At 60.4% G+C, this 60,948-nt stretch overlaps 6 protein-coding genes across 19 annotated transcripts; 3 read left to right on the plus strand and 3 right to left on the minus strand.

The window, feature by feature from the left end:
• The first annotated feature begins 4,433 nt into the window (after positions 1-4,433).
• On the plus strand, positions 4,434-35,430 carry ASPSCR1 (ASPSCR1 tether for SLC2A4, UBX domain containing). 8 transcript variants are annotated; one of them, XM_060290312.2, is made up of 18 exons: positions 4,802-5,084; positions 5,506-5,561; positions 6,403-6,593; positions 8,520-8,634; positions 9,919-10,019; positions 17,934-17,991; positions 18,937-19,010; positions 19,364-19,799; positions 29,067-29,206; positions 29,443-29,524; positions 29,890-29,956; positions 30,404-30,466; positions 31,026-31,078; positions 32,136-32,263; positions 34,451-34,502; positions 34,739-34,808; positions 34,884-35,059; positions 35,144-35,428. In XM_060290312.2, the coding sequence occupies exons 4-17, from the start codon at positions 8,593-8,595 to the stop codon at positions 35,015-35,017; spliced, it is 1,500 nt and encodes a 499-aa protein (XP_060146295.1). In that variant the 5' UTR covers positions 4,802-5,084; positions 5,506-5,561; positions 6,403-6,593; positions 8,520-8,592; the 3' UTR covers positions 35,018-35,059; positions 35,144-35,428. The 8 variants fall into 8 exon arrangements, 7 of the variants coding, with proteins under 7 accessions (XP_030699098.1, XP_030699099.1, XP_030699100.1 ...); XM_030843238.3 differs by lacking the exons at positions 4,802-5,084; positions 6,403-6,593 and adding an exon at positions 4,434-4,603 and having other exon boundaries at positions 35,144-35,430; XM_030843239.3 differs by lacking the exons at positions 4,802-5,084; positions 6,403-6,593 and adding an exon at positions 4,434-4,603 and having other exon boundaries at positions 32,139-32,263; positions 35,144-35,430.
• Positions 35,431-36,752: 1,322 nt separating this feature from the next.
• On the minus strand, positions 36,753-40,423 carry CENPX (centromere protein X). Of its 2 annotated transcripts, XM_060290380.2 has the most exons (6): positions 40,334-40,392; positions 40,024-40,172; positions 37,669-37,720; positions 37,401-37,454; positions 37,013-37,101; positions 36,753-36,918 (listed from the first exon to the last, which is right to left on the minus strand). In XM_060290380.2, the coding sequence occupies exons 2-6, from the start codon at positions 40,144-40,146 to the stop codon at positions 36,904-36,906; spliced, it is 333 nt and encodes a 110-aa protein (XP_060146363.1). In that variant the 5' UTR covers positions 40,147-40,172; positions 40,334-40,392; the 3' UTR covers positions 36,753-36,903. The 2 variants fall into 2 exon arrangements, with proteins under 2 accessions (XP_060146363.1, XP_030699124.1); XM_030843264.3 differs by lacking the exon at positions 40,024-40,172 and having other exon boundaries at positions 40,334-40,423.
• A 169-nt stretch (positions 40,424-40,592) lies between these two features.
• Positions 40,593-48,711, plus strand: LRRC45 (leucine rich repeat containing 45). Of its 3 annotated transcripts, none has more exons than XM_060290538.2 (17): positions 40,593-41,278; positions 41,759-41,820; positions 42,209-42,279; positions 42,558-42,736; positions 43,013-43,141; positions 43,984-44,096; positions 44,467-44,525; positions 44,817-44,894; positions 45,195-45,330; positions 45,433-45,510; positions 45,608-45,719; positions 45,805-45,875; positions 46,298-46,390; positions 46,500-46,592; positions 47,140-47,310; positions 47,394-47,541; positions 47,812-48,711. In XM_060290538.2, the coding sequence occupies exons 1-17, from the start codon at positions 41,059-41,061 to the stop codon at positions 48,006-48,008; spliced, it is 2,010 nt and encodes a 669-aa protein (XP_060146521.1). In that variant the 5' UTR covers positions 40,593-41,058; the 3' UTR covers positions 48,009-48,711. The 3 variants fall into 3 exon arrangements, with proteins under 3 accessions (XP_060146521.1, XP_069900568.1, XP_030699094.1); XM_030843234.3 differs by having other exon boundaries at positions 40,595-41,278; positions 47,137-47,310; positions 47,812-48,709; XM_070044467.1 differs by lacking the exon at positions 46,500-46,592 and having other exon boundaries at positions 47,137-47,310.
• A 37-nt stretch (positions 48,712-48,748) lies between these two features.
• Positions 48,749-51,602, plus strand: RAC3 (Rac family small GTPase 3). Of its 3 annotated transcripts, none has more exons than XM_030843256.2 (6): positions 48,749-49,151; positions 49,727-49,836; positions 49,999-50,116; positions 50,300-50,362; positions 50,796-50,955; positions 51,084-51,602. In XM_030843256.2, exons 1-6 carry the CDS (start codon positions 48,960-48,962, stop codon positions 51,212-51,214), a joined length of 774 nt encoding a protein of 257 aa, XP_030699116.1. In that variant the 5' UTR covers positions 48,749-48,959; the 3' UTR covers positions 51,215-51,602. The 3 variants fall into 3 exon arrangements, with proteins under 3 accessions (XP_030699116.1, XP_030699117.1, XP_030699118.1); XM_030843257.2 differs by having other exon boundaries at positions 49,000-49,151; positions 49,727-49,798; XM_030843258.3 differs by having other exon boundaries at positions 49,023-49,151; positions 49,727-49,798; positions 50,796-50,959.
• Positions 51,603-52,679: 1,077 nt separating this feature from the next.
• DCXR (dicarbonyl and L-xylulose reductase) lies at positions 52,680-54,972 on the minus strand. Of its 2 annotated transcripts, XM_030843248.3 has the most exons (8): positions 54,846-54,972; positions 54,665-54,762; positions 53,991-54,145; positions 53,851-53,893; positions 53,675-53,774; positions 53,517-53,581; positions 53,307-53,424; positions 52,695-53,187 (listed from the first exon to the last, which is right to left on the minus strand). In XM_030843248.3, exons 1-8 carry the CDS (start codon positions 54,895-54,897, stop codon positions 53,084-53,086), a joined length of 735 nt encoding a protein of 244 aa, XP_030699108.1. In that variant the 5' UTR covers positions 54,898-54,972; the 3' UTR covers positions 52,695-53,083. The 2 variants fall into 2 exon arrangements, with proteins under 2 accessions (XP_030699106.1, XP_030699108.1); XM_030843246.3 differs by having other exon boundaries at positions 52,680-53,187; positions 53,517-53,774.
• A 2,583-nt stretch (positions 54,973-57,555) lies between these two features.
• LOC115845414 (carbonyl reductase [NADPH] 2-like) lies at positions 57,556-58,990 on the minus strand. Its single transcript, XM_030843312.2, is given in 8 exon segments — positions 57,556-57,700; positions 57,797-57,914; positions 58,139-58,203; positions 58,326-58,425; positions 58,514-58,554; positions 58,604-58,606; positions 58,652-58,805; positions 58,910-58,990. Coding segments are annotated over 8 exon segments (666 nt in total). The 3' UTR covers positions 57,556-57,596.
• Between the last annotated feature and the right edge of the window lie 1,958 nt (positions 58,991-60,948).

Genomic DNA, 60,948 nt, shown 5'->3' on the forward strand with positions numbered 1-60,948 from the left:
TCTTAGTTGCAGCATGTGGGAATCTTCGTTGCAGCATGTGGGATCTTTTAGTTGCAGCATGCATGCGGGAGCTAGTTCCCTGACCAGGGATCAAACCCGGGCCCCCTCTATTGGGAGTGCGGAGTCTTAACCACTGGACCACCAGGGAAGTCCCTGAAGGGTATTTTGGAACAGAGCAAATTTATAAATATATTGATGCTGCTGAAAACGAGGGTTCTCACTGTGGATAAGGGGATATTTGGTTGTGCCTTTTTTCGTAGATTGAAAATGGTTGAATATTGGCAATTTCATACAATTCAACCAAATATAAATACGGAAGGAGGGAAGAAGAAGACTGAGGGGTGGTGAATTCAGGATGCTAGTTCTGTCCCCTGAGAGGGCCTACAAACCAGAGGCACACCGGTAGCAACGAACGTGCTCAGCTCCAGACCTCGGTTTCTAAATCTCATTCCCCTCAAAAAGGGACTAGGGCTTCCTTGAGAAATGGCATTCAGGGCTGGGGCAGGGACATCCTGGGGGGGCCTAAAATACTTTCTTGTGGCTGAAGTGATGAAGTGCTCAGAGAACAACACAAACATCGAAAAGATGCAGGAAAGATGTGAGTGCTACAGGTGACTGTAGAGTAGCTCGGAGTGTGGTATCAATGACAGATCTCCCAATGTTGTATCACAGTTCGGTGGTGAAGTAAGAGAGCGGCCTTGCTCTTGAGAAATACACACTGAAGTATTTAGTGGCAGAGGTGAACAATGTCTCCACTTACTCTCAGGTGGTTCAGAACATATATACACATATACGGAGAGAGAGAGAGATAATGATGATGAAGCAAATGGACAACATGTAAACAACTGGAGAGTCTGTCTAAGAGGTATGCAGGAGTTCCTTTTACTGTTCTTGCAACTTCTACATTTGAAATAATATGAAAATAAGAAGTCACTGCCCCCCCACCCAAGGGAGCATAGGAGCCAGCTTAAAGGGGGTGTGTGTCTCACTGGCCAAATTTGGATCAAATTTGAGCATCAGAAAGAATAACTGAATGAAGGAAAAGAATCCATGAGTTCATATTAATATTTAGGAATTAAAAAAAATTCTTGACCAAAAAATGCCTATTAAATGTAGAGGAATGATAAAGTTGGAAGGTTGTGATTTTGCACCATAAATGTAATGGTGGATTCAGGCAAGGACCATCAACTGATGCTAAAACCACTGGGTAAATGGTTCTTGGAAAAACATCATATTTGTGCTCTCAAAGAATTACCCCACACATAGCTTATTCAGTCTACACGGGACCTGGAACATGGAGGTTCAGTCTGCATGTCCCCACTAATGGGAAAAACTGATATCCTGGACCTCCTGGAGGGCTGTCATCTATGCTGCCTCACTGCACTGAATGTTTAACTCCAGGAAAAGATCAGACAGATCCAGCCTTGGGCTCTAAAAAATGCAAATGTCATGAAAAATTAAAATGAAACAAAAAATAGAGGGACTGTGGTAGGGTGTTTTTTTTTTTTTTTTTTTTTTTCTGGCCTCACCACACAGCTTGCAGGATCTTAGTTCCCCAACCAGGAATCGAACCCATGCCCTCAGCAGCGAAAGTGCAGAGTCCTAACTACTGGACCGCCAGGGAATTCCCAGGACTGTGGTAGATTAAAGGAGTGTAAACAGACCCAACAACAAAATGCAATGTGACAACCAGCTATAAAGGACCATTTGGGGACAACAAGGGAAAGTCTAAAGTGGGCTGTGTATTAGATAATATCATTATATCCATGGTTGTTGGGTGTGGTGATGGGTTATGATTAAAAAGGAGAAGGTCCTGGTTCTTAGGAGGAGCTGCCGCATTATTTGGGGGGAGAGTGCCTGGATGTCATCAACTTACTTTCAAATATAAATATATATGCATATATTAATGCAGAGAGAAAAGGCAAATGCTGTCATTTCCATAATGCTATATAAATGGAATGGCACAGTATGCAATCTTTGGGGACCAGCTCTTTTCACTCAGCATGTTTCCCTGGAGACTCACCCAGGCTGCGGTGTCAGTAGTTCATTCCCGTGATTGCTGAGCAGTGTTCCATGTGTGGATGTGCCACATTGTTTAACTGCTCAACCTGTTGACGGTCATCCAGGTTCATTCCAGCTTTTGACTATTAGATAAAGCTGCTGTGAAAGTTAATGTACAGATCTGTCATTTTTTAAAACGGCAAAATTGGAAAGAAAAATGTGAGCTGCAGAGAAAGGCTGAACTATGAGCACAAAGAAGAGGCTCCCCTTTGGGGTCTTGAATGCCTCTCAGAGATGATTTTTTTTTCCTAAAGATTATTTATTTATTTATTTATTTTTTGGCTGCATCGGGTCTTATTTGCAGCACGTGGGATCTTTCACTGCAGCATGCGGGCTTCTCTCTAGTTGTGGTGTTCAGGTTTTCTCTTCTCTAGTTGTGGTGTGAGGGCTCCAGGGCGCGTGGGCTCTAGTTGAGGCTCGCGAGCTCAGTCGTTGTGGCACGCAGACTTAGTTGCCCCGCTGCATGTGGGATCTTAGTTCCCTGACCAGGGATCGAACCCGTATCCCCTGCACTGTAAGGCTGATTCTTTACCACTGGGCCACCAGGGGAGTCCCCCAAAGATGATCTTTGACCCTACAGTTATCTCTGTGACCTCTGCTGTGATCACGCCCTTAAGGCTGTGCCTGGACCACCCGCAGGAGGTGATGGGGCCTTGAGGGAAGGTGCCAAGTTGCAGTGAGGAACTGTGGAAGGTAAGCACGAGGAGGCAGCCTCCCCACAGAGCAAATGGAGGGCCAGGCGTGTGGGTCCTAATCTATGGCAAACTTGCCATGGGGCAGGTGAGGGTCCTTCCTGCTGTGGTGTGGAGCTGGTGTGTTAACCTGGAATTTTTGCCTCCAGCCTGAAATAATCCCCTGTACCAGGGGAGCCTCTGCTGGGCATTTCCAGCCTCTGGAGGCTTCTCAAGCTGAGGTCCAGCATCCAGGGGTCGGCTCTGGGGCTTGCTTCATGGGAGCTTCGTGGGGTCTGGTCTGTCCTGCTTGGTCTTCACCAGGTCTGGCCCAGCCAGGCCACTAAGGGAGGCGGGTCTGCTCTGCCTTTCCCACCTCCTAGTGCCAATGCCAGGACACAGATCCCATTGAGCCTGGGGCACCCTGCCCCTGCCAGGTGAGTGGCAGCAGAAGGAGGAGAAGGCACATGTGGGGGGACTGTGCATTCGTTTGTCCCATCGATAGTCATTCCTCTCACAGATGTTTGCAGAGCACCCACCCCGTGCCAGGCTCTGCTCTGCGTGCCTGCCGGCGGAGGGCCAGACAGACGGGGCTGCCTTGGGACAGCCAGTAAACAAGTGAGCAGGCACGAAAGGCCTGTCCCAGTGCAGATGAGGCTCTGAGGAAACCCCACAGTGCTGAAGAGGCCAGGTTGGGGGCAACTTGGGGCCTGGCTGCCGCAAAACTGCATGTGGGGCCCTGCTGGGCTGAAGGGTGGGTTTGAGAGCTTGCAGGCAGTGGTCACAAATGCCCCACAGGTGTCTGCTCCAAGGCCTCGTGTACTCGGCTACACATAGATGATGAGACCCATGTGAGCAGGTAGGAGGGGGTGGGGCAGGTCAGCAGACGCTGTCTCTGAGCCAGAAAATTTCTCTGTCCTGTGTCCTGTGGTGTTCCCCGGCCTCAGGAGAGGGGACTGGCCGATGGGGACCAGGAAGTGTGTGTGGCTCGGTGAGGCACTGAGGTTGCATAGAGTGCTAGACAGTCCCTCGGGGGTGGCCGTGGAGCTGTGGCTACCCTGAGGCTTTCCCGTTTTCTCGCATAAGCATGCAGTCGTCTGTTTGTCAGTATGAAACTGCTTGTGAGACAGATGTGTCAGCTACACCAAGGCATGACAGCACCCACACCAGAGGGGTGGCAGGATCCCACATGCCCCTCCTCCCGGCCCTTCCACTGCCTTGGGCAGGTGGAATTGGGGTACAAGTTCTGTCAAGAGTTTAGCTGCTGGCAGAGTGAGAGCACGGACAGGCACAATGCTCGTCACAGACTTTCATTGAATCTGCTCTCTGGTTTGGAGTTTCTGGCCGGCCTTTCCTGGCAGCTGCTCCCTGACCTTGACACCACCCCACGGCCGGCAGGCATTCACTCCGCAGGGGTACCGGGCCTGACCCTACCCCTCGGGACCAGAGGGGGCAGGAAGGGGGGCAGTGGGACCCAGGACGGGCCGGCGAGGACAGGGAGCCGAGGCCTAGACGCACTCGCTGCCCGCACCGCCGGCCCAGAACCGGGCCACGTGGCCGCGCTGGAGTGACCGCGCCTATCTAACGTCGGGCGCGCGCTCGCGGGCCCCGCGAAAGCACCGGGGGCGTGGCCAGGCAGGGGCGGGCCCGGAGGCGCGCTGGCCCCGCCCCGCCCCAGGGCCCGCCCCCGATGCCGCGAGGCTGTGCGTCCGGCTGTTGCGGATAAAGTTTGACGCTGGGCGGGCGGCGGCAGGTCACGTGAGGAGAAGATGGCGGCCCCGGCGGGCAGCGGGGGCTCTGCGGTGTCGGTGCTGGCCCCGAACGGGCGGCGCCACACGGTGAAGGTGACGCCGAGCACAGTGCTACTGCAGGTGCGGCCGCGGGCGGGCGGCGGGCGGCAAGCAGGGACGCGACGGCCGCGACTCGGCGCCGGCCGCTCCTGCGGTTCCTGCGAGGGCCGCGGGGCGGGGCCGGGCGGGACCCTCGGGGCGGGGTCTGCGACGTCCAATGAGCGGCCTCCTGGCGCGGTGGGCCCGCCCACTTCCGCGCCGGGCTCCGGGTCCGTGGGGGCGGGGGCGCCGCACTCAGGGGCTGTCAGGGGTCGCGGCCTCTGCCACCCCCACCCGAGCTCGCGGTCCTCCGAGCCCGCCTCCGAGGGCCCCCGAACCTTGTCCCCACCCCGGGGTCGCCCTTCGTCTCGGTGTGCTGTGGCCGGGTGTGCTGAGTCACTCGCAGCACTTCACCGGGCACCTGGCGGACGTCGATTGCATTACGTTGGAAATGCTTGTTGGACCCTGAAGTGTAGGGGACGGTGCACATACACGGTGGTGCAGGGGGCTGAGACGATGAATGGTAACTCAGTGTGTGCAGGGTAGGGACTGGGGCTCCCGCCCAGGGAGGCACCTAGGACCCACTCGAGCTGGGTCTCTGTGGAGTTTGAACTTTATTCTCTGTGTGTGGGGTGTCCCCGAGTGTAGGAAGATGTCTGTGGTGCCGGGTTTGTTGGGGACCCGGTTTGTTGGGTCCCACAGAGCTGGGTTGACAAAGCAGGCCCAGTGAGGAGGAGGAGAGTGAGCAGGATTTGCAGGTGAGATGTGTGGAGCTGTTGAGTGGACGGTCCATCACCTGGCTTGTATTAGGCTTAGTCCTACAGAGCCGACCGGCTCTCCAAGAGGTGGACTCTGTGCCCTTGGCTGCCTCAGTGTCACTTGCCTACCCCCGCCGGGGCCCACCAGGCCAGATACAGTGGCTCATGCCCTCATCTCACCCCTAGGTCCTGGAGGACACGTGCCATCGGCAGGACTTCAACCCCAACGAGTACGACCTGAAGTGAGTTTGCTTTGGCCGGGCCTCGGGCTCCAAATCCATCCACCCTTCCCGCAGGGCCCTGCTGAGGCTTAAACCCACAAGGTTTATTCTCTCACCCTCTGGAGGCTAGAAGCCCCTAATGATGGTGTTGGTGGGGCCGCACTCCCTCCAGAGGTCTAGGGGAGGCACCTGTCTTGCCTCTTTCAGCTTTTGGGGGCTCCAGGCGTCCCTGGGCTTGTGGCCGCCTCCCTCCAGTCTCTGCCTCCCTGCTTCCTGTGTGTTTGTGTCTCTCCTCTTTTGTCTCTTATAAGGCTACTTGTCTTTGAATTTAGGGGCTACCATGTAATCCAGGATGACCTCATCTCAAGATCCTTAATTACATCTGCAAAGGCCTTGTTTCCAAATAAGGCACATTCATGAGTTCTGGGTGTTAGGATGTGGATATGTCTCTTTAGGGGCCACCATTCTACTCACTGCAGAGGGCTTTTGTGCATTTGGTTGTGTAAGTTCCTGGTGGAGCTCTGAGGGCAAGAGGAGGTGGTCATGGAGAAATGGGAAGAAACCTGCAAACTGTAGGTGGGTTCTGGTGGGCTCACAGACTCTGGAGTTGTGTGCATGGGTCTTTGTGTGCAGGCATCTTTCCAAAGAGAGGGCTTTTACCAGATTCTTGTGGGGTCTAAGGCAATGAAAGGCTCAAAACGCCTCACTGGTTGGTATGGATTTCTGTCCCGTATGGGGAGCTTCCAATCTTAGCAGCGGCGTGTCCTTCACTGTTTGGCTGTCCTCACATTCAGGGGTAGAGAGGAGCCCAAGGGGTGGGAGCCTGCTCTGCTAGACCTGGCCCGTGCTGCCTCTCACGTAGGGCTCTGCAGAGGAGGTGTGAGTGGAGATGCCCTCACGTCATCCCAGATCTCTGCCTCTTGCCACCGAGAATCCTAGGGCCAGTGCTGGGCTGTCCCCTGGCATCCTGTCACAGAGCTGTGTGCCCTTTCTTTGCTCTCCCTGAACCTGCCTGAGATCTCCACGTGGTGCCTGGTTGGACTGTTACAACAGGTATTGATTTTTCTCTTGTCTCCTTTGTATCCACCGACTGTGTAATTTGTTTAAAAACTGCTGCCACTGCTACCGAAGGCAGCGTTTTGCACACGCATGTGTGTGCACGTGTGTGAGACCCCTTCCTCTCATCTCCAGAGCTCTGAGCCCCGCTTCTCGGGTTTTCCTTAGGTCATCTGTCCTGTCTTGCACTTGACGTTGAGGTTGTTATAAGGCAATTTCCAGCCAGTGTTGAAGATGGGTATCAAAGGTGTTTCTTTCCCAAGTCTTCTAAACGCCCTATTCATGTTCAGAAAACCATTGTTTCCAAAGGCATCTTGGCATTCATGCCATCGGGTGACCACTTTGTGTGTATTCAAAGCTCACATTCTCTCACTAGTGCTGTAGTTTTTCCCCTAAACGTTCATTGAAAATAGAGCTCACAGTCTGATTTCTGAGAGACATAAATAAGTTCTCTTTTTCCCTCTTCTGGTGACTTATTCTGGCTGCTGTCTGTCTCTTGTAAAGTCAAGGCCACACGGCAGAACTATTTTCTACTGTGGGCAGGAGCTTTTCTGAGACCCAAGTGATCTATAGGGTTAACAGTGGTGGTTCTCCTTCCTGTAGGGTTCCTGGGAGCTAAGGGGGTCAGGAGGAGAGGGCCCAGGGTCACTCAGGCTCCAGGGCCACCTGACCGCCACCCTCCCTGCCCACGGGTGAGGCAGTGTCCAGGCCTTCAAAGCCCACGCCCCTTCCTCTCTCTCCTCTTCTCAGGAGTGGGTATCTGCCTCCCTGTCAGTCCACCAAAGAGGTATGATCTGAGATGGATATCAAGAGCTGCAGATTGTGGTCCCAGCACTGCCTTTGGGTGGCCTGGGCTACCTACTGGCACTTCTCATCTGAGTTTCCTGTTTGTGAAGTAGGGTGACCACGACCCTGACTGTGCGTCTCGGGAGGGCAGGCTGTCAATAGAGAGCAGCAGGCGTCTCGGAGGTCCCTGGATTCTCCACCTGCCCTTCTCTCCTGGCTGTGGATATTTCCGCCCTGACTCACCAGTTCACTTCGCTCCCCTCAGTTCCTTCCAAGAACCATCCCTCCTTGGATCCAGGAGCTCTATGCATGAGGGTCAGAGGAGGCTGCAAGCCCATGTGGGCCTCTTCCTCATCTGTTGGAAGCTCTAAGCTGCCAGGTCCCTGTGCAGCAGCTAAAACATGCAGGACACAGGCAGAGAGACTGAAGGGCTGCTCCAGGGTTGGAGGACCTGGCTTTGTGAGCTAGGAATGGCGGTCTCAGCCCTTCATCTGTGAATCTCAGCCACCGTGAGGGCCTGGCTCTCCATGGAGACTTCAGGCCCGGTCATTCCATTTGTGGTTCTCTAGAACTTTTGCCTCTGTCACTGGTCTTTGGGGTTGTGGCCCTGCTTCCAAGGGTAGCAGGAAGCAGGAGTGACAGGAGCGGGTCATTTTGGCTGATGGCCAGCAGCACAGGGAGAGTGGCCACAGTGGCCAGACTGCTGCAGCTCCGAGCAGTGGCGACAAGGCATCGTTCTGTTAGAACTTTTCTGCGCAGAGCATGGTGCACACCCCTTAGTCATGCCCACGTGCGCTTTTATCTTCTGAGTTTGTACTTGGGCTGGTTGCTGCTTCACAGTCTGAAAGAGCAGGCCCTCGGTTTGCCCCAGGGGTGACCTGTCTGTGTTCTCTCTGTTCTTGCCTGAACTGTATCAATGCTCACTCTCTCTTTCCTTTGGAAGACCCACTGCTGGAGTCAGGGACCCACCCTGTCTCTGCAGGCTTGCTGGCCGTCACTCTGTTCCTGCAGCCTTGGCGCCATGGGCTGTGGAATTGCTAGCCAGACGTGGGCGTCACTCTGCTTGTGCCGTGGTCCCGGCAGGGCTGGGCTGTGTTTGGGTCGGCGGGCAGCCTGTGGCTTTGGTCTGTTTTGCAGGTTTCAGAGGAATGTGCTTGACCTCTCTCTCCAGTGGAGATTTGCCAATCTGCCCAATAACGCCAAGCTGGAGATGGTGCCCATCTCCCGGAGCCGCGAGGGGCCCGAGAACATGGTAGGTGGCTCTCAAGGAGGGACTGGCTTCACTGCTCCTCCCGGCTCTTCCATTCAGACCATTTGGGCCGCAGGATGTATCAGCAGGCCGAGCAGACGGGGTGTGGAGCGTGGGCTGTTTCAGAGGGCTGTGCAGGCGAGGCACTTGTCCTTGTCCTTGGGTGAGGCTGCCTTCTCTAAGTTAGGCCAGAGCCACTTTTCTACTCCAAAAGCTGATGATTGGAAATGAGACTTTTCATTCTTTGTGCTGAATGTTTTTTGGGGGTGGGGGGTGGAGAGGCGGTTAATTGTGCTGTGTCTGTATCAGCGTGCTGGTAGCATCCACCATACGACCTGATGTTTCTGGTCAGAAAATCACCAAGAGTCTTAGAGCCCACAGGACTCTGTGCGGTGTCCAGTGGAGCCTCACTTCTGGGACGAGGACACCCAGCTCAGGGGCGCAGGCTTCCTCTGACCAGTCTTGGGTAGACCACAGCCCGAGTCTCCTGACTGCAGTCCACTGCTTTCTACCAAATCAGTAACTTTTATGTCCTAGGGATTTAGTGAATGACACTAGGGTTACTGTGGATAGAGACAAGAATCATGGTGATAGCTGCTCTCTTGTGCACAAGTGGGTCCTTTACATACAAAACTGCAAATTCTCCCAACACTGCAGGGAAGTGGTTTTCATCCATGTCGAGAGGCAAGGAGGCTCAGGCCCTGGGGTGTTAGTTCTCTGTCCAGAGCCCACCAGGAGTCAGGCGCCTGGGGCTGAGCTTATTAATACACCTCTTTTTCCATTACAGTTGTGGTTCTCAGCCTTTCACATGGAAGCACCCTGACTTCCCTTGTGGGTTCCTTGGGTGTGCTGGAGACCCCCTCGCAGTTTCTTCCCACAAAACAGTTCCTCCTTTGTTTGTTATTGGGATTTAATGTAAATAAACGTGCCCTTGAGGAGTCCCTTGGCTAGAAGGGCAGGAGTAGCAATGACCTAGAGAGTCATGCGCTGGGCTGTGACAGGTGGGGCTGTGCAAGGTCCTTACCTTGGGTCTCTGCACTCGTGCTTTAGTGTGTCTGTTGTTCAACAGAGGGACCAGAGGAGAATTTACCCCCTTGTGGGTTATAGACTTGTGTCACTATTTAGGGAGATAATTGTTAAAATTATCCTGTAAGGCAGTGTGCTCCCTTACTAAAATTCAGCAAACACAATGCCCTCCGCCTGTGCCCTAAGGATCAGACTTGGTCTGGGGTCCAGCTGGGATAGCTGCTCCTCTTCCTGACTTGGTTCCTGTATCTCGCCCCTCAGGTGCGCATTGCTCTGCAGTTGGATGATGGCTCCAGGTTGCAAGACACTTTCTGCTCAGGCCAGACACTCTGGGAGCTTCTCTGCCGTTTTGCCCAGATCAGGTAAGTGTCAGTGAGCAGGTTTGGGGCTCTGCCTCCCTCTGCCCTGGGGATGCTGCCACGGTCACTGGGGCTAGTCCAGGGCCACAAGCCTGAGCTTTGCTTTGACTTCATACCAGCAGGTGCTGGTCACCAGTAGCTCATCTTTTTTACTTGGTGTCCTGGTATGATAGCCAGGCCGTGCCCTTCTGGAAGAGCTTGTGGGGAACCCAAGAGGTCCCCACCTGTGTGGTGAGCAGTCAGGGGAGAAGTGGGGTGCTGGGCTTCTCAGCTGACAAATGTTGCAGGTGTAAAACTTCCTTGTCGTGAGAATGGGCCGTATTTAAAGAAAACATCTTGATGACAGTTAACATGTGTCAGTTTCTATCTGGTGATTAATGGTTTAAACTTTATTTCTGAGTGTGTCAAAATGGTAGTCTTCTAAGTTTTGGTTTTTCATTGTGGGATGGAAGACTTTGTCCACTTTTAAAGGTCTCAACCAACAGAATGGAAGGGACCGTGAGAGGGTGTAGTGGTTGCTGTGTGGCCGTGGGCAAGTTGTTTGCCCTCTGTGGGCCTCGCAGGGGTGATGTGAGGATGAGATGAGTTAATGTGTCTCAAGTGCCGAGAACAGGACCTTGCCCACAGTTTGTCTGTGCAGAAGAAGGGGCTCTGGGTAGGGCCATCACGGTGACAGGCCCTCTAGGAAAGCCTGCTCTGATCTGATGTGGCACCCACTGCCCCTGCTGTCCCAGCATCCAGATTCCTGCTCCCCCACCTCAGCCGCTCCCATGGAACTCCTCTCCCCGTATCTGATGTGCTGGTGTCCCCCTGTTGCCAGTTCTTTCTATGACGAGGCCACGGTGGGCTGCTGTGCAAAGACCAGCTGGCCCCTTCCCCTCCTATGAGCCTGGTCCTGGGTAGCCGGGGATGCCGCCCCTGCAGCCAGCTTCTGCTTCCTACCCAGATGCTCTCCTGAGAGAACTCTGCCCCCACTCAGGTGGCTTCTGACAGTATTAGGGCTTCTAAAATGAGTACATAGGCTGCCACCTCACTCTACTGCTCTTGGCACCTGTTGTCTGACTGGTTCCTCTGTCAGCTGGGGGGGTCAGGCTGCTGTTACCCTTGTTTTCAGAAGAAGAAACAGAGACCCAGGGGAGGAGGGGGCTCCTCAAAGCCCAGGGCCTGGGTTGCCAGCACCTGCCTTCTCAGCTGCTGAAAAGATGGGGCCTCTGCTCTGTTTCTACTTCCTTCTTTCATTTATTCAGCACAGGCTTGGCTGGGGCTCTAGTAGGAAGTTAGTCCTGGTCTCCCATAGCTAATAGGCAGGTATACAGAACTACCAGAAGAAACTATCAGAAGCTATCACAAAGAAGAAGGGAAGATGCCTTGGGAGGTGGTGGGGAAGGTCGTGGAGGAGCCAGCTGCACTAGGATCTGAGAAGGAGACATCTGGGCCAAAGGAGCAGCAAGTGCAAAGGCCCTGGGGCAGAAATAAGGAGAGGAGAAACACATGGAACACAGCTTGTGATTCTTCTCCCTCCCAAAAGGCAACTAAAACGTCATTAAAGGACTTTACAGAGATACAGCCTGGAGGATGGAGAGAGCAGGAGCTGAGGCAGTGACAGCACCTGGACGTGGGTGGGGAGGGTGACAAGGGGCCAGGGGTGGCAGGGGGGTGGCCAGGGCAGGCGCTGGATGACGTGGGGTCCTAGATCCCCTCGCACTCCATGCTGCTGGTGCCAGAGCTGGTTCCCTGGGTAGGGTGGGGCTCTCTGGACTGGGGATGCCCTTGCTGTCCCGAGAACCGGGGTAGGTGAGCGTGAGCCCCCCATGTGGCTTCCAAAATGGTGGAAGCTCCCAATGTTGGGGGCATGGGTGGCTCCCCAGATCACCACCTGGATACTGATAGCTGCACTGCAGCCAGAGCCCTGGGCGTAAACAGGAGCCCACAGCCAAAGGTGCCCAGACATTTGAGCAAGGCTGACGTGAGAGGCTAATGCAGACAGACAGGAAGAGATGGCAGCTGTCAGGACGGGTGACAGCATTTGTTCCTGTTCTCCGAGGATGGAGGGGCTGTTGGAACTGGAGCTGGATGCTATTAAAAAGAAACATTCAAAGATAAGGAAGGGCTTCCCTGGTGGCGCAGTGGTTGAGGGTCCGCCTGCCAATGCAGGGGACACGGGTTCGTGCCCCGGTCTCGGAGGATCCCACATGCCGTGGAGCGGCTGGGCCCGTGAGCCATGGCCTCTGAGCCTGCGCATCCGGAGCCTGTGCTCCGCAACGGGAGAGGCCACAACAGTGAGAGCCCCGCGTGCTGCAAAAAAAAAAAAAAAAAAAAAAGGAAGAGCCCTTGGAAGTGGATCGGAAAGCTGCAGTAGAAGGTGCAGGGGTCAGCCACAGCTATGGATCAAACGGCACAATCCCTGTCACACATGACAGGGTGCCGCGTGTCTGGGAGTGGCCGGTGGTCCGAGGATATGCCGTTCTACTCACGCGCCTGAGGGTTAGCCGGTGTGACTGGCTGGTCTGCAGCCTGACTGAGCGCATTCTTTCCGAGGTGGCAAATGCCTGAGGGCACGTGGGGTCCGCCACTCGAGGCTTGGGAGCCGATGCTTGGACCTGGGGTGCAGGGTCCCTGCCATCCCTCCTCCTGGGAGGAGCCACAGAGCCAGGCGGCCAAGCACAGGATGGAGGCCAGAGGAAGGGGACTTGGGACAGGACAGGCCGCTGGCTCCTGATACTGCATCTCTAGAAATAAAACAGAAGCACAGGAGGAAGCTGGTGAAGATGGTGGGAAACCGTCCTGGAACCGAACGGCATGAGTTTCCAGAGTGACAGGCCGGCTATGCCTGTACCAGTGGGGCCTCATCTGGTGGCATCACTGTAACTCATCAGGAGCTGGAGATGATGGGATGGTTCCCCACGCTCAGAGAGGGACAGCAGTCCTGCACAAAGGCCTCAGGCTCCCTGTGGCACCACCAGGAAGGTGGCCAAGCAGTGCCTTCAGAATACTGTAGGAAATTCATTTGTTCTAGAATTCTCTATTTTGCTAGATTGTTGAAGGGTGAGGATGAAACAAAGCCATTTTTAGACACAAAGGTCACCCATTTACCGCACACACCCTCTGAGCAAGCTGCTAACTGCTCCACCAAAGGGCAGGCGGGCAGGTCCACCCAGAAGCAGGCAGACGAGGGGCGTGGGGGGCTGACGCCTGGGCCCCAGACACAGGCGTGGTGGGAGCCCATGTTGCCAGGCCCCCCGCTTAGGCTGTGACCACCAAAAGGAGGAGTAACCCAGAGGGAGGAGACGGGGCTCCATGGTACGGGGTCCATCCCCCCGGGAAGACTGGGTGGTTCCTCAGCTGTTGGCCTGGGGAGCCAGGGTCGCCCTGTCATGATGAAGCCTGATGCTCCCATCTGGCCCTCGAGTTGTTGGCTGGGCGGTCTGGGGGCTGCCTCTGTGGAGGGGCCGAGGTGCTGGGAACACTGGTTCACACGAGCCTCTCAGGACTGACTGACTCAGTAACCTGGGTTTAAGATACAAGAAACAGAATGTGGGGGCAGTGGGGACAGCGGCATAAGAAGCGAGGTGACATCAGGAGGATGTGGGCCCTGGGAGGGGTCGTCACGCAGGGACGAATTCTTGACTCTCGTGCGGCGTTGAGCACGGCACAGCACGCACCCTCTCTTTCTTGCTGTGACTGTTCTGCGTTTTTTTTGGAAATGCCCTCAGCATCGTTTCCATGGCTGTGCAGTCCTGTCCTGTGTGTGTGTGCGCGCGCGCGCCCAGCCCATCCTGTGGGCAGCTGGAGGTCTGTGCCCCACTCCGCCCTGAGAATTTACTCTGGAGGCAGAATTGCTGGCCCAGCAAATGGGGACTTGTCTCGGCTTCATCTCCGGAAGTGCAGGTCCGGGCCTTTCCTTGGAAGCTGGCACTCCCTAACCGTGAAGCAAGGTTCAGATGAGGGAGGGAGGGCAGCGTCTTCAGCCCCAACGTCATGGCCAGATGCCCAGTGAGCTGGCGAAACCATGCTGGGGCTGTGCAGGGGCTGCATCAGCTGCCCACCACTGCAAGGGCCTGCCAACATGGGGGGCAGCTGCCTGACAGGTCCGGTGAGGCAAGGGAGCTCTGGCTGGCTCACAGCAGCTCCCTTGCTGGCCGGGGGCAGGAAGCTCTGGGAATTTCAAGTGTCCAAGTCCCCACAGAGTGGGACAAGTAGGAAGCTAGTTTTTCTCACTTGATGCTTTTGGGAGCAGTAAGAGTCCCAGAGCAGCTGGTGCCGTGCATGGCCAGGAGCTGTGGGAGATGAGCACAGCACCCTGGATCCACTGTTGGTCAGGAGGCAGGTCCTATGCATGGGGATCAGGGTGGATGGTGGCCCGGCCCTGACCCTAGCATCTGGAGCAATGAACTGTCCACTGGACATGCCATGTGGGCCACATGTGCGGGACATGGAGGTAATTCAGAATTTTCTGGTAGCCACATCAAAGGAAAGTAAAAACAGGTGTAATTAATTTTAGGAATATAATTAACTTGACTCAGTATATCCAAAATATTCTCTGAACGTGTAATCAACAGGAAAAAGGAGATATTTTACATTCTTTGTTGGTAGGAGGTCTTTGAAATCCGGTGTGTCTCACACTTGGAGCTGGCCTCCTTCTGGGCCAGCTGCCCTGCGCGTGCTCGGCACCCGTGTGGACGGGTAGCCGCCACGGATGGCACTGGCTCCATGTGGGCTGGCCCGTCCTCCTCTCTGCTTCTCGGGCATCTGCTTCAGGGAGGGCTCCAGGCATGCCATGCCAGGCTGGATTCTTCCCGGAAGCCCGTTGCCCCTCTACACCTGGCCTCATTTCACAGCCAAGCCCACTGGTCCATCTCAGCCGTGTTCATCCCATGCATAGTAAAAGCAGGGAGTCGAGTGTCCCTGGGAAAGGTAGGTGTCTGCCTGTTCTCTCAGGGTCGTAGGGCCCCCAGGGCACAGCGGGCTGCAGGGAGGGGCTGCCCCTGAGGTTGGGGGCCGGCCTGTGGTCACGCTGTGCCCAGACCCAGAGCCTTGTGGGCGGGCAGCCAGAGGCCTAGATTCAGGGCTCTCGAGCAGCACCTCCCCACCCCCCGTCTTGTTTGGGAAGGCCAGAGGCTGCCTTCCCCCTGCAACTCCCCACTCCGTCTGCTCTGGAGGAGGAGTCTCTGTGATTCGGCTGAGCCTCGGCCTCCTTGCTCCCTTGGGCCACAACCTCATCTCTTTGTGGGTTGGGCTGCTGGGTGGTGGTGGATGAGTCACCTGGCCCCTTGGGATGTGGCCTCACCCACCCTGGGCTTCCTTGTGGCAGCAGGGACCCCTCTGAGCCTGAAGTCACAGCTCTGTTAGTTTCAGTTGGTTTTTGTCAGTTTTGGTTGTTCTTTTTTTTTTTTGCGGTACGCAGGCCTCTCACTGCTGTGGCCTCTCCCGTTGCAGAGCACAGGCTCCAGACGCGCAGGCTCAGCGGCCACGGCTCATGGGCCCAGCCGCTCCGCGGCATGTGGGATCTTCCTGGACCAGGGCACGAACCCATGTCCCCTGCATCGGCAGGTGGACTCTCAACCACTGCGCCACCAGGGAAGCCCTTGGTTGTTCTTGTGTGGGAGTGCTGTGGTGTCAGGCTTGTGTCGGTGGCACCTGAGTTTGTACCAGCCCAACTTGGTCAGGCCCAAACAGGTGACAAAAACAGAAGGGGCTCCAGATGCCTGCCTTGCCCCCAGTTCACAGCATCACCTCCCCGCGAGCCCTGCCAGGAGCCATCTGGGTGGGCGGATGGCCCATGTCTATGGGGTGACACCCTCCATGGTGGTTGAAGAGCACAGCAGCAGCAGCGCCTTTGCCCTGCCTGGCTGACCCTGCTGGCCCCAGGCCTGGCCCCGAGAGCAGGTGTGCCGGCCTTAGATAGAGTGAGATCCTGCCACTCCTCCCCAGCATCATCCCTTGGGCCAAGTGGCGTCCAGTGGCTCTGCCTGGGCTGGGGGGTGGGAGCAGGTCCAGGGGCACAAGGGTCCCCGGGAGGTCCCCTCTAGGCTCCCTCTGAGACACGTGGAACTTTAGCAATGTCTGTTGCAGGGAGTGGTGGCTTCGGCTCTCCGTTGAGCTGGAACCTCCTGGTCCACTGTCCTCGGCCGGATGGGAGAGCGCTGTTAATTGGCCAGGAAAGTCTGGAAGTGATCTCGGCTGCCCCTCCCCTCGGCGTGTTTACAGGCCTCTCCTCAGATCCCACACGCAGGAATCCGATCCCTCTGGAGGAGCCGACATCAAAGCTGAGCTGCTGTTTGATGTCCAGGGGCCTCCGAGGGCAGCAGGCAGGCAGGCCTTCCCGGGTGCTGCTGTGCTCTCGTCCCTGTTTGTGATTTGTGGTCCCCACGCTGGCATTGGGTGCCCTGGACAAGGATTTCGAGGGAGGACGCCTGGCCAGAACCCCTGAGAGCAGAGGGGACTCTGCCTGTCTCGTGGTGGGCAGTCAGCTTGCTTTCTGAGCCCAGCCCTGAAAGCTGCTGTCTCTGTTGCCGTTGAAAGGAGCAGGACCCCTGTGTCTCCCCACCGCCTTCCTCCTCTCTAGCCCTGGGATCTTGTTTGCTGGAGTATCTTCCTTCACTCTTTCTCTGTTTTGGCTTCAGGATGAAGAGTGTGTAGGCCTGGTCAGGGTTGTCTCTCTGGCACTTTGGGGTCTTGTGTTTTCCTGAGGCCTGGCCACGCTGTGTGTGCGGGGTCACACCCGCCATGGCCGGCCCCCATGAGGCTCTGGTCGAGGGCTGGAAGCCTTCCCTGGGGAGCAGCTTCTTTGTGAGCACAGCCTTGGGGAGAGCCCGGGGTGCTCCATGGGGACCGGCAGCCTGTGGGAGGTGGCCGGGGACCTCTTCCAGGGGCCCCCACGGCAACCTCTGGATTAGCTTGAGTGTCTCAGCCCTGAGGAATATGCAAAGCATAAACTGAAAGCAAACAAGAGAGACGGGAGAAAACATGCTGAACCTGAGCAGAGGACAGTGTCACGGGTCTCGGGGACGGGCCCAGGCAGTCGAGTGTCCGAGTGTCTGTGTACAGTCACCAGCTGAGCCTCTGTGTCTCCCATCCCAGCCACCTCCTTGTCTGAGCCCTGGGCTTGGCCGGGAGCACTGCACGGCCTGAGGGTGCTCCAGGTCTCCTACTCTGGCAGGCGCAACGCCTTGTGTCACCCTTCCCGGAGGAGAGGGTCAGGCCTGGGGCACTGCTGCTAGGTCTGGGACATGCGTTTATTTGGGGGCTAGTTCTACGGGTATGTGTCAGGAAATGCAGAAATAAACTTCCCTTGGTCGTCGCAGGCCTGTGTGGTACAGCTGTCGAGGTACAGGCCTGTGTGAGTGGTGTTGGCCATCCTGAGGGTGTGTGCGCGATGGTGCGCCTGCATGCCTGCCATCCTCCAGCCTGCCCAGCTGTGCTTCCTGGGGGCCCTTCCCTCCCATCTCAGGGTCTGGTTTATAGGGGAGGGGCGTTGGTGGCTGGGCCCGCTGCCCACCTCCCTGTTTGTCCTGGCATTGTCCCACTCTCTCCTTGGAGTTTGTGTGATAGATCCGTGCCAAGTGCTCCTGGTGCTTCTGGGGCAGCAACCTTCTCAGGGGACAGCTTCAGATAAAAGCCCAGATCATGCCCTCCCAGGACTTTCTCATCGCCGACCCTGGGCACAGTTGACAGCAACCCAAGGCACGTCCAGGAGGTGGCTGGTGCCGCCCGTCCCCGTGTTCTGTGTCCTCCCTTTGCTCTGAGCCGGGAGGCCGTGGGCAGGTGGGAGACACCCCCAGGCCATGGGCTGATGGCCAGCCGTGGGGTGGCCAGGGTGGGCGGGTCCCCCACAGTGGCTGGCCAGGGTGCTGTCCCCAGGGCAGCAGTGTCCCCAGGCAGTGGCTACCCGTGATGCTTTCTTCTCTCCCCTCTCAGGGAGTGTCTGGACCGGCCGTATGAGGCCAGCCCCGTTTGCGTGTACATGAGAGATGAGGTAGGTGAGCTGTGGGCCCACCCGCCGGGCCCGCGCCCCGTCGCCCCCTCCCAGCCGCCACATGGGCCCACCCCACTTTCCAATCTGGAAAATTCACTCCTTTAGACCTTTCAAAGCAGCGATGGGCAGACTGGGGCCCTGAAAGCATGATGTGTTTCATGGAAAAAAGGCAGGATGCCGGCTCCGCTGGAACCAACTGCGGGCCGCCCGGGCTGCTCCCAAACCTCCCTCAGAGCCCTGTTTGTTTTCTCAGCTTCTCTCAAAGCCCAAGAGTCACAAAAGTGGTTTCATTTTAATAAATATTTGCTTTGCTCAAAGTTTTGATCTTTTTCAAAACCGAGTGTGGCGTGGTGCAGGCTTGGCCTGGCACTGAGGCCCTGCCTGTCCCCGCCCGCCCGCCCGTGACGGGGGACCCTCTTGGCGCTTGTCCCCTGGCTCACAGGGGCTTTTTGTTTCAACCCTGGCCAAGCGCCCTTTCCTGGCCTGGGGTGCCCACTGTCCCCGAGGGGCCCCTGGTGTAGACAGGGCACACCCACCTATTTATCCCAGTTTGAGGTTCCTGACCCAGGGCTCAGTGGGGCAGGGGTTCCAGGGCTGTGAGCGGGAGGGACCTTGGGGGATGGGTCCTCCCCTGGAGGAGACAGACCACTGGGCCTCAGGCACCTGGGCCTGGATCAGCTCCAGCCCTCAGAGGGCTGGTTAGCTGGCCAGATGTGCCTAACCCCGGCCTGAGCCCTGCCCACCCAGACCTCGGATGGGGTGGGGTTGGGGAGACAGACATGGACCAGCGAACAAATGCTCGGATGTAGATTGGGGTGCAGGGGGCTGGACCCAGGCCTTTTGGGAGCTGTGGCTGGCTGCGGGACCCCATGGTGCTGGTGACACAGTGCCCAGGCTGGGGGAGTCAGCGAGGGGTCAGCAGGATGTCCTGTTCCTTCCTCACAGGTGACCGGTAGAGCCGCCTTGCAGAGCACGACGCTGCAGTCACTGGGCCTCACCGGGGGCAGCGCCATCATCAGGTGGGGGGTCTCTGAGTCTGGTTTAGTGAAGAAAACTGCGGTCTCAAGGGAAAGGAAACAGGAAACGTGGGGAAGCCCAGACCCTTGCCAGTCGCTTCTCCCGCCTGCAGTCTGTGGGGGCTGGGCACCATGGGGTGCAGCATCAGGTGGGGGGGATCTGCCCTCAGCCGGGCTGGCGTGGCGGCCCCACGCACGCTTCTTCCCCCGTGAGCTGAGGCGGGTCGGGAAGGGCTGTGGGGTGCTTTCAGGGGTTGAATTTGGTTTGGTAGTCACCAGAAGATACGATGCTGGCACTGTGAGACGCGGGGCTCCGTGTATGGAGTTTCATTTGCTTTCCGGGCCTACCCACTCAGGTTTTCCATGAAGAGACATGATTCCACTGGCAGGCAGGAGCCTGGGGTCTCCTGGAGCAGAAGCCCAGGAAGCCCGACCCCTTCCTTGTCGGCCGACCAGGCAGCCAGCAGCCCTCCGTTTCCACTGAATTCAGCGGAGCTCAGCCAGGGCGATGTGAGCCATCAGGATGAGGCAGCGAGCCCGGGGGCTGGCCGCGTGGATGGCCTGGGCCCGAAGCCGGTGGACGCTCAGGCAAAGCAGATCTCGAAGGAGCCCACACCAGCCCCCTTTGTTCCTTTCTCGGGTGGGGGACAGCGACTGGGGGGCCCCTCCGGGTCCGTGAGGCCTCTGATGTCATCTTCAGCCAAACTGCCAAAGTCCTTCTCCAGCCCTGCAGGCCCCTCCCAGCCAAAGAAGTCGAGGCCTGGCCAGGAGCCCCAGCCGGAGCTGGAGCTGGTAAGGGGCGAGCTGGGCGCTGGGGTCCTTTCTCTTAACTGCACCTGACCTCGTGGCTGCTCAGCCCAGGGTGTAGCAGGGTCGCTGGGTGCGGTTTCATCTTCCCAGGGAAGCGATTTTTTGGTTTTGCTTTGCCTGAAATCAGCTTTCTTGAGGCACCATTTTAGATGTACAGTTGATGGGTTTTGACAAACCTGTGTGTCCTGGCTGGCCATGTCACAGCCAAGAGAGCCATCCTTCCTAGAGCCTTGGACGCGGCGCCTCCACCTTCTCCTGGGCTGGTGGGTTTGACTGGCTTTTGACAGGAAGATGGTTTGGCCTTGATCGTCCCACGCCACATTGACTCCTGAGCCAGGCGTGCTGCAGCTCACATGCTACGTCCCACCACTGGCCAGTGGGCGTGTGGGGCACGCGCCAAACAGGCAGAAGAGGGTGAGTTTGCTCACTCTTCACAAGCTTGTGGGTGGGGCCTCGGACGTCTCTGGTGGGGACTTCTTGGAAGTTCCTGGCGGCCGTCTGAGCCACAGCTGGGAGGAGGGCGTGCAGCCCTCACGGAGCTGTGATGAAACGGCCCAGGTCCTGGGTTGCCTCTGTGACGCTGTCTTCTAGTCTGATCAGCTCTATTGAGGTACGACTTAATAGACACCTACCATCAGGGCAGTGTTAGGCTTTTTGTCTTCTCGATGTTGAATCTGTCTTTGGGCACCTTTGAGCTGTGCCCTGGTCTCACATCCTCCCCCACAGTGATTCCCGCCCCCGTCCCCTGCTCTGACCACACACAGACATGAGGGGTGGAAGGGGCCTTGCATCTTGGATCACGCTGAGCAGGAGGACCCCCAGGTGGGCGGCACCTCTGCAGAAGTCAGGCGTGTGGCCAGTGTCTGCCTCCCCGCTGTCTGATGGAGGCCATCTCTGGTCGTCTGTGGGTCAGGCCAACCTGTCCCTGGGCAGTTGCAGCTGTGTTGGAGCTCCTAAGAGGGAGGACAGGCGTGGCCCCTGTCGGGTTGGTGCTCAAGCTTGGCACCAGGGCAGGACTTTCTCCCTGGAGCGCCTCTGGGACTTTCTCCAGTAGGGCTTTCATGAGTCGTACGGCAGAGCTTCCATAGGCTTCTTTTTTTTTTTTTTTTTTTTTGCGGTACGCAGGCCTCTTACTGTTGTGGCCTCTCCCTTTGCGGAGCACAGGCTCCGGATGTGCAGGCTTAGTGGCCGTGGCTCACGGGCCCAGCCGCTCCACGGCATGTGGGACCTTCCCGGACCGGGGCGCGAACCCGTGTCCCCTGCATCCGCAGGCCGACTCTCAACCACTGCGCCACCAGGGAAGCCCCCATAGGCTTCTTTGTGTCCCTCTGTGTGACTGCTCCCTCAGCAGCGCTCACAGACTGTTTTCAGGAAAGGCGTGTTGTAGATTTCCCAACGTTTTGGGCTCCTGCGCTGTGCTGGGCCCCCTGCCTCTTGGGGTTGGCCCCCGGAGAGGCTCAGAGGCATTCATCCAGAGTCCAGCTTAGGTCTCTGGCTTGTGGCTGGAGAGGGTCTTTCCAAATAAAGAGACCTTACGGTGGGGCCAGCCTGGGTTTCCAGCCTGGGCTGCACGTTGTCACCTGTGGAGCCCATGAGGCTGCACAGGTGCATGTGGGCGTTATTCGAGACGCAGCTTCACCTTCTGAGTGAGGGCTCCAGGCTCTCCGCTCTCTTCTGCCCTTCCTTCCAGCCAGAGTGGCTCCATGTGCCAACGCTTAGGGTCCACTTGAGGTTTTAAGTGACGAGAAGGATGCCACTGCTGAAACGAATTCCTTTGTACAAATCACCTTTCCAGACGATGGAGAGCCATTGCAGGATTCCCTGCCTGGAGCAGGAGCTTGTGGAGTGAGAATGGAGAGGCTCCACCCGGGCATGGATGCTGCTGGCTTTTATACCCAGCAGCCTTGCTCACTTGCTTTACTGGTTCCAGCAGTTTCTCATTTTCAATTGGAGTCTGCAGATAATGTTAGCTTATCTTTTTCCTTGATGTCCTTACTTCTCTCATTTTTTTTTTCTTGTCGTATTGCAGTGATTGAGTCTCTGTTGAATAGCAGCAAATTTAGTGGGCATCCTTGTCTTGACCTTGATCTCACACGGAGTAATCTTAGTTTATCTGTGAAAGATGCTGTGGGCTGTGAAAAATCTTTATCAAATCAAGAGTTTCTATTCCTAATTCTCTGAGAATTTTTCTTTATCAAAAGTAAGAGTGGTGCTTTTTTTTTTTTTTGCCGTACGCTGGCCTCTCACTGTTGTGGCAGCGCAGGCTCAGCGGCCATGGCTCACGGGCGCAGCCGCCCCGCGGCATGTGGGATCTTCCCGGACCGGGGCACGAACCCGTGTCCCCTGCATCGGCAGGCGGACTCTCAACCACTGCGCCACCAGGGAAGCCCAAGAGTGGTGCTTTATGAGCTGCGTTTCCCGCATTGAGGTGATTCCACGCCTTCGCTCTCATTTAGTTCGTTTGCATGCTGAGGTTTAGGATGGATTTCCCCCACGAAGCTATCCTTGCATTCCAGGGGTCAGTCCAGTTTCAGTGATGTGTTTAGCTGCACTCTGAGCTGCTGTTAACTATTTTAGTGCTGGAGCCTGCATCCTGTCTCTTCTAGAGCACCCTCCTCACTCTTGCTTTCAGGTCACATACCTGAAGGGGAGGGTAGAGGGACAGGGGCACCTGTGCCTGTGCGGGGTGGGCCGTGCGGAGGCTCAGCGGTGGGACAGAGCCCAAGTTCCTGCAGAGGGGCAGGTGGTGGGGGCTTCCTCCTGCTTCCTGAACCATGCTTTGTGTGTCCTTGCTGAATGGATGGGGGAAGGGAGGGGAACTGAGCCAGTCTCAAGCCCCGTGAATGTCCGTCCTGGGGAGGTGGTGGTGGTGCCCTGGCTCTTCAGGGACCCCACTGGCTTCTACGCTGATGTCTGGGCTGCATTAGACACTAGTACGAAGCCCCCAGTCTCACAGGCTCGTCACCTGGGCCCAGAATCAGCTTTCGAAAGCAGAGCCTTGTGGTTGGGGTGAGCCAGGGCTGGGGGCCCAACTCCCTTTGGGCCTGCTCTTTCTGGGGACCCCTAGGTTTGGGGGCCAGAAAACTAGTACCGGGGCTGGCTGTCTCCTTCTCCCATCCTAAAGGCTGTGGCTCTCTGCATCTCTTGGGAGCCTGCTGACTCCCCAGGGCTGTGTGGGGAGTGGCCTGGTCTGGTGCCAGCCTGATAGGTGGTTGCTGTCAGGCGCAGGATCCCAGTGCATCCCCGAGCGCTGACCCCAGGGGCCCCAGGAAGGAGGAGTCCTGGGGAGGGTCCGCCTGGCCGCCAGCAGTGCGTGTCTTTGATCTGGGAGCCCCAGCAGCTGGTTGATTGTGGAGCATCCCCCGCCCGCCTGCCTTGCGCCTCCTGTCACACTGACAGCCGTGCACCCGGAGGCCCGGCTGGCCACATGCTGTCTGCTTTGTGTCCCCTCGAGTCCTGGGGGAGGGGAGAAGGGAACAAATCAGAACTTTTGGGGGAACTTCAAAGGTACACTTTAGTAATCAAAAAGAGTTTCCAAGTTTCCCATTAATGCTTTGCCTGTGTGTGGTTTTGGATTTGAATGAAGAGTCAGAAGAGACAGGATGAAATACAGGCAGGTCCTCGGCTGAGGCCCGGGATGGTTTACAGACCCGGGCGGCTCCTGCCTTTGATGTCAGAACATTAATTATTAGAAGGTAGTTTTACTGGCCGTCAGAACCAAGTGCGGAGAGAGGCTGGGGCTGCCCGGCGGCCCCTGGCCTGTCCTTTGAAGTCCTTCCGCTGGCCCAGGAGGCTGCCCCGCAGCTCTTTGTGCTGCTGGGCTGTGCTCCCAGCCGGCGTCCCCCCACGCAGCTGGCACAGGGGTTCGTGATCAAAGGCCCCAACCCCCTGGGAAGGGCGGGCTGACGGCAGTCTCCCCTGCCTGCCCCTCATCCTCCAGGGGATGGTCTCATCTCCTGAAGACGTGGCCCCGGGGGCTTACTCCGCACCTTGCACCCATGTCTCAGGGCAGGCGTCAGCTTCGCCTCTGGCTGTCCCCGGTTTACGGGAAGGTTTAGAACACGCAGGGCTGGGGGGAGCCTGGCCAGGACCTGGGGCCCGGGGTGGACCGAGAGCAGTGCCCCTTGCTGCCCTGCCACCCTCCTCCTCTTGGCCCGGGGTGCCTGTCCATGACATGCCCCCAAGAGCACAGCCCGCTGTCCCCCCGTGTGTGGGCCCAGGGCGTGCTGTGAGCCTCTCCCTGCCCTGCCGCTGTTTGTGGACAGTCCCGGGGCTCTGGCCTTGGCCTTAACTTGGGATGCCCTTTGAGGTTTGCTGGCAGATGGGTCAGCAACTTTGAAGGCCCCAACTGAGTCTTGAGGCGGTTTTTAAAGCCTGGTGACAGGCAGGTGCCCTCCAGCTGTCCTTGTCATGCTGTGTCTCAACCATGACTGGACTCGGGGGAGAGACAGATGCCCAACCTGCGAAGCCATGGAGAACCGGTGGGCAGGGCGCCCCGGCTGCCAGAGTACCCCCTGGAACCCCAGAGCTGCCCGCAGGGCCAGGCAGCCTCGTTTGCAGGCCCCCATCCTGATCGGGCTCAAGGGGCTCCCTCTGCGGGGTTTCTCCTGGCCCTTTGGTCTGCTGTGTGCGTCCACCCCTGGGTTTGCTGGCCTGGAGCAGGCGTCTTCCCCTGTGCATGAGGAGAGCCACCCCATGCCTTACATTTGCTTATTTCAGTCCTTTGGGGGTTCATGCACTGCGTGCACAGACAGGTGGGGCCACGCCAGGGCGTGGAGCCACCGGGTTTCAAAGTGTGCCTGCGTCACTGTGGCAGCCCAGCGTTTCTCCTCTTCTTAAAGATGCTCTCATTTTTCCTGCTTGGAAGGCGTGCAGGCCCAGGTGTGGACGTTGGCCCAGGGCTGGGGCAGGCGCGGCCTCCGCCTGTGCCGCTGGCAGGCCCAGCGGATGAGGGGCTGGAGTTCAGTGCAGCCTTGCCGGTCAGGCCTGGCCTCGTGCTGGCGCGTTGCTCCCTCCAGAGGGCGGCCGGCTCTGAGAGTGACGGAGGCTTGGCCCGCCTTCCTCCCGCGTAGTGTTTCATTTCAGCTCCAAGCCTCAAGGGGAAACGCTTCACATTCCCTGTTACCAAAAACCATTGTCAGAGGACAGTCTGGGTAAGAGGGAGGTGGGAGGGCGGGAGGAAAACAAGAGCCCTCACAGGGCAGCTGGAAAATCTGGGGTTGAGGTCACCTCCAAATAGTTTTTACATTTTTTCTCCCTGTGTCATCATGTCCTGGAAAATTACTGTCAAGAAAATGAAACCTCAGCAGGCAGTGAGGCCGCTTTTGACATGAGACCCCTGTGTGCCCAAGTGGGTTCTCAGCCACTCGTGTGGTGGCCACTGGAGCATGTCCCCTGGCTGTTGGGGGAAGCCGTGGGCCCACGTCTCAGCCCAGAGCCCCATCCCCTGGTCCCCTCCAGGCCTGGCATCTCACTGCCTGTGGCATGGGGCTGAGGGTAGGCAGTGCCCTCACACCTTCCTCCCCTCGGGTCTCCCTTGAAGGGTCCATCCTGGTGTGACAGAGGCTCTTCCTGAAGGCACTGGTGGCCGTCCACAGCTGGTGGCGGGTCCCCAAGTCCCCATGGCTGAGTGGCCCAGGTGTCAGTCCAGTGTCTGCAGCCTCAGGCCGTCACCCAGGGCCTCCTCTGAACATCACCCGCAGAGGGTGCTCCTGTTCCCCCACCTCCGGAGGGTCCTTTCCCTCCCAAATGCCCTCTGTGCCCCTCGCCAGTATCCTCCAGTTTGCAGACAGCCTGACTCGTCTGCTCTCTCCGTCCACCTCCCTCCTTTCTGGTCTTCTGGGTGTTCTCTTGTCTTAATACCCTCGGTGGAGGCTGGGACAGGGGAGTCTTTGCTAGGGTCTTGTGCTTGCTTGCAGGAAATGAGAGACCCCTGCTGGGCGTTCCACCAGAAGAATCGGGTCTCCTGTGGCCCCGCCCTTGGAGGCTGCAGACACCTGCCGATCCTCCCCTCAGGATCATGCCCGTGCCTGTTTTCTCATCTGTCATGCGCTGTCATGTAGGCCCCCCCACCCCATGGGCTCAGACCCCAGGCTCTGGCTGCCTCCTCCTCATTCTGCCCATCTTCTAGCCGACAGTGAGATGCCCGCAGCGTCGGGGCCACCGGGGGAGGAACCGGCTCCTCTGGCTTTCCTGGGGTTAGGGGGTGGGGGCGGCGGGAGACGGGGCCAGGGCTGTGCTCTGGACACTGACAGCATTCAGGAGCTGGACCTTGAGCTGATGATGGAAAACCTGTGACTTTGGCAGGATGACCCAAGCCTGGTGACATTGGGTTCTTAGTGGAGGCGCGTCCTCTGAGTGGCTCCCTGGTAGGATCTGGAGGAGCAGACCTGGAGATTCGGGCTGTCAGGTGGGCCAGCTGTCAGGTGCGCTGGGAAGGTTCTAGGCCTGCCACCCCACCAGCATCCTCGGGCACCAACTGGGAGGTTCATCTTGGAGGCCCATCCTGGACCCTGGGGCTGTGTCCCTCCCTCGACCAGCACACAGGAACCCAGTCCCCATGGTGAGGGCGCTGAGGCCCTCTGACAGTGGCCACTGTATGCGTTTTTTTTTTTTTTTTTTTTTCTTAATGGTGTCTCATCCTAGATCTCTATTCTCCATCCAAAAACATCTCCATAAATCCACCTAGGATGGGAGCTGTGCATGATAACTGCCCATGACTAAGGAGCGGCGGGTAAAGGAACAGCAAATGAGGGCTAGATTGCCGGCAGAGCATTGGAAGTGAGCAGGGCCAGGGCTTGGCCTCCGCTGGCGCCGTGTCTGCCCTGCTTCCTCCCACGTGGAGCGGTCAGACCCACTCCTCCTTTCCTGGTCTCTCTCCTCTTTGCGGTGGAAATATCTTCTGGGCAGGCCTCATGGAGGTGTTTGAAGCCCCCTGGCTTCTCCCTCGGTCATTTGGTAGGACAGGGTGGTCCGTCCTACCAGCCCAGCCATGGATATCCACTGTTCTCATGGGACAGGGACCGCCTGGGGTCCGGTCATGGCGGCAGCTCTGGGACTTGGGTGATCTGGCCCCTGGGCTCTGATGGGCAGCAGAGGCTGCTCAGAACCCTGGCTTCTCTGCCCAGGAGCAGGGAGGTCCCCAAGACGCAGGGCGGTGCAGGAGAACGAGAGAGTGGGATCTCGAGGTGGCTCTCTCCCAGTGCTCTGGTTCCCGTGTGGGACCCCGGCTCCTGACTGCTCTTGGACAGACAAACGGGCTTCTGGAGCAGAGCTGAGGCATGGGAGGAGGGGTGTGAATTGAAGGTAGATCCAGCGGGGAGAGAGATTTTTGTCTGCTCACTTTCTGACTGAAAGTCAGTGGCCCCTGAGCAGCATGAAGCCAGCAGCTGGTGTCACCTGCGTCCCTGTTCTGGAAGTTGTGGGAGGGTTGTGGGAAGTGCTAGCAGTCTGCAGTCCTCCAGGTTACCCCTGGGCTGTGCACTGGAAGTACCCAGGAGGATAAGGAGGCCAGAGTGGCCCCGTGCACTCAGGGTCGGGCTTCCCCAGCCGTGCCCCCCCCGGGGATCAGGGGGCCTGTCTGATGGTCAGGCTCAGCTCCAGGCCGTGGATCACAAGTCACCCAATTGCTGGATTCTCGGGGTGACTCATGTGTCCAGAACTGGGTCCTCGGAGGGCGGGACTGGGACAGGGAGGTCCCAGAGCTTGCTCGTTGGCTTGTGGGCTTTGTGCTCGAGCGCCGGGGGCCTGGCACTCGTGGACACGGCGGTGCCCAGCTCAGGCACATCCACATCTGCCCTCGCCCTCCCCCGGGAGCCCAGGCGAGTGCTCGGCCCTTCTGGAATGCAGGCGCCGTGGCTATGGGGGGCAGCCTGGCATCTTGTTATAAAAAGCTCTGGTGTGGACTGCCTGTGGGCGGCAGGAGGGTTGTGGCTTTGAGGGGGCAGCCCCCAGGGGCCTCGATCAGCCACCTACAGACCCCACTGCCCGGGCCTCAGCCAGCCCTTCCTGGCCACCCTGCCACAGTGCCTTGAGATCAGTGGGGCTTCCTGGCGAGAACCCACCTCCGTTCATTACGAGGAGTGACACAGCTGTGCACTCAGGAATGGCAGAGACCTGCTGGCCTGGGCAGTCAAGGCCTCGGGTGTGGCTGGGGGAGCAGCCTTGGGACACCTGGCAGGTGCACTGGGCAGCCTCAGCCCTCGACCAGCCCCAGGTTGGTGAGTCTGACCTCTAGAGTGGGTGGGGCTGTGGTCGGGCCGGAGCGCAGGAAGGGATGATCAGAGAAGCCTGCTGAGCCCGGCTCTGAGTGTTGAAGGCAGGAGGTGGGATTTCGGTGCCAGGCTGGGGCGGGGAGGAGGGGGCAGGCGGGAGCAGAAGGCAGAGAAGTGACCTCACCCCAGACGGCTTGTGGATGTTCTGTGCGAGGGAGGGTAGGACCTGGCATAGGCCCTGCCGGCGCAGCTGGACACCTCTGTCGGGCCCGGCTCCATGGGCGGCCTCAGCGCCGCGAAGGTGTCTCCCCACATAGTCACTTGAGCTACACTCGCTACAATTACCCACCCGGAGGCACTGCGAGCAGAGCAGGCCCTGCCTTATAATTTCCCTCTCCGTTGCTGCCAATTAGGAGAGACGCTGTCCCTTCCTGTGTCCCCACGGTGGGCAGAGGGTGGGGCCAGCTGCTCCCCCAGAGAAGGGAGGAGGGGTCAGCCTGGCCATAGGGCCAGCAGCTGGCAGGTTTTTGCCAAATCTCTAATTTGGGGGCTGTCGCTTCTCCTGCCCTTCCCGTGGAACCGCTGACATGGCCATGACCAGGGCATTGCTCCCCAAGTTTGTTCCCCACTGGGAGACCCTGATAACAGGTAGCTCCCTGGGGCTCGTGGGGAGCCCCCACGGAGACAGGAAGTGAACAGAGATGCTGCTGTTCACCCACTGCCCAAGTACCCCCCAGCAGTCAGGGTGCCAGCTGACCCGGCTAAGCCAAGACCCCAGGGCCATGTGCCCTGGTGGTGAGTGAGGGTCTCAGTGTCAGTGTTGCTAAGCAGGCAGGCATGGTGGGAGGGGCTCCAGTCCTGGACAGGCTCGGCTGTCCCATGCCCCATCACGGAAACCCGGCCCTGGCCATGGGCTAACAGGCGGGGCCGGCAGCACATGGCTCAGCCGGGGTCTGCACGGCCACCCCAGCCCCCTGGGGTCGGGAGCCTGGGCCCTTCCCGGGACCTGCATCAGCCGAGCCCTCTGCCTGCCTAGCCAGTGGACCGAGACCCCGTGGTGTGCCACCCTGACCTGGAGGTGCTGCTCCAGGCCTGGCCTGCAGAGCTGCCTGACGAGTTCTTCGAAGTGACCGTGGATGATGTCAGAAGACGTTTGGCCCAGCTCAAGAGTGAACGGTGGGTGTGCACCCGGCCCCTTCAGAGACACCCGTTCCCTTGGCAACACCTCAGAGGGTGAGGGGTCCCAGGCAGGGGGCTCCTAGTCCTGTCTGGCCCTGTGTTGCGGAGCAGCTCACGAAGTCCAGGGGGACGAGGGAGAAACCCAGAGTCCAGCTGGTGTGGGGCCTCTGCTCTGGTTGGGGAGACCTGGGACCTTCACCACTGCCACCCCCTACCCCACCCCCCCACCCCAGGAAGCGCCTGGAAGAAGCCCCCTTGGTGACCAAGGCCTTCAGAGAGGCTCAGATGAAGGAGAAGCTGCAGCGCTACCCTAAGGTACCTTTGGGTGGGAGGTGGTCTGCACATGGCTCTGCACTGGGGCCTCCTGCGGCTTCTGCAGCCCACAAGCCACTGGCCATGGTCTCCTGTACTTCAGCCCAGGCCTACACGGCCGTGGTTCGTTAATGAGCCAGGCAGCCCCATTCTAAGATGAAAAACATCAGTGTGTTTTCACAAGTGCACGTGGGTACTTGACTGGTCCTTGTGTCCAGCCCATGGGGCCGGGAGCGTTAGGGGGCAGCCAAGGTGAGGGGTTGCTGGCCCGACGTGGCCGGGGGACCTAGCCATCGTGGGCCCAGGGGTGTGGACACCTGGATTGGACTCCAGCTGTCCTGTTGACAAGCTGGCTTGTCCTGGCCTAGGTGGTCTTGAGGGTCCTGTTTCCTGACCGCTACATCCTGCAGGGCTTCTTCCGCCCCAGCGAGACCGGTGAGCAGCCCCGTCTGGGCGTCCGGGAGGGTGGGGGCGCCCTGTGAGCTCTTCCAGGCTCCTTCCCTCTGGGCCATGGGGCAGGCAGCGGGTGCAGGGCTGGGGACCGGCTCACGTTGGAGGCTCGGCAGACCAGCTAGGCAGTACCCGTGGGACTGGGTGGCCCCGTGCACCCATCTGTTCTGAGCATGGGTGGGACAGAGGGGCACCCAGAGAAGGGTGGACCCAGGTCTCCCCCACACCCAGTAGCGGGGTCTTTGGCCTGGGGCTGCAGCTCACCTGGAAGGAAGGCAGCAGTGCCACCAGTTCTGAGTGGGGTTCTTGGTGACCTTGGGGAGCGGGTCTGCACACAGGTTGGACCTGGCTCCCGTCCCATTGCAGAGGGGGCCCGGCCCTGGAGTGGGTCTGAGTGTGGGATCCCTGCTCACCCCACCCTTCCTCCTGCAGTGGGGGATTTGCGGGACTTCGTGAGGAGCCACCTGGGCAACCCCAAGCTGCCGTTCTACCTGTGTAAGTGCTTTTCTGGGACCTCCTGCTCAGCAGCCCTGGCACCTCCCAGTTGGGGCTTGAAGCAGCTTTTCCCACAGAAACAGCATCATGGGGCAGGCAGGTCCTGTGCCGGTGTCTGAGCATGAGTCCGGGACTGGGGAAGTTGGGGAGGGAGGTTGACCCTGCTCAGCGCCCCTGTGCCCTTTGCTTCCCACCTGGCCAGGAGCTGTAGGGGCTGGGGGCACAGGGGCGAGCTGCTGGCTTCCTTTGGAGGGCGTCTGGGTAGTGAAGGGTCAGGCCGCAGGGCTGCACAGGGAACTGTGAAGGGCAGGTGTCCCCTTGCAGGTGAGTCTGCCCGAGGCCCTCTTCCCAGCTTCTTGCTGGGTTTTTGCAGCGGTAGAGTGATGGACAGGGGGATGTGAGCTGAGGAGTACTTCAGAAATTCCTCAGCTGAGGCCTATGGCCCAGGCTTCATGCTCACTCTCAGGCCTGTCCTGGGGCAGGGGGTGCATGGGCAAGGGATGGGGGGGTGATGGGGGGCGTGAGGCGTTTCCTGGCGCAGACAACCATCTTTCCGCAGTCATTGCTCCTCCAAAAACCATCCTGGACGACCACACGCTGACCCTCTTTCAGGTACTGCCTGCCTGCCTGGCTGGCTGGTGGGTGCTGCTAGGCTGGCCCGGGAGGGGCACCTGCCCAGGAGGGAGCGTGAGGCCGCAGTCGGGAGTATGATAAGGCCTTTTAGAGGGTGGACTAGGAGGGAGCAGGGTGCTGCTGAAGTCAGTTTGGGGGCTTTCCAGCCTCCTCTGCCTCCTGCCCCGGTGGGGATGGGCCTGCCCGGCTGGCTGCCACCGTCCTGAGCCAGGACTGCCCCTGGGTCTGGATGAGAAGGGGCTGGCAGGTGGGGCTGCTTAGGGGAACCCCTTAAGGGCCAAGGGTCAGAGGCCTCGGCTGCAGGTGGCCAGCTGCCCAGACGGGAGGGGCTGCTGCCAGGCCTGCTGCCCTGCCCCTGCCTTTCCCCTGGGCCCTGCGGCCTCCTCTGGGAATGCCGTGGTGGGCTCTCCCTGCTAGCTGGAGGCCCCTAGAGCTCCCAGGGTGAGGAGCGTTGATCCGGTGCCCTGCTGGGCCGCAGTCCAGAGCAAGAAGGAATGTCCTGTCCCTTCACCCCAGGAGAGCAGCCTGAGGCCTCCCCAGCCCTCTAGCCTAATGGTTTCCTCTTAAAGTGTCTTCAGATATTTTAATTAGTAACAGAGGCTGGCCTTTGTTGAGTGGCCAGCAGGCCCTGCAGAGGTCTAGTTGGGGCAAGGGGGTCTGCTTGCTGCTCAGGACTGCCACCGTCATGGGGGGATGGGGCCAGAGCAGCAGAGAGGCTGGAAGCCCACCAAGGAAAGGAGTCAAGGTTGGGGGGAGCAGGGTGCTTCCCCCGCCCCCACTCCCCCTTCTCAGCCCCCTTCTGCAGCCCCCCGGGAGCCCCAGAGGCACTGGGCCTCCTTCCTCTATCCCCACCCGCCCTCCCTCCCTCCCCACTCTCCCTCGCTGGCCAGCCTGTTGATAAACATTGAATTTGGAAGATGCTTTGGGATGGAGAGGGGCCAGCGTCCAGGCACCCCCCTCCAATTAGGAACCCTGGGGTGCTGCCTGTCCCGCCCACGTGGCCTGATTCCTGGTGACACTCTGCCCCCGCTACCAGCAGCCGTCTCCTTTCATCCGTCAGCTCGCCCTGGAGCCGTGGGGCCTCTGCTCGAAGTGGCGTCCCTGCCCGCCCGCGATCAGAGAGCTGGCAGGGCTCAGGGAAGGAAGGCTTCCTCCCTCCTGCGGGTGAGCAGGCGCGGGCGCGGAAGCTGCTGGCTTTCATGTCCCTGGCAGGGCCGCGTTCTGGCTGCCGGCTGCCCTGGAGGCTGCCCGGGGGCTGGTCCTGCGCCCCAGAAAGTGACAGCTCAGGGTGGGTGTGGGGGATGGCAGCCCAGTGCCCTTTTTGGCCACTGGATCAGGTCAGAGTGACTATTCGTTGAGAGAGGCCAAAAAAGGGTGAGGCCAAGGATGGGAGGATGCAGAGGACCCAGTCCGTGGACACAAAGGTCCCCAACCCCCCACGTCGTACCTGCTTCCTGGGACTGAGCCCCCTTAGTGCTGGTTCTGCCCCAAGCCTCAGGGAGCTCACTCGGCTCCTGTCTCAGCCACCCCCACCACTGCCTCGCCCAGAGCCCCTCCATCACCCTTAGTGGGCCTTGAAGACCACCACGATCCATGTAGACCTCGTCAGCCTGAGCAGAGGGGTACACCCTCCCTCCTGGCGGTCATGGTGGTCTTCTGTGCCGTCCACTCACCCCTTTTCCAATGGGATTCCCTGAGACACAGGCTGGCAGGTAGGGGGCTTCCAGCAGGTGCTGAGGAAAGGCAGGGAGGCCAGGTTCAAGAGGAGCTGCCTCGAGGGGCCCAAATGGGTCCTTCAAGACTTCAAGCTCTGCAGCTCCCAGACGGCCCAGCCGGGTGGGTGGCCCCAGTGCCTGGCGGGTTGGCCGGGTCAGGGTCTGGCTTCACTGTGCTACCCTAGAAAGGTTGAGGCACTGTCCTACCTGTGTTTCTCTCCCCACGCCCCCAGCTTCCAGTGCCTCCAGGGCCCTGAGGCTGCCCTCCACCCTGCAGCCCATCTCCCCGCACCAGGCTATCATTCCAGGCATCACAGTGGGGTTTCAGAGTGTTCACGGCCCTTCTCTGTCCCTCAGCTTCAACTGCAATCTCAGCGTTCCTAGGCCTGGCCTTTGAAGCTTCCTCTTATTAATACTCCCCGCCCAGACGCCAGGAGCTCAGAGCTGGGCAGAGAGGATGCGCTCAGCTGGCAGCAGTGGCCCTTCCTCCAGGGCTAAGGACACAGAGCCTTGGGCGGTGGCCTTCCTGCTGGCTCAGGCCAGCTTTGGGGCTTACAGCCATGGTCCTCGTCGGGTGCAGAGGCGGGAATAGAGGCAGGTTACGACACTGGAGGGCTTCGGGATCCTCTGCAACAGCCCTGACTCTGCACCACAGTCCAGCCCCCTACCTGGGAGGCCTCCGGGGGCGTTTCGGGGGCCATGTGATGTGTCCTTGTCCCACACCTGCGCAGGTGGAGCCAGTCCTGAGCAGAAATCTTGCACCACCACCCCCATGGACAGGCCTCCGGGAGGGGTGTGGGGACCCCAGTGCAACACCCACCCTGCAGGACAGGCTTGATGCTGGCTGGCACTGGCTTTTCCTTATCAAGCGAGACCAGTGCCGAGTCAGGGAACCCACCTATGGGCTTTTGGGTCAAGGCAGTAGGCCTGGAGGCACCGATCAGCCTGGGACTCCCAAAGCAGCTTGGCTCCCAGAGCCCCCCCCCCCCCCCGCCTTCCCCTTGTGCCGGGGCCACTGAGGGTCCCTCCCCTGGTGCTCCTGTCTCCAGTCTAGCTGCTTCCAGTGCACCTGGGCTCATATGTCAGTCCCTATGGAGTGCCCCCGACTCCTGCACTCTGTTCTTTGGGCAGCACAGGTGAGGGAGGGGAGTGGGGGGCATGGTGGGCTGTGCCCCATGCCCCCACCCATGCAGTTCTGTGTGAGTCTGCATCTCCTCTGACCTCTTGACCTCTTGCAGTCTCTGCTGAGGGCGGGGGCTTCCAAGCTTAGTTCCCACCTTCAGACTGTCAACTGTTTACCCCGGGAACTGGGCAGGAAGGGGAGGTAGGTAAAAATGCCAGAGCACACACACCACGAGAACTTCCTGTTCAGCTGGTGTTTGGGGCTGGCCCTAGGATTCGATGGTCTGATGCCTTGGCCTGGCTTGCACTGGGGTTGGTGCCAGAGGAGGAATAGGTGAAGCTGGGCAGTGGACTGCACGGTGGGAGGGGCCTGGTAGGGCCGTAGCCCTCAGCGGAGCCCTGGGCCTTATGGGTGCAGCACCCATGAGGCCAGCATGGAAGTGCAGTGCGGCCCTCTCTGCCGTCCTCCACGGTGCCCACTTGGTCCCTGAGCTCTCCTCTGTCCTCCCTGCAGGCAAACCTCTTCCCTGCTGCCCTTGTGCACTTTGGACCTGAGGAGCCAACAGGTGGGTGGGGCCCCCCTCTGCCCACCGCTGCTGACCAGCCCCGGGCCGCACATCCCAGCTCATCAGACGCCCCAGAGCAGGGGACTTCGGGTCTGGGAGGGAGACCTGTGGCCCCGATACCCCATACCCTTCTCCTGGGGGCTTCAGGCTGGGTCACGCCCCCTCCCAGAGCAGAGCAGCAGTAGGCAGGGGCACCCCATTCTCTGTGGCCTGAGGGTAGGCTGGGCCTCCTGCAGGCATCTACCTGGAGCCCACGCTGCTGGAACACACCATTTCCCCGTCTGCAGCTGACGTGCTGGTGGCCAGGTGAGTGTCCACAGAGGGTGGGGAGAGCCCGCTGCCACAGTGCCCACCATCTGGCACCTCGGCCTTTGTTCTCAGGTCCATGTCCAGGGCTGCTGGAACCCCACCCCCGCCACCAGCCCCTGACCCTGCGCCCGTTGAGTTGGAGCCAACTGCTGAAGAAGGGGCAGTGGGCCCCCCTGAGCCCAGCCCTGGGACGGCCCAGCCAGTGAGGAGGGGTCTGGGCAAGGTGCCCAAGTGGCTGAAGCTGCCAGGTACTATGGGGGGTGGCCGGGCAGGGAGGGGCTGCTGGGCGGGAGCCCAGGGCCCAGAGGTCATCCCATGTGTTTGCGCTGCAGCCAGCAAGAGGTGAGAGCCACCAGCCCAGAGGTGCCACTCTGCCAGCCACAGGACCCCTGCCCACCCTGAGCGGGAATAAACATGCAAGCCTCTCTTGAGACCCTCCTGTCGTCCTTTCCAGGGCAGAGGCCCTCGGTCCTCTGACCCACGGCCCTCCTCCTGCTGCTGCCCCTGCGCCGCGTCCCCAGCCGCGGGCCTCCAGCCTGGCTGGACGGTGACGTGGGCCTGGGAAGCTGCTTGCTGGGGCTTGTTCTCCTTAACGAGGGCACAGGTGTCTGCCCTGAACCGCCTGCCCCTTGGTTTTTACTTCACTGACGTTCATGACGACTCCTCTAGGCAGGACACGAGTTCAGGGAGAAGGACCTCCAGGCATCGCCTGCCTGGCTGCATCTCAGGCTGGGCCCCCAGCCCTTGGCAGGAGAGGGGCGGACGCAGCCCCCACCCTGCGGTGGGACCGGGCAGGGCTGGCCTGGGGTTTCCCGGTGCCCCGCCCGCCCCACCATCTGAGCGCACTTCAAAGTGGCTGTGGGGCACGGGCTCTGGCACTTGTCGCCAGCCTCTCCCCTCAGGTCTAATGACTTCCACATGCGCCCAGAGCTTTGAAGCCCTGAGACTCCCTGCAGGAGGGGGGAGAGGGGAGTGGGGGGCAGAGGCGGGGAACGGGTGCGAGAAGGGGCCAGCGGGGCTAAACTAGGGAGGGAGGGCTGGCCCCCCACCCATGCCATCCTTGGGCATGGGGGTGGGGCTCCTGGGTGCCCGTGGCAGCAGGGGCAGACGTCCCTCCCCAGTGGAATAGGTCCTCCAGCTCTGTGAGAGTCCTGACCCCATGGTCACTGGGCCCAGGGCCCTCTGGGTGTTTCTGTCCTGGGCTGATGAGTCCCAGCAGCTTTCAGAACTGGTGGGAGGTGGGTACTGTGTTGGGGGGGGAGGGCAGCCAGGCCTCCCGACTGGGCTTCTAGCGGCTCCCAAGCAGCTCTGAGCTGCCTGGCCCTGTGGCCCTGGGACCGGTGGTCCTTCCCGCTGGCGTGGCTCCCCCTGCCCCACCAGCACCCCTGCCGGGCCGGTGGCACACCACACTCAGGCAGCCCTGTGGCAGAGGCACCGTCCCAGGCGAGCAGCCACACGTGCGAGGGCTCCGATTTCACAGCCTCTTGAGCCTGGCCCACAGCAGGGCACTCACACATGCTGTTTGTTATTCTGTCCTCTCCCAGCTTTGAAGCAACTTGACTTTGGGTGATTAATGGCAACAGGAGGCTGTGCCTGGGGAGGTGGCTCTGATTTACTGACGTTGCTTTGTGAGAACAAATACACAGCTCAGGCAAGCATCTTTTGAGGGAGCATCAGACGGCTAGAAGGTGGCACACAAGCTCTGATGTCGGTGGAGAACCACACCGCTCTGCTTGTTTGTGGAGGACACACAGGCTACCTGCTCAGGCAGGCGGGTCTCCCGCACCTGCTTCCCGGTGACCAAGTGCTTCTCCCACACCGGTGGGTGCTCGGCTGTCCTGAGGGCGGGGGCCGTGAGGGGAGGGCACCAACCCAGGTGCAGGACCCTCATCCTGTCAGTGACCCCTCTATCTGCTGCATCCCGGCCATCAGCAGCAGGCAGAGGGGACGACAGGGGGAAGAGAGTGGTGCTTTGCTGGCACCCGGCCAATCCTGGGAGCTGGAGGAGAACCTTGGGGGATCAGCAGCTCCTGTCCTGTCTGAAGCCAGAGGCCGTGACGTGGAGCGGTGGCCACAGTGAGGGTGGAAACCCCTAGAAGTCCAGAAGCTGTGGGGGAGAGGAGCGCTCAGAGCCTCGTGGATGTAGCCACCCCCCCACCCCCGTCTCCTGGGCCAGGCCCTGTTCCTGGAGGTGCACCTACCAGCTGAGGCAGCACCTTCTCCAGCTGTTCCACGTCCACTTGGGCCAGGTCCTCTGCCTGGGCCTGCCGGACGCTGCGGATGGCCGCTTCTGCCGTGATGCAGGAGGGAAGTGAGGCAGAGAAGGCTTGGGGGGCCTTGAACCCTAAACCCCGTGGGCCTCAGCCCTGGCTGCTGGCCCACCCCCGTGCCAGCCGACAGCTCAGAAGGCTGAGGTTGGGGCCTCTGAAACACGGAGCTTTTCAGGGACAAGGAGCTTAGGTGCTTGGGGAAAAACTGGAAAAATGTGTCTTGGTTACCCCACCGAAAAATAAAATGCAAAGCGGTCGTGAATGATCCGGACGGGCCTGGGTGGGATACTAGAGAACACTGCTGGGTCCCTCTGCTCACCCACAACGAAGATCTTGAGCAGCTCGGCCATGAGCTGCAGCGCGTCCCCGCTGACTGCAAGGTGAAGGGAGAAGGTTACAGACACACACCCTCTCCCTGCTGCCCCACTCTGCCCTCACTGCTGCTGACCTCACGCTCTTGCCGGTGACCTCAGCCCTCCGTCTGGCCCAGTCCTCTCTGAGGCTCTGGCCCCTGCAGAGGTGCAGTGCAGGGTCCCGGGTACCCAGCAGTCCCCGGCCACCGCCCCCCCACCCTCCCCTTCACACACCTTTGGTCTTGTCGTCTTTAAAATGCAAGTGCAGCAGCTTGCTCACCAGCTCCTGAGGGACGGAGGGGGCGTCAGTGAGCCACCGCCCCCGCCCCTCTGCTGCACACCCCTTAGGCATTTAGTTCTGGATGGGACGGGGTTGTAATTTCTGGCTGGAAATGCTGTCTGTGGGGCTCTCCCAGGATGGGGAGATTAGGCAGTGGGGAGAAACCTCTCTGAGTGCCTCCAGGAGGACCAGAAATTAGATGCAAGTGGCAGACCGGTGGGAGCAGCCCAGGTGCCTGCCTGCCGCTCTCTGGGGCTCCAGTCCTCATGGTATCCAGAGCAGTCCTGTGCTCCTGCCCCCAGGGACGAGGTGCTCTCCCCACACTGGGCCCCTTTACAGGCCTGTCCACACCACCAATGCCGCCCGGCTTTGCCAGACCCTGCTCTGGGCACTGGGTCAGCTCCATCCCAGGTCCCTCCCTGGAGCCTACGACAGGACACGACACGACACGTGGAAAGGGATCTTCCTGTAATGGGGAAGGGCACTGTGGGAACCGCAGAGCTGGGGAGGGGCCCGGCTCCTCGGTCAATGGGCAGTCAAGGTAGGGGGCAGGGCCCAGACTATCTGCAGGACTTCCTGACCAATGAGGATGGGACAAGGGCGGGCCCAGGCCAAGACTCCTCAAGGGAGAGGCTTGAGCCCCAAAGTATGGCACCACTAAGCGGATATAGATTCTGGGGATCAGCATCTCAGGAGCTCAGCTTGGAACATGTTGCATGAGGGACACACGTGAGGTGTCCAAGCAGAGCAGCCATTGGGTGGCTGGAACTCAGAGATGGTTGAAGCTGGCGATGAGGATCTGGGAGGTGGCAGCACGTGGGTGGACCAAGGGAGGTTGCTGAGGGCAGGGACCAGCCAGAAGAGGCTGCGAATGAGGAGCCAGCAGAGCGCCAGGGGAGGCGGGAGGACAGCAGCAGTGGGTGCCCAGGAGAAACTGGGTGTCGTGCAGGGAAGGTGAGCTGGGGACCCACCAGGCCTCTAGCCTTAGCCACGGAGATGGCACTGCCTCACCCAGTGCAGCTCAGCAAAGCTGGAGAGCAGAGTGGAGGGAGCGGACCCTGACGAAGCCCTGGCTCAGGAGGGTTAAGAGCTCGTCACCAGTCACTTGGGGCAGCACCAAAGAAGCAGCCTCATCCTCCCAGCAGTGACCACGTGAGCTTGGCGCCACCTGCTGGCCCTCCTTGCTGTGTACCTGAAAGGTACCAGCAAAGGCACAGAAGGCTCTACTGCTCCGCCAGCTCCCAGACCCTGGGGAAGAGCTAAATCAACCAGGCTGCTGCTGGGGGGCAGCTGCATGGGGTTGCCGTGATAACTAAAGCAGTCAGCACCAGCTGGGAGCGGAGGTTCCCTAAACTTGCAGAGGGTAGGATGGGACCTGGGATGTGGTCAGCCTTTGCCCCACTGTGTGGGGGCACCACGACCCCTCCCCCTCCCCGGGGACAGCCCTGCTCATGGGTAATGACCATAACCCCAGCTCTGGCCAGAGCCCTCTGAGGGTGAGGGCTCCAGAGCTGTGCAGGACTGCATGAAGGAGGCCCAGCCCAGTGCTCCCCTCTGCAGCTGTTACAGTGGAGGATTCCTACAACCCCCTGCCTCGGTGGTTTTCCCTTTGACACTATATACCCCTTGTAGGCCAGGGCAGAGTGACGATTCTGGGTGATAGAAAGAGAACACCCACTGGGGACTGGCTGGACAAGTACTTATGAGGGGCTGAGACTCTCCCTCCTGCCCACAAAGGCCTGATATCAAGGGCTCAATGTCACCTAACCTTGAGACAGAGCAACAATGTGAGACTCAGACCACTTACAGCCTGCGGGGTGTGGGAGGCAGCTGACCTCACCACCCACCCACCCAGAGCCCCATTTGCCAGGTGCAGAGCAAAGGGGCTGACTCTGGAGGCGGATGGCCTGGGTTTGACTCTAGTTCTGCCTCTTTCCCACTGGCAGGTGGGGGTAGTACCAGTACCCATCTCCTATGGTGTTGAGCATTACACGGGCTAATCCATTTCAAGTGCATGTAACAGTGCCTGACTGTGCTGGGTGTGCTGCTAAGAAAAGCACTTGTAGAGCCACGTACACACCAGGCAACGAAGCCAGCCTGGCTCAAGTGAGACGCAAAGCACAGGGCTGGTGTGATAGGAAACAGGCCAAAAGGAAGCTTTAGAATACGCAGGCGCCGAGACTACCCGCGAGCTGGGCCGCACTGTGCTCTACGCTAAATTCTTTGGGGTGAGTCCTGCGGATCCCGGAGCCGCGGGGCGGGAGCCCAGGCTCCTCTCTGAGTCTCCCTTCATTTGTGCTGGCACTTACCCCTGCCCGATTTCTGCAGACCCTCTCCCTCTTGCCGCAGACCAGGCTGCCTACCCAATCTTCCGCTACCCGGCCGCGGGATCCCATCCACGGAGGACGAAAGGTGTGCAGGACGAGGGTCATTGCCAGATTCTGGGAATGGGCTCACCCTATAAGGCACCCGACGGCAGCGCGGGGGCTGGCTCAGGATCCGCACGTGGGTCACTCAGGGGACCGGGCCGCAGCGTCCCCGCCGGACCCGCGCGTGCCCCCCGCCCCGGCGGCCTCGCCCCGCGCCCCCAGCCCGCCCCGCCAGCAGGCCCTCTCTCACTTTCCGGAAGCCGGCGCCGATTTCCTCCATGACCGCCGCCAAGGTGCGCGCCCTCCGGAGCCCCGCCCCCGCGTCCCCAGCCAATGAACCTTGAGCGCGCCCTCCGGAGACCCTCCCTCGCGACTCCAACCAATCGACAAAGAGCGCGCCTTCTGGAGCCCCGCCCCCCGCCTCCAGCCAATGGACCCTCCGCGCGCGCCCGCTCCTTCGCCTTCACTAGCCCGCGGTGAGCGCCCCTCCTCCGCAAAGCCTCCTGGGAGTTGTAGTTTCCTCCAGGTCTTCCCGACGCTCCCTGCTCTTCCTGGATACTGAGGAGCGCGGCGGCCGTGACGAGCGAGCGGGGGGCCAGCGGCGCGAGGGCTGGGGCATCGGGCCCGGAGCCCAGGGGTACGGGCGACGTCTGGACGGACCGGCCCCGCCGCTGGAGGCCCCGCCCCCGAGGACGCCCCACCTCCTCGGTCCCAGGCTTCAGCGGTCCGCTGAGAATCACCCGCCCCTGCCCTCCTGGGGCCTCGCGCCTGTTGGACCAACTCAGTTTGCGCCTCTTTTCCTGGCTGCTGAAGACTTAGAGTCTTTGTGCCCCCACTGAGCTGCCGGGGGCTCTCTGAAGGCCCCCAGGGGAGAGGCCCTGCCGTACTGCCCTTCCCCGGCTTCCCGGTCCCAGCTGGCTCCTGGTGAGGCCTGTCTAGGCGCTTTCCGGGAAGCCCTTCCTGCACCCCAGGGACATGGAGGAGTTCCGGCGCACCTACAGCCGGCTGTGCAAGGAGAGTGGGGCCGAGCCCCAGGAGACTGTTCTGCAGCAAATGCACCAGCTGCCGCAGGGCCGGCTGGACCTGGCCACACAGAGCCTGACAGTGGACACCTGCAGGGCTCTGGGCAAGCTGCTACAGAAGGAGGCACTGCTGACGGAGCTCGTCCTGAGTGACTGCATGCTGAGTGAGGAAGGTGGGCACCAAGGGCCGGCGGCCCAGGGCAGCCCTTCCAACTTCAGTGTTGGGGCCGGGCTCCCCTGGCTTCTTTTTGCTCTGCTGCTTATTAGCTGCACGTGCCACAGTCCTTGGTGCTTAGCATCTCTAGCAGAGAACTCAGTCCCACCCGATCTCTTCTTTGTGAGGTTACTCCCTTTTACTGTCATAAAGCAGCAGCAGCGTCCTCTCTGGAAACCCGGGAGCAGAAGGCAGTTTCTCTTTGTAATGGGAAAGCCTTAGTGTCCCCTGACTTAGGAGAGTCCCGCTGTGCTGGTGAGCCACCCGACTCCACACCTGGCGGATGTTTCAAACCTGACACAGGAGTGGGGTGACTCCTTTTTGGCATGAACCTTGGCTGGTGGGGGCCACTGGGACAGCCGTCTCTCCCCTATGTGTGGGGAGCTGACCCAAGACGGAGACACCAGGGGTGGAGGGTGACTGCCCTGCTCTCTTACAGGGGCCGTGCTGCTGCTGCAGGGGCTGTGTGTCAACACCATCGTGCGGTTTCTGGATCTCAAGGTGGGTGGATCTGCACTCAGGGGCGTGCCACCTGAGAGCAGGAGTAGAGAAGATACAGGTGTCCTGGCGACCAGGGGTCTGCATGGTGGCCGGAGACTGTGTCTGTAAGCACTCTTAGCACACAGGCTCCGCACCATTTGCTCATGGTCTCACGCACGCGTGTCGGTGTTCTGAGGGCAGGAACGTGAGTTCCAGAATGTTCTCACAAGCAAACTGAAATAGCCTGCATTAGGAGGCCACTGCGGGCAGGGAAAGCAGAATTTGAAAGGAGCCACACCTTCCGTTCGCCATGGCCTCCCCCACCGCCTGACGCCTGACGCCTGGCGAGGGTATTCAGAGCCCAGCTCAGGATGCCGGGGAGTGACTGGCTGGCCTCTTCCTGTCCTAGGGCAATAACCTTCGCGCCTCAGGGGCCGAGGCACTGGCAAAACTCCTCCGACAGAACAAGTCCATTCAGAGGTAGGGTGGCGGTCCCAGCCCCCGCTCTCCCCCGAGCCCCCGCTCTCTCTCTGCGTGGTTCTGGGTTGGCTCCAGCGGACACGGTTCTGCAACATGAGAGTTCACGCCTTCATGCCGGTCTTCCGTGGTGGGGAGTAGGCGGGTATGAGTTACTCACGCGCCTCCAGCCTTTCTGCCAGAGACACCCAAGCCTGTGCCCCTCCTCAAGCCCGCTGGACCCCATGGGAGCAGGATGGGAGCCTTCGGGGCCACGCACCTCACGTCCACCCTTCCTGCAGCCTAACCCTGGAGTGGAACAGCCTGGGCACGTGGGAAGAAGCCTTCGCGGCCTTCTGCGGGGCCCTGGCAGCCAATGGCGCCCTGCGGCAGCTGGACCTCCGCAACAACCAGATCAGCCACAAGGGTGCTGAGGAGCTGGCTCTGGCCCTGAAGAGCAACACCAGCCTCCAGCAGCTTGGTGAGGCCGCCAGCACTGGCCTCTTCGTCCTCAGACCGGGCCAGGAGGTCTTGGTCTGGGGGGGAAGGGGGAGGGGTTGCATCTCATCGCTTCCTCAGCCCTCCCACTGCTTCCTTTGTCCTCTCCCAGAAGGGTGGGGGTGGGAGAGGAGGGGCACGCTGAGCTGGGCTCCTGATCTGTGGCCGATCGCACGGGGAGTACCAGTATTCCAGGCTGGGCCAGCCCTCCCACCCCCGCCCCGTGCTTTCCATCTGGCAACACCAGATTTCCCTCCAGACCTGCGCTGGAATCACATCGGCCTCCTGGGGGGCCGCGCCCTGGTAAACTGTCTCCCCAGCAACAGAACCCTGTGGAAGCTGGAGCTGGCTGGGAACAGCATCCCCGGTGACATCCTCAGAGCCGTGGGTACGGGCACATGGAGCCGCTGGTGGCTTGCACTGTTTGGAGCAGGACATAGAGCTGATTCCCTGTGTCAGAGACTCAGCCACTGAGGGAGGGGTGGCTTGGGCCAGAACAAGTAAACACGGCATCACGATGGTAGCATGTTGAAAACAGAGGAAGTGAGAGCAGGCTCCAGGGAAGAAAAGGCAGCGGCGGGAGCCTGCAGAGTGCCGACTGCCTGGTGCTGCGCCTCACCCTCCTCGCACCACGGTCTCCGCCTGTCATGACCCTGACTCCTCAGCCCCAAGCCCACTGAGCACTCTGCCACTCCCCATGGCTCGTTGTCCCACCGGCAGCGCCAGCCACCCAAGGGCCCGAGCCCGGGTTGCAATCTAGTGTGGCGTCGCCGCCTGCTGGGTCTGCCCAACGCACGTCCTCTCCCACTTCTTGGTTCTTGGGCCTGCCTCTGAGTCACCCCAGTTGGCACTGTGGCCACTTCGGGCTGGCCTCTCTCCACATGCTGCCTGGACCTTTCCAGAGCATGGGAGCTGAGCACACCATTCACCTCTTAAACGTCACACGCTGGCCTTTGGCCTTTGGGGCGGAGCCCAAATGCCCACCTTTTCTGGCAGTTGAGCAGCCTCCCCACCTCTCCCCGTGTGCCTGTTCCCCCTCCCAGGCTCCTGGCTTCACTGTTGTCCCTACCCCCGCCCCCTCTGAGCCCCTCACTTGCTAGTGCACTGAGGGGTCTGATTAGTGGGGTGAGATACCACCTCGCACAGTGTCTTCTGGGCATGGGGCTGGGCTGGCCGTTGGCCACTCCTGGGGCTCGGCCTCCCGGTAGACAACTTGGCTCTTTCCAACAGAGCAAGCCATGGATCACAACCAGGACCGGCAGACCACCTTCCGGGAAAGCCAGGCCCGCGCCCACGTGCTCAGCAAGGAGGTGCGGCACCTCCGGGAAGAGAAGTCCAAACAGGTGAGGACAGTGCTGCCTCTGACTGCAGGGCCTCGCCCCGACCCCAGCCCCGCCCTGGCTGTATGGACAAAGGGCCCCCCTCAGCCCCCGTGCCATGGCCTTGTTCCTTCCTTCTGGGCCCTGGAGCCTCTCCAAGCAGCCAGTAGCCAGGCCTGGGAGGCAGCCTCTTGTTCTGATGCCCTCTGGCTGGGTGGGCGGGTAGGTGGACTTCCCCTCTGGGCCTCCCTGCGTGGGAGCCACTCTCCCTTTGGATGAGGCTGAGCCCTTTCGTGTCCTGCCGCCTCAGTGGATGTCTGCCCTCCTGTCCGCTGACGGTGGGGAGTGGGCGGGCTCTGGGCCCTGACCGGGCTCTGGCTGGCTCTGTCCCCAGTTTCTGGACTTGATGGAGACGATCGACAGACAGAGAGAAGAGATGGTCAGGAGCAGCAAGTGAGTGTGGCCCCAGGGCCAGGGGGCAGGGAGGTGGTGCGCTGGGGGTACCCGGGCTTCGGGTCCTCACTCTGGCCTTGGAGTGACCTGACGTGAGCCTCGTCGCCTGCCCGTGAACAAGGTTGTGGGGTGTGTTTACTGAGGGAGTTGGCTGGAGGGTTAGAGGCTGCACCGCGACTTCCTCAGCCCACACCTGGAGGTGGCGTGAGTGTGAGGAGCAGCAGCTGCCGCAGGGAGGGGCCCAGAGGGCGCCAGGGTTTGGGTCTCTTGAACCCTCGTCTGTGCCCACAGGGCATCGGCAGCACGCGTGGGGCAGCTTCAGGAAGCCCTGAACGAGAGGCATTCCATCATCAACGCTCTCAAGGCCAAGTAAGGAGGAGCAGAGGGTAGGACGCCAAGTAAGGAGGAGCAGAGGGTAGGACGGGGTTGTGCGGAGGCTTCAAAACACTTTAGAGACCTGCCCACAGGGCAGAGGAGGACTGTTCAGACAAGGACTCGAGTCCCCAGCGTACAAAGGAGGTGGAGGGACCGCTGGGATGGTAACCTGGGAACGCTTCTTGGAGGAGGTGGGCGCTAGCTGGGGTAATAGTCTGGCAAGAGTGAGAACAGCAAGGACTTAGCAGAGTCTAGAGGAGGGATGGGGTGGGGCTAGCCCTTCCCTCCTTGCAGGCTGCAGATGGCTGAGGCCGCCCTGGCTCTGTCAGAGCAGAAGGCCCAGGACTTGGGGGAGCTCCTGGCCACCACAGAGCAGGAACAGCGGAGCCTGGCACAGAGGCAGGCAAAGGAGCACAGGCTGGAGCAGCAGGTGGGCAGGGAGGGCTGGATGGGCAGGTGGTTGGGTGTGGGGTAGGCAGGCGGTGCGTGGTGGCAGGTGTCCAGTGGTGCCCTTTCCCCATCTGACCCCCAGGAAGCTGCAGAGCGGGAGTCTAAGCTCCTCAGAGACTTGTCTGCTGCCAATGAAAAGAACTTGCTTTTGCAAAACCAGGTATGGGGGCAGGGTGTGGGGGCAGGTCCCTGGAAGGCCTGGGGCAGGGCTTCAGGGAAGGGGCCAAAGCTTCCCTCCCTCAGTGCCGGTTTTCCAGGTGGACGAGTTGGAGCGGAAAGTGAAATCTCAGCAGGATCAGCTATTCCTGACCAGGCAGGAGCTGACCAACACGGCAGCTGAGCTGAAGATGCGGGCTGTCCAGGCTGAAGGTGGGCACACACAGGCCTGCCACTGGGTCCTGAGAACCAAGGCCCCCAGAGGAGTCCTACCCACGCTCTTCCCCTGTGCTTCCAGAACGCCTGGAACTGGAGAAGAAGAGGTCCCGGCAGAGCTTGGAGGACGCGGAACACCTGCGCTTCAAGGAGGTGCCTCATTAGTTGTGTCGTCTGGCCTTTGCTCTCTCCGCTTCATCGGGGCCTGCAGACACCTCGGTGTGGCATGGTGTCCCCAAGGCGCACTCCTGGCCAGGCTTCCCTCGACAACCTTGGGGTGCTGGTGGCATTTCTCCAACAGCCCTGGTAGATGTCAGACCCAGAACCTCCCCACCAGTTTCTAGAAGGGACCCTGACTGCTGGGGCCACAGCGCAGGCTGCCATGTGCTCTGTGCCACCTGGGGTGCAGCACTGGGACGTGCCATCCATCCTCACTTCCTGTGAGGTCACTTGGGGCAGCCCTCACTGGGAAGTAACAGAGTCCCCAAGATTCACCTGCCCCCAGGGTGGGGGTCCCAGAGGGGAAGGCTGGGGAGCCAGCGTGCCAGCCCTGTCCCCACCCCACACCTGGGCAGGTGGAGCACATGACTCGCCACCTGGAGGAGAGCGAGAGGGCCATGCAGGAGAGGGTACAGAGGCTGGAGGCTGTGCGGCTGTCCCTGGAGGAGGTGAGCTGGGCGCCAGGCTCTGCTCTCCCCTAGGGAGGCTGGGTGTGGCCAGAAGGGGTCCCTGGGCAGGGGCAGAGGGCAGGCCCAGCGGTCACTGTCTGCGGTGTAGGAGCTGAGCCGGGCAAAGGCCGCGGCACTCAGTGAGCGCAGCCAAGCTGAGGAGGAGCTCATCAAGGCCAAGAACCAAGTCCGCCTGGAGGAGGTGAGCCCAGGGCCACGGTCCGCTGCTTGCAGCGCCCACTGGGGAGAGAGGTCTGAGGGGTTGGCATGAGCTGCCTGGGTTGCACAGCCCTTTGGGCTTAAGTGGGCCAGACCAAGGCTGTCTTCTGACTCTGTAGGGAGGGACAAGGGAACAGGAGGTCCAGGGGTGCAGAAAACTTAGACGAGGACACTCATCCCATCAGCACCATATCCAGCCCCCCCCACGCCCACGCAAAGAGCCAATGTCTTCCAGCCCCAAGGTGGGGAAGGGGTTTGGCCCAAATGTGCAGCCTGCGGCCACGTGGTGGAAGCAGGGGCCAGAGGCCAGAGCGCAGGAGGCGTCAGCCTGGGACATGGGGGAGGCTCCTCATTCAAGTTGAGCCCATCAGAGCAACATATGCTATAACTTTAGTGACAAGGCAGTTTCCACATTGCAAACATACGCTCCTCTTTGTCTGAAGGTGGGGCTGGGGGGTTCACTCCTCTCGTGAGCTCAGGGCCACAGGCCAGAAAGCAGCTCACCAGCCCCTCTCCTGGGCCTGCAGCAGCAGCGCCTGGCTCACCTGGAGGAGAAGCTGCGGCTGCTGGCGCAGGCTCGGGACGAGGCTCAAAGCGCCTGCCTGCAGCAGAAGCAGGTGGTAGCCGATGCCCAGGCGCGGGCCAGCCAGCTTGGCCGGCAGGCGGAGGGCCTGAGGCGGCGCCTGGAGGAGCTGCAGCAGGTAGCCGGGACATCGAGGGCTCCCAGGGGTGCCCCTGGTGCCCCCAGCTGCCACCTCACCCCCCCCACCTCCTTGCCTGGCAGGAGCTGAGCAACAAGGACCAAGAAAAGGCGGCTGAGGTGACAAGGGTGCGGCTGGAGCTGCAGGAGCAGAACGGCCGCCTGCAAGCCGAGCTGACAGCCCAGGAAGCGCTGAAGGAGAAGGCAGCGGCCCTGGAACGCCAGCTGAAAGGCGAGCTGAGCGCCACCCCTGCCCCCCTGTGGCTTCTCTGCAGGGCCTTCCTTACTGGGTCATCCCACAGGAGGAGGAGGAGGCTGGCCTGGAGAGCTGAGCTTGGCCTAGGTCTCAGCTCCAGGAGGTGCTGGTAGGGGAGGCTGGGTATGTGTGTGCCCAGGGGACCCCGAGCGAACCCCACCCTGCCGGCCCCCTGCGGACCTCTGGGTTGGCAGGAGCCCAGGCAGTCCCCAGAGCCCCTTCCTCACTGAGCTTCCTCCCTTGCAGTGATCGCAAGTGACCACCGGGAGGCACTGCTGGACAGGGAGAGCGAGAATGCCTCTCTCCGTGAAAAGCTTCGCCTGAAGCAGGCCGAGATTGCCCGGATCCGGGATGAGGAGGCCCAAAGGGCCAGCTTCCTGCAAAATGCTGTTCTGGCTTATGTGCAGGGGTCCCCCCTGAGGACCTTGAGCCCCCAAAAGTGAGGGGAGGCAGGGAAAGTCTGAAAGTGGCAGGAAGGTGGCATCTGTTGGACATCTTTGTCTCATGCCTGCCTCTCCCTTCTTTACAAGGGACAGGCCATGGGTAGGTCCGGGCTCTTTAGGCAGGGTCTACAGCCGGTGACTTGGAAAATCAGTGCTGGATGTGAGATGGATGTGAGAGCAGGACGGCTGCAGCTTACCACCAGAGTGCCCACCTGCGGGGGGTCCAGAACCTCGCTGGCCAAGGGGGCTGGAGAGGGCCCCAGCCCCATCCCCACTCCTTCATCCCAATCACAAGGAATGATGCGCCTGAGAACACAGACCCATGTTGGAAGGAGATCTGGGGGAGCAGGCCTGAGCTCTCCTGGCCCCACCCACCACAGTTCAGTCACCTTTCACAACCATGAGCTCCGCAGGCCCCAGCGCTCACTCCAGGGTGTTCTGAAATACAGACTTTTGCAATTTGTGATACCTTTTGGCCCCAGTGCCTTTATCCAGTATCAGTCTTTTCTCCAAGCTTGGGCCCTTCAGGAAAGGCCCTCCAGGTGTGGCTGGGTCACCCTTCTAACTGCTACCAGGTAGGGATTGGTCCAGCTACTGCAGCAGACAGGTGGGGATGGGGGCAGCTCGGCAGGGGGCTGCCTGCCTCGTGGATCTCTAGTGACTGCAAACACCTGAGTTTTCACCAGCTGTCTCGTGGTTAGAGGGTGGGTGGGCCCGGGGAATCCTCTCCCTAGAAGAAACCTTGTGTGCACCGACCACAACCTGTTCAGGTGGGTGGGAGCAGCCTGTCTGCGCTGCCCTCGCCCCTTGGCGGGGGTCACAGGGGCTCTGGGGAGGGCCTGCCCAAGCTCGACACGGATTGCGGGGTGCCCTGTGACCCCGCCCCCCACCAGATTTCTCTGGAAGGCGCGTCGGCCCGGGTTCGGGGCGGGTCCGCGCCCCCCGCCCTCCATGCCGGCCGCGTTCGGCTGTCTCCGCGCCCGGCGCTCGGCGGCGCTCGGCTGTCTCCGGCCGCTCGGCTCGGCGCTCGGCTCGGGTCCGCGGCCGCTGCGGCGCCGGGCATTTCTCCGCAGCTCGGCTCGCGGCCGCGCCCGCCCGGCCCGCGCCCATGCAGGCCATCAAGTGCGTGGTGGTCGGCGACGGGTGAGTGCGCGAGGCGGAGGCCGCTCGGCCTGGCGCGCCAGGCGTGCCGGGAGGGGTTGGCCCCGGGGACCCTCCTGGGCAGGGCGCGGGGCTCCGGGGCGCGGCCGGGACGGAGGGTGCGGCGTGCGGTCCGGGGATCCCGGCTTGGGGTCCAGGCGGGGCGGCCCCGACCGGCCCGTGGGCGTTGGGGGACCGGGCAGCGGCGGGAGGACGCGGTGGGGCGGGGTCCCGGCTGGTCGCGGGGCGCAGGCCTCCAGCCCAGGCCCACCTGATGCTGCCGGCAGCCAGCGGCCCCTCCTGGCCTCCCGGTGGGTGGGGCCAGGCCTCTCACCTGGGCTTAACCCTCAGCCGGTGCCACCTTCCCGGCACCTGCCTGGGGCTCTGAGGCAGCTCGCTCCAGCCCTCACCCACCACTCTGCCACCCCGGAGGCCCTCCTGCCCTGGTCCTCTATCGCTGCGGATCTGCTGGGCAGGCAACCCTGTTCCCACCCTGGGTACCGTGGGAGGGGCTGCCCTCGCTGGGCAGAGGGCTGAGGTGGGTCTGGGAGCAGCGTGGACTTGCCCTCTCTCCGCAGCGCCGTGGGGAAGACCTGCCTGCTGATCAGTTACACGACCAACGCCTTCCCTGGAGAGTACATCCCCACCGTGTGAGCAGGCGGGCGGGTCCAGAGCTGGCAAGGGGAGGGTATGGACGCCTGTGTGCGGGGCTCCCCTGGGCTTCGAGGTTGGGCCCAAGTAGCCCTGGTCTGGGTTCCGGGGTGAGGCGAGGTGCTGACAGAGCTCCAGATCTGTGCAGGCCTGAGAACCCAGACACGGGGGGGAATCTCTCTCACTTTGTTTCCTGCAGTTTTGACAACTATTCTGCGAATGTGATGGTGGACGGGAAGCCTGTCAACCTGGGGCTGTGGGACACCGCTGGGCAGGAGGACTACGACCGGCTTCGGCCACTCTCCTACCCCCAAACTGTAGGGGACCACAGGGCTGCCTACAGGGGCCGGGTGGCTCGGGTGGAGGCCCAGAAGGCCTGGTGTGCGTGCATGCGTGTGTGTGTGTGTGTTGGGGGGGTGAGCAGAGGCCATTCGGAGCCTCTTTGACCATTCCTACATGGTACCCTCTCTTCTTCCCTTCTTCTCTCCCTTTCTCCCAAGGACGTCTTTCTGATCTGCTTCTCCCTGGTGAGCCCAGCCTCCTTTGAGAATGTTCGAGCCAAGGTAGGAAAGGGCCAGAAGCAGAGTTGTGTTTCTGGGAGGGGAGGAAGCTGCCCAGAGGACTTGCCCTTAGAGGGCAGGGGTCTCTTGCTTGAGGGCCTTACAGAGACATATTGTCCTTTGGAGATTGCCGGGTGTGAGGTCTCATGGCCCAGAGGGTGATGAGGGGCCAGGGGTGGGGTAGGGGTGGTGAGTGAGGCTCTCAGAGAAGGAAGGGCCCTGACTGAGAGGACCTGACGGGCCTGGAAGCGTCTTGGCTAGGTATTTTTGTTCTTGGTCATTCCCCTACCAGACCCAGTGGTCGCCCCGTGAAACAAGAAGGGCTAAGTGTGGGTCTAGGCACAAGGAAGGGGCCTTTGGGAGCCATGGCCTGCTCTGGGCCAGGCTGAGGGCAAAGCTCTCGAGGGGTAGGGATCAGAGCCTCTCATCCCCACAGTGGTACCCAGAGGTTCGGCACCACTGCCCCCACACGCCCATCCTCCTGGTGGGCACCAAGCTGGACCTTCGTGACGATAAGGACACCATCGAGCGGCTACGGGATAAGAAGCTAGCGCCCATCACTTACCCCCAGGGCCTGGCCATGGCCCGGGAGATCGGTGAGTGGGCACGGACAGGCCTGCCGGTGCAGGGAGGAGAGGTTCGCTCTGGGGGGCACAGTGCTGCCCCCCGCTGCCTGCCTGTGCTGCCTGCCACCCTCACTCTTCTCTTTCTTTGCTGCCCCCAGGCTCTGTCAAGTACCTGGAGTGCTCAGCCCTGACCCAGCGGGGCCTGAAGACTGTGTTTGATGAGGCCATCCGGGCTGTGCTCTGCCCGCCTCCTGTGAAGAAGCCGGGGAAGAAGTGCACGGTCTTCTAGAGCCCTCACTTCTGGAGGAGCAGCCTCCAGCCGCCCGCGCCTGTATCTGTTGTGTTGAGATGTCTGGTGTCCCCGAGTCTGCTGTGGGGAAGTTTTGTGGGTGGGGAGGGGGAAGAATCACGGGGACGAGGCTGCTGCTCCCGGGGTGGTGCTGGGGCCATGGGGTCCTGTCCACTCTGCCTCCTCTACCTGGGGGTACAGCTCCAGCCTTCCCTGGCCCCCAGGGAGTCCGGAAGGGAGCAGGGTCTCCCTCAGGCTGCAGGGGCAGGTCCAGGGCAGCCCCAGGATGGGCTTCCCTGATGGGGGAGTTTGTGGGGTGGGTTCTGTCCTTGTGCCCCAGGATGGGGCAGCCCCTTTTTATTTTATACAATAAACCTTCTTCATCATCTCCTGCTGTCTTGCTACCTGCCCTGCTCCTGTCTCCCCCTGCCTGCTCCTGCACCCTGAGGGTGCCAGGCCCCCAACCCCCACCATCCACGGGTACAGAGCGGGTGAGCTTCACACACACACACACACACACACACGCGCGCGCGCGCGCACCAGAGGAGAGGAGGAAAAGCTTGCTGAGCCCTCTCGGTCTCCAGAGGGACCCAGATCAAAGTGGGGGCAAGTGCATTTGGTCCCTTCTGGATTAAGAAAGCCCTTCTCATGCTGACTTCAGGCCTCTGGGAGGGCACAGCCAGGTGAGCAAGGGGCAGGATGGTCTGCAAGTCAGGCCCCATGGGGCCCTGTGGAGCCCAGGGCAAGGCCAGGGGACACTAGCTGAGTGTTCAGGAAGACAGACCGTCAAGAGGAAGGACGTCCAGGCAGAGGGACCCTGCAGCCGTGGAGGTAGAACAAACGTGGTGTGGAGAGGACAGGAGGGGTTGCAGGTGAGCCAACAGCCTGGCATCGCTGGGCAGACAAAGGCGGGAGGTGAGGGGCGGGCCTGGCCTGGAGCTAGGACTTCACCCCTGAGGCCGCAAGGCACTACTCTGGTGTGATGAGAAGCCACACTGCACCCCCGCAATGGTGTGTAGAGGGTGGACTGCTGAATTTCAGGAATTTTGCTAGCCAGTTTTTAAACAGCTATTGTTAATAATTATATAAACTTACATTAGTTGTATTAAAAAAAATGAAATTAACAAATACTCAAAACACATCACTTCCTAAATATTTTTGTACATATTACTATTATCTGTGCTATCGGGTGTAAGGCTTTTGTATCTGTGTGGTGGGGGACACACATCTCTCCCCAGCTCCACCTCAAGGAGAGTAAACAGGCGGGAGTATTTTACCATAGAAGTTGGCAAATCCTACAGCTGGAGCTTGTGCTCAGTACGTGGTGAATAACTCACAAAGCTGAGGGAATGAAAATTGAAAACCGTCATTTGATTCAGCAAAGAAGTCGCTCAAGTCATCAACAAAGTAATGAAGTCCCAACACACAGCATCCTCAGTTCACGTTTGTCTTATGCATGGACTTCAGGAATGCCAACCAACACTCATGTTAAAAACACCACTGCTTCCATACCAGAGACCTCTGGACAGGGCCAAAGGCCATCCTCGGTCAAATTCACCACTCTCATTAGGAGCTGGCCTTCTGGAAGATTCTACGTCCCAGTCCTGCCAGGGACTTAGCCAGGCCTGAAAATCTCTCACAGGAGGGACAGGCTGCCACTGGCCCAGGATGTGAGTTGAATGGTTGCCTCTACCTGGGACTCATCCCCACACCCAGCCCTGAGTGCTACATCTTCCAGCCACTTGACTGCAGCCTAGGAATGAGTGTGCAGGCTGGGCAGAAGAATCATGTTTATTGGAGGGATGGGGAAGGGGGGTGGGGGTAAAAGTGGGCTCAGCATGGAACATGTGTGTGTGTGGGTGGAGGGGCTCAGGTAGCCAGGAAGCCTCCATCCACCGGCACAGTGGAGCCTGTGGTCATGCTGCTGCGGTCACTCAGCAGGAAGAGGATGGTGTCTACCACGTTCTCCACCTCTGTGGGCGGGGTGGGGTTCAGGATGTGGTTGAAATGAGCTGCCCTTCATCCTTCCCTCCCACCCCTCACCTGAGCAAGCCACTGATGCAACTCCCAGCTGGGCTCCCGCCTGACTCACCGGCAAACTTGCCAAGTGGGATGCGATCCAGCATGGTCTTGGCCTTCTGGGGGTCGCTCCAGTTGGCCTGGCCCATGGGTGTCATCACCACTGTGGGGTTGAGTGCATTCACACGGATCTGTACTGGAACAAGAAGGGGGTCAGCTGGGTGGGCTGAGGCTCTCTGGGCACGTGGGCTGGGTGATGGGAAGGCATCCCAGTGGGGCTCACCTGGTGTGGCCCAAGCTCCAGAGCCATTACCTTGGTCAGCATGTCCAAGGCACCCTTGGTGGAGCCTGTGAGGAGAGACAGCCTGTGTGGAGCCTGAGCTGGCTGCTCAGGCTGGGGGGTGGGGGGTGAGGGGCAGGGCACAGCCGAGGCTTGCTCACAGTAGACGCTGTGGTTAGTCAGTGCGCGCTGGGAGGCCTGGCTAGAGACATTCACGATGGACCCCGGGGCTCCCCGAGCTATTAAGCCTCGGGCCACGATCTGGAATTGCAGAGGAAGCATGAGGCAGAACTGGTGTCACCCCCCAGTTCCCACTCCGGCTCTGACGGCAGCTCACCTGGGACACCTGGATGACAGCCCGAAGGTTCACGTCAAAAGACCTGGAAGTAGATGGATAGACCATGGTCAGGGACTGGGACTGCTGCAGCAGGAGACAGCCCTTCCCCCCAGGAGTTCCTCCACCCCACCCTGGCTCACGTGTCACACGCCTCCTTGGTGACCTCCAGGAAGGGCTGCAGCAGCGCCACGGCAGCATTGTTCACCAGCAGGTCCACAGGGCCCACGCCGCCCAGCGCTCGCTCCGTGGCCTCCCAGTCACCCAGGTCCACACACACAGGCTCTACCCCTGGGCACTGTGTGTATTAGGTGGTAAGGGGGCACATCTACCAGAGGATCCATGCCCAAGGAAGGGTACATCTGGGCCTCTGGCATGCGAGGGAGAAGGGCTGGGTTTGCATGGCCTTTCAGTTAGACAGGGGGAGGGGCTAGGGGTTCCAGAGGAGCCAGTCACTTTCTTGGGGCTCAGAATCCCAGGCTGCTGCAGGTGGAGGGTAGTTAACTCGGCCTCTGGGCCACTGGGCAACTCGGGGCTTCGGGAACGGGAGCCTGGCCCCGCCTCCGGCCAGTCTATTTCCTCCCAGCGCCCGAACGCGTCTGGCCCCGGGCCTGCAAGGCAGCCATTTCTGCCTGCTCCTAAGCCCAGGGGTAGTCGTCGTTCTCCCAACCCGTCGGCCCCCAACAGAGGCCGTGCGCCCGGCGTGGGGGAGGGTGTGCAAGAGTCCTTGGCGATCCCTAGCGCCCGGCGGCCGCGTGTCCCGGCCCGCCCTCAGCCTCGCCCGCCGCCCGCTGGGCTGGGACAAGGCGACGCCTACCTCGCGGACCAGGCTGTCCAGGTCGGCCTGGGTCCGGCTCACAGCCACCACTTGTGCACCCGCCGCGTGCAGCGCCTGGACAGTGCTGCGCCCGATGCCTGCGAGGAGCGCGGCTCAGTGCGGGCGCCCCTCCCCGGCCACCCCCTCCCAGGCCCACCTTTGGCCGCCGCCCCGGGCCCACCTTTGCCCGCTCCAGTGACGAGCGCCCGGCGCCCCGCTAGGCTCAACTCCATGAGGTTCGGACCGACCCTGTGCACTGCTGAGGCCCAACTGCGTGCCTGGGTCCAGCTGCGCGCGACTGTCCGGGAGGGCGCGGGGCGGGGCGGGGCGCGGCGGGCCAATTGCAGGGCGGTGTCCTGGGGAGGGAGGGAATATTCAAATAGAGGCTTCCCCGCGGGGGCGATTGGCCGAAAGGAGTGGGCGAGGCCGGGGCGGGGCAGGCTGGGTCCCCGCTGGACTCTTGGGCGGGGTTTTTCAAACTGCCCTGTTGTGACCCTTCGAACCAGAGTGAAATAGGTTTAGCGGGCCCCGCTAGCATTTCCCCTGCCAAGATGATTATTACAAAAAAACAGATGTGGTAATTAATACGTGAAATTAATACGTAATTATACGTAGCTGTACGTGAAAGAGATCTCAGTCAGGGCTTTTTTTTTTTTTTTTTTTTTTTTTTTTTTTTGCGGTACGCGGGCCTCTCACTGTTGTGGCCTCTCCCGTTGCGGAGCACAGGCTCTGGACGTGCAGGCTCAGCGGCCATGGCTCACGGGCCCAACCACTCGGCGGCATGTGGGATCCTCCTGGACCGGGGCACGAACCTGTGTCCCCTGTATCGGCAGGCGGACTCTCAACCACTGCGCCACCAGGGAAGCCCAACATTTTTTTCTTTTGTTTCTGAGAAGAAAAGTTTGGCAAAAAGGATCACATGCTCCCCTCCCGCAGACCTGGGAGTAGCTCACGCAGGCTCACTTGTGCTTAGAGGGAAAGGGTTTGGACAACCCAATAAGCCTGAAGAAGAGGCCAAGGCCAGCAAAGGTGTGCTTTAGCCTCAAAGGGAGTTGAAACGCTGACTCACCTCACCAACCCACAGAAGGCCACGAGGACTTTAAAAACTTGGATAGGATGGGAAGGGATAGGCTTAGGGTCATGGGGTACCCAGTGGCCAGCAAGGGCAAGCATTGCTTCCTGCAGCTTTAGGGTCAGAGATATATGTGTGCTTACGTGTCCATGTGTGCCATTGGCTCCTCCTGTAAAAGCTACTTTGTTCTGTGGGTCATGGTGGGAAAGTCTAGAAACACTGCCCTTGAGGACCTTCTGTGGACAGGAGTAAGGAAGTGGTGATTGCAGGGCCTCTGGGTCACTGTGGCTTTGGGCCCAGAGAGGTGGACAGTCTGGAGGAGAGGGTGGCTGGGGACAGCAGGAGGCACAGGTTTGAGAAGCCCCTGGAGGATAGCCAAGTGAGTCCTCCCTACCAGATCTGGCACTGTGGTGCAGCCAACACCCTCTAGGCACTGGGCAAACTCTGCCTTCTGCTGCTAACCTTGGACCCTGCCGTCTGCCTGCCAGAAGCCAAGGGGAGGCGGGGAACAGCCCCCAGCCTGTCCTTCCTGAAAGGGACATCTGCTTAGGTCCCTTCACTGTCTTTACCTGGCCCCCAGAATGGTGTCCAAATCCTTTCACTTGCCCCATGATCCTCGGTGGACCAGCTGGACTGAGCCAAGCCTGCTTTGGCACAAACGTTGCTCTGGGAGGCCCTGAGGCTGGCTAGAAGTGCCCTCAGCACTCCCCATCCCTGCAACGTGCCCTTTGCTCTCTCAGCCCAGTGGTACCATTGCCTGGAGGGCCCCACCCCAGCCCCTCATACCTTGCCCCCTTGCCCAGAGTTGGACACCGCACCAGTCCAGCTGACTGACCACCTCAGGCCTCATCACACCCACACTCAGAAGGCATGTGTCATGTGGAACCTGACCCAGGTAAGCACAGCTGAATCCCAACAGGGCCTGCAAAACCCTCTAGCTGCCCCAGCTGCAGGGCTGTTTTGTCTGGAGTCAGGCCAGGGACAGTAGGTAGAGCAGCAGCTGTGGACCCTTCCCCAGCTGGGGCTGCCCTCTCATGGGTGGTCTTGTGGGGGAAGGTGTGCCCCAAGGCGGAGCTGGTTGCTCAGGGTTGGATAAGCTATAATGGTCCAGCACCCCGCCCCTCACGCCGGGCGCTGAGCGCTCAGTCCCATCTTCCCTAGGGATAGCCTATGGTCCAGAGCATCTCCCCGCAGCTCCTCAGACCCTCTACCCTCTCTGGCCGGCGGTAGTGGGGGCGGGGTGGGGGGCATGCTGGGCTGAAGGGCGGAGCCAGAGCCTCAGGGAAGGAAAGGTGGCTGCACGCTGCCCTCTGCCCTCCGCCCAGAGAAGGTTGGGTGTTGCGGTAAGGGCGTGGACACGAGGAATCTTCTTGCAAGGAATCTCGGCCCTTCAGCTCAAAGGCAGGGTCAGCGGTGGAATCCGGCAGGCTTCGGATCTGCCCTCTCTTTACTTCTTCGAAGGTTAACCGGTGCCCCCCAGTCCCTGATCCTCCCCTCCCCAGCCTCCCTGCATGCCCAGCCAGAGCCCTGGCACGGCTAGCTGCAGGAGAAAGGCCTCCATTTAATTAGGCAAATCCACTCCAGCACAGCTGAGGACACAGTGGGTGGGGACGACAAGGGCGGGGTCTCCTGGCACGTGAGTGTGGATGCGGGATGGGATGGTGGGGCGGAGCCGCGGCGTGGCGTGGAGGTGGGGCCAAGCCGCGGGGCGGGGGCAGTAGGCCGGGGCGTGGGCGTAGATGGGGCCAGGGGCGTGGTGGGCTGGTGGCCTTGGCGGTCTGGGGGCGGGGCGGTGGGGCGTGGAAGCGGGGCCGGGCGGAGCCGAGCACCATCCTTCTGGCCGCCCAGAGCACCGCGCTCTTAGGAGGCCAGGTACCCGGCATCCACAAAGATTCCCGAGCCGCTGGTGGAGACGCTGCGGTCGCTGAGCAGGAAGAGGATGCTGTTGACCACGTCTTCCGCCTCTGCGGCGGGTGGCGGGCGGGGTCAGCACGGCTTGGCCCGGCTGTCTGGGCCCGGCCGCCCCAGCCGCGCCCGCCACTCCACGAAGCCCAGCTGACCTGCAAACTGCCTCAGCGGGTGGCGCTCCTTTAGCTTCCGGGCGAACTGGGGGTCAGACGAGGCTTCCTGGCCCATGGCGGTAAGCACCACCGTGGGGTTTACCGAGTTCACCCGGATCTGGGGCCGAGGGGCCGGCGGGGCGGTCTCAGCCGGCGCACAAACCCCGCCCTCACAGACCCCACTGAGCTTGCTTACTCACCCCCTGGCGCCCCCTGCCCCCGTTTTCATCCCCAGCCGCCGCTTGCCCACCACCTGCCAGCCTCCACCTCACCCCCACCCTGCGCCTACCTCGTGCCTTCCCAGGCCGGGGCCCCTGGCACCCCCAGCTCCCCCATGCCTACCTTGTGCGGCCCCAGCTCCATGGCCATGGCTTTGGTCAGGATGGTCATTGCACCCTTGGTGGAGCCTGTGGGAAAAGGGCAGCACTGAGGACCCTTAAGGATTCAGCCCACTTTGCATGAGGCCCAGCCCGGGAGCCCAGCTGCTCCTGCATGGAATGGGGGCTCAAGTTTGGGCAGAGGGACTCACCGTAGGCAGCTAGGTTGGGAAGGGTGACGTGGGCCGCCATGCTGGAGACATTCACGCTGGAGCCAGGGACTCCGTAGCTGATCATGCCCCGGGCCACAATCTGTAAGCCAAGAGAGGGGGCACCCTGACCCCACCGCACCCCCGCTTGGGCCATGTCTGCACTGGGCCACATCCTCCCACTGGCTCACCTGAGACACTCGGAACACAGTGCAGTTTCACACTGAAGGACCTGGAGGGAGAGGGGACAGTCAGACACACCATGGCCACACCCGGTCCACTTCCTCAGCAGCCCTCTCCCCAGTCCACCTCCTCTCCTACTCCTCAGCTGTCGAAGGCCTCCTTGGTGGTCTCCAGGAAGGGCTGCAGCAGCGCCATGGCGACATTGTTCACCAGCACGTCCACAGGGCCCACGTCGCACAGCGCCTGCTCCATGGCCTCCCAGTCACCCAGGTCCACGCACACAGGCTCTACCCCGGGGCCCTGTGGGAAGGCATTGGCCAGTGACCAAAGGGGGCATCCTGGCAGGCTGGTGAGGCATCCCGGAGGGTCACAGGCCTGGCCCATGGTGGGGCTGCACACCTCACCTCCTTGGAGAGGCTGACCAGGTCGGCATTGGTATGGCTCACAGCCACCACTCTGGCTCCTGAGGCGTGCAGGGCCTTCATGGTGTCCCACCCGTTCCCTGCAGGGGTGCACGGGGCAGCCAGATGGCGCAATATGTCTGGGCCAAGGCTGCGGGTGGGGGCAGCAGGTTTGCTGCTCAGGAAAGAGCAGTGAGACAGTGCTGGCCAGAGGTTGGTGGCCCGGGGGTCAGGGGTCCGGCCAGCCAGGATTTGGCCAAGGGAGGCCCAGAGGGCAGCCCCTTCCTGCTGGGCTGAGGGAAGAGGCCTTGGCTGGGTCCCCCCATCTGTCCAGACTGATTCTGAGGGCGTCCCTCACAGGAGGGCTCTTGCATTGACCAGCGAGAGGCTAGCATCCTGTCCCAATGGGGCCTGCTGGGTGGTAGGGAGCAGTCCAGGCCCAGATCAGCCGGCTCAGGCACAAAGGGACTTGCAGGCCGCAGCATGGGCCTGTGAGGCTCTGGGTCTGGCCACCTTGCTCTCTAACCTCGGCCCCTCACACACCCCCACCTGCCTCGCTCACACCCATCTTTCCCTGCCCCGTCACCAGGGCCCGAAGGCCACTGAAATTCAGCAGCGTGGTGCCAACTCCCAGCCTCTGTACAACAGGAGGCGAGGGCGTGGGGGGTTTATAGGCCTAGGCTGGGGCAGGCTGGGTGGCCAGGCAGGTTTGTGTGTGGTGGGGGGGGCGGGGCTGGCTGGAGGAGGGAAGACTGGAGGCACTAGGCGGGGCCAGGCATCAGTGCAGCTTCTGCTTCCTTGTTCGCAGAAACCTGTCTCCTTAGAAGGGGCCACCGTCCTCACCCACAACCCAAAGGTGCCAGCCAGAAGCGCCATCCTGGGTTTTGGAAAAGAAACTAAAAATAAACCCTGGGGTGGGGAACATGCCCCTTCCTGGCTGGCTGGGGGCAGATGGCCTGGAACTGGTCCCTGCAAGCACTGGGCCTGATGCCCCTGGGTGATGGCCAAGGCCACACAGAGGTCCCTCTGGGGAGTATTCTCCCAAACACCCACAGCTTAAAAACATCTCCCTACCTCCATCAACCCCCACCCGAATCAGAACCCAGCAGCACTTGCTTCACGCAGCCAAGGCCGTCACCACACTCCAGACACATTTTCAAATGCCAAAGATAGTTTTTATTTTGAAATAAAAGCTTCACAGTTGCAAGGATAGGAAGGATTCTTTCCCCCTGAACCATTTGAGAGTAATTTGCAAAACTAACACTCCATCACCCCTAAATAGCTTAGTGTCTGTTTCCTTGGAATAAAGACATTGTCCTACGCAACCACAAAAACACACAATACATACGACACAACCACAACATAACACACACCATCACAACATAGCACAACTGTCAGAGTCAGAAGAGGAACACCATGCGTCCCTACCACGTGATCCTTAGCTCCCATTCAACTTTCATAAGTTGTCCCAATGATGTTCTTTAAAAAAAAAGAAAAAGCTATATCAAGGTTTAATTGATATATATGACTATGCGTATTTAATGGATACAGTTTGATGAGTTTGGACATGTGCAAACACCTGTGTGAAACCATAGTCAAGGTCATGAGCATATCCATCACCCCCAAGTTTCCTCATACCCATTGGTTTTGTGTTTGTGGTGAGGGCACCTCTCACACAGAGTCCCAATGCTCAGTACCAACTGTGAACTATAGGTCTCTACAACCTGCTTGTCTGGCATAGCTGAGACTTCCACTCCAGTTCTTTACGGCCAAAGGGTCCAGTCCAGAGTCATATGTTGCCTTTGGAGGTCCCGTCTCTCTGTCTTCCTCACTCTGGAACACTCCTTAGTCTCTCCTTGACCTTTATGACCTTGATACTTTTGAAGAATATAGATCAGTTGTTTGGTAGAAAGTCCCTCGATTTGGCTTTCCCAGTGTTTCCTTGTAATTAGCTGCAGGCTGTGCGTCTCTGTCTCGAGCACCATGGAAGTGACACTGCATCCTCACAGCATCCCATCAGCTGGCACCATTTTGATCGGTCC

Source organism: Globicephala melas, chromosome 20 (assembly GCF_963455315.2).
Source record: "Globicephala melas chromosome 20, mGloMel1.2, whole genome shotgun sequence".
NCBI lineage: Eukaryota > Metazoa > Chordata > Mammalia > Artiodactyla > Delphinidae > Globicephala > Globicephala melas.

What these genes read in the sequence shown, in the direction of transcription:
- ASPSCR1 (XM_030843238.3), top strand. Translation starts at nt 4,502, where the DNA reads ATGGCGGCCCCGGCGGGCAGCGGGGGCTCTGCGGTGTCGGTGCTGGCC. An exon ending in CGAGCACAGTGCTACTGCAG is followed by an intron (nt 4,604 to 5,505) that starts GTGCGGCCGCGG and finishes TCTCACCCCTAG; the next exon opens with GTCCTGGAGGACACGTGCCA. An exon ending in TGGACCTGAGGAGCCAACAG is followed by an intron (nt 34,503 to 34,738) that starts GTGGGTGGGGCC and finishes GGCCTCCTGCAG; the next exon opens with GCATCTACCTGGAGCCCACG.
- CENPX (XM_060290380.2), bottom strand. Translation starts at nt 40,146, where the DNA reads ATGACCCTCGTCCTGCACACCTTTCGTCCTCCGTGGATGGGATCCCGC. An exon ending in TAAAGACGACAAGACCAAAG is followed by an intron (nt 37,455 to 37,668) that starts GTGTGTGAAGGG and finishes TTCACCTTGCAG; the next exon opens with TCAGCGGGGACGCGCTGCAG. An exon ending in GCTCAAGATCTTCGTTGTGG is followed by an intron (nt 37,102 to 37,400) that starts GTGAGCAGAGGG and finishes GCATCACGGCAG; the next exon opens with AAGCGGCCATCCGCAGCGTC.
- LRRC45 (XM_030843234.3), top strand. Translation starts at nt 41,059, where the DNA reads ATGGAGGAGTTCCGGCGCACCTACAGCCGGCTGTGCAAGGAGAGTGGG. An exon ending in ACTTGCTTTTGCAAAACCAG is followed by an intron (nt 45,511 to 45,607) that starts GTATGGGGGCAG and finishes CCGGTTTTCCAG; the next exon opens with GTGGACGAGTTGGAGCGGAA. An exon ending in ACCAAGTCCGCCTGGAGGAG is followed by an intron (nt 46,593 to 47,136) that starts GTGAGCCCAGGG and finishes CTGGGCCTGCAG; the next exon opens with CAGCAGCGCCTGGCTCACCT.
- RAC3 (XM_030843256.2), top strand. Translation starts at nt 48,960, where the DNA reads ATGCCGGCCGCGTTCGGCTGTCTCCGCGCCCGGCGCTCGGCGGCGCTC. An exon ending in TGCGTGGTGGTCGGCGACGG is followed by an intron (nt 49,152 to 49,726) that starts GTGAGTGCGCGA and finishes CTCTCTCCGCAG; the next exon opens with CGCCGTGGGGAAGACCTGCC. An exon ending in CACTCTCCTACCCCCAAACT is followed by an intron (nt 50,117 to 50,299) that starts GTAGGGGACCAC and finishes CTTTCTCCCAAG; the next exon opens with GACGTCTTTCTGATCTGCTT.
- DCXR (XM_030843246.3), bottom strand. Translation starts at nt 54,897, where the DNA reads ATGGAGTTGAGCCTAGCGGGGCGCCGGGCGCTCGTCACTGGAGCGGGC. An exon ending in TGGACAGCCTGGTCCGCGAG is followed by an intron (nt 54,146 to 54,664) that starts GTAGGCGTCGCC and finishes TAATACACACAG; the next exon opens with TGCCCAGGGGTAGAGCCTGT. An exon ending in ACCAAGGAGGCGTGTGACAC is followed by an intron (nt 53,894 to 53,990) that starts GTGAGCCAGGGT and finishes ATCTACTTCCAG; the next exon opens with GTCTTTTGACGTGAACCTTC.